This window comes from Microchirus variegatus (genome assembly GCF_963457635.1).
Source record: "Microchirus variegatus genome assembly, chromosome: 13".
In the NCBI taxonomy this organism is placed as follows: Eukaryota; Metazoa; Chordata; class Actinopteri; order Pleuronectiformes; family Soleidae; genus Microchirus; species Microchirus variegatus.
Genome location: NC_139814.1, coordinates 4,668,243 through 4,740,331, shown reverse-complemented (window position 1 = coordinate 4,740,331; position 72,089 = coordinate 4,668,243). Strand labels below are relative to the sequence as shown.

The 72,089-nt window shown below is 39.8% G+C and overlaps 2 protein-coding genes across 2 annotated transcripts; one reads left to right on the top strand and one right to left on the bottom strand.

The window, feature by feature from the left end:
* Positions 1–31,008: 31,008 nt before the first annotated feature.
* On the bottom strand, positions 31,009–43,149 carry LOC310935935 (centrosomal protein of 83 kDa-like; the record flags this gene model as incomplete). Its single annotated transcript, XM_083899941.1, has 15 exons — positions 31,009–31,169; positions 32,074–32,266; positions 33,462–33,565; positions 34,601–34,730; positions 34,807–34,964; positions 35,420–35,495; positions 35,834–35,983; positions 37,889–38,033; positions 38,657–38,771; positions 40,170–40,301; positions 40,458–40,709; positions 40,792–40,923; positions 42,176–42,268; positions 42,383–42,533; positions 42,950–43,149. 15 exons carry the CDS (start codon positions 43,147–43,149, stop codon positions 31,050–31,052), a joined length of 2,151 nt encoding a protein of 716 aa, XP_083756067.1. The 3' UTR covers positions 31,009–31,049.
* Positions 43,150–48,836: 5,687 nt separating this feature from the next.
* Positions 48,837–71,712, top strand: slc30a8 (solute carrier family 30 member 8; the record flags this gene model as incomplete). Its single annotated transcript, XM_083900169.1, has 9 exons — positions 48,837–48,907; positions 57,688–57,842; positions 58,502–58,648; positions 58,888–59,041; positions 59,132–59,268; positions 59,464–59,576; positions 63,776–63,881; positions 67,548–67,682; positions 71,567–71,712. The coding sequence occupies 9 exons, from the start codon at positions 48,837–48,839 to the stop codon at positions 71,710–71,712; spliced, it is 1,164 nt and encodes a 387-aa protein (XP_083756295.1).
* Between the last annotated feature and the right edge of the window lie 377 nt (positions 71,713–72,089).

Genomic DNA, 72,089 nt, shown 5'->3' with positions numbered 1-72,089 from the left:
TAGACAGGCCCCCTCACTTTCCATTTTTAAAACTCATCTTAAAACACATTTTTATTCTTCTGCGTTCAACTCAGCATGAGACTCTGCTCTTGTTTTAGTGTTTTATTGTTTAAACATTTTTATTGTTTTATAGTTTTTTTTATTATTTAAACATTGTTACTGTTTTATAGTTTTATTGTTTTTATTTTGTCTCCTATGTTTTATGTGCCATGTTTTATTTATTGTACTGTTAAGCACTTTGTACCAGCTTTAGCTGCCTAAAGCGCTCTATAAATAAAGTTGAGTTGAGTTGAGTTGAGTCAACAACAATGACGCAAAGAAAAATAAATATCACCATTCTCCTCCTCTTCCGACAATCTGTGTTCAGAGTTCGTCGAAGTTGTCCAGAACGTCCACCAAGCACCGCCTCGAGGTCGACCATGTTGGGTCTCCATTCTGGAACAGATTAGGAAAAACAAAACTGAAAAGCAGTATCAAACTGTCATTGATGTCCAAAGGAATCTGATATACTCACCACTGCAGGTTCTTCTTGTGCAGTAGGAGTCACCGATGAGATCAGGGAAGATGCGACTGTAGGGTAGAACGTCCAACAAGCACCACCTTGAGGTCGACCATGTTGGGTCACCCTTCTGGAACAGATTAGGAAAAACAAACAAATTAACAGAGACAAAAGCAGCAGCAAACACAACTACTAACAATACTCATCCTCTTCCGACAGCTAGTGTTTAGAGTTTGAAGTTGTCAAGGACCTAGGAAGTCCACCAAGCCTTGGGTCTCCATTCTGAAACAGATTAGGAAAAACAAAACTGAAAAGCAGTATCAAACTGTCATTGATGTCATAAGGAATCTGATATACTCACCACTGTAGGTTCTTCTTGTGCAGTGGGAGTCACCGACCAGATCAGGGAAGAGGCGACTGTAGACGAAAGTAGAGGTCAACAATAACTCAAACAAAAATATCACCATACTCATCCTCTTCCAACAGTCTGTGTTCAGAGTTCGTCGAAGTTGTCCAGAACGTCCACCAAGCCCCGGCTCGAGGTCGACCATGTTGGGTCTCCATTCTGGAACAGATTAGGAACAACAAACAAATTAACAGAGACAAACGCAGCAAACACAACAACTTACAATACTCATCCTCTTCTGACAGCTGGTGTTCAGAGTTCGTCAATGTTGTCCTGGACATACACCAGGCGTGACCGTTCCATCACAAGGTCCATGTCGGGTCTCGATTCTGGAACAGAAAATTTGTGTCCAGCCATGGCAAAAGGGTTCACATGTCTACTTCGGGACATTTGGAGTTATTTACAGATTCCGAAAGTGTGATATCTAAGCTTTCCAACAATGTCAAACCCATGTCCATCTGATCATTTTTGAAGAAGATGTGGTCATTTGAATGTAGACACTCCTCAAACTGCTTTAGGGAGAAATTCAGCCTGAAAGATTTCGACCCTCTTGAGGAGCCAGGCCAATAGCTGCTCATTTGCATGACATTAACATGGTCACAACCCCCCACCCAGTCTAGCTGTCAGTGACATCTGATGTCTGTTAGCCCACAGGACAGTAACAGTGTAGCAGTTTGGAAAAAAAAAGGAATGAATGTAGTTCATGTCAATGTAAGGCAAGGCAAGGCAAGTTTATTTGTATAGCACATTTCAACAACAAGGTAATTCAAAGTGCTTTACATAAAGCATTAAAAAGCATAGAAAAGAGACATTTATAAAATCAGATATAACATCAAAATAAAAACAAGCAGGTAAAATTTAAAGATTAAGATTAAAAAATAAAATAGATACAAATAAAATAAAAAGATAAAAAATAAAATCAAGAGTATATATAAGGAATAGAGGTTACAGTGCAGTATTGGAAATTACTGAAATGCAGCGGCAAACAGAAAAGTCTTCACTCTTGATTTAAAAGAGGTGAGAGTTTCAGCAGACCTACAGTTTTCTGGAAGTTTGTTTTAGATATATGGTGCATAGAACTAAAATAAAGAAATAAAATATATCTAAGTGTGTGAAGGAATATTTTCCAGACCATGGACTATATTATCATCTTCAATACCAGTTCCTCCCCCACAATGTGGCTGTACCCACTCTGTCCATCACAGTTGATATGCGGACTAAATGATGACATCACAAACGCACCCTCTTCTGTGCTGTAACCTTTGGTGCTGGGCATGTGAAGAATTTTGCCTCATCAGAACAGAAAGGCCGGATTTTTTCAAAAAGATACGTCTGCCTGTCCATGGTCAGTCCAGGTGGGGCCAGGACGGGGAGACTGTCAACAGGGGGCAGAACTCCTGGGTTGCGCAGTAGCTGAAACTCGATAGGCTCTGCATCACTGTGAGTTTGAGCAAGCACCACACCTGGTCTGTTGGCATCAAAGCTGTGACAGAATAGAAGCACACAACAGGATATTTAAAACATGGCTCACTGTTCACATGGAACACTATTATGTTCATTCGTGATTTTTTTATTCATAAAATGCAGAATTTTGAATATAAATACCTAAAGTTCTGATAACTCTTGATCTGTGGGAGCTTTTGAAAGTAGGGACTCAGATGTGTCTGCCAGTCGATGGTCTTTACTATCACTCTGCCATCTGCCGTTCCAACAAGCTGCGGAATATTGAGGCGACTTTCAGCAGAGCTGTGTTCCACTACCTGTTGACAGCAAGAACCACAATGAAAATAATGATTTTATTTTTCCAAAAAAATCACATTTTACACATTACATATTGCAGTCTATATAAGCATTTGGCTATTGTATAGAAATCAATTTATACACATACCAAGAGCCTTAGCCGACCTCATGTATTGACGCCACACTGAGGCCTTGGACACATGGGTTGGCAGCAACTTCACATGCCAATCCTTATGCCCAGGATTCTGAAAAAAAAATTAAAAAATACTTATTTCAGATCATGGTTCATGTTAAAAGGCATTTAATCACTGAATCAGTATAGATTGATCAGTAGTATTGCTTGAATTATGTGTGAATGCCACACCTTTATGTGCATGAATTGCACGTGTAATTAACACGTTCATCACACATTGTGTTAATCATGTGTGATTCATGCATGCAAAGGTGTGGCATTCACACATCATTCAATGCAATGTTAGGTTTCGAACACGGGAGTTTCGTCTCAAAGCATTTGAATTATCAAACTGAACCTGCGGGTGTACAAAATCTCAAAGAGGGCCGTGACATGGTCCTCTTACGGCTTATAATACGCTCATCTGACCGAACAAAAGTTTCGATGTGCGCATCATTCTCATTGTAATAATACAGTACCGAGCTAGCGAGCTAAGCTAGCGAGCTAAGCAAGCATGGCTAATAACAATGTAGCCAAACGGCGTTATGAAACGCACAGTGGATTATTAAAAGACAGCTTCCCTATGTGCGTCTGTATGTGACTTTGAATGAACACTAACATAACATCGATTAACAACGTTAAGGAAAACTCACCCCATAAGAACATGAGTTCCTCTGATCATAAGAGGTCCGTGCTTGCTTCCTTTTCGTTGCAGTTTTACGTCTGTTCGCCTCCAAAAGTCCAATTCGATAGGAGATAGAGCGGTGCTGGCGTCATGTCATCATCTCAGACAACTACCGTGTGTGTCCTGCTCTCTTTCAGCCGCGGAATAATCATCTGTTTGTTGTTTTTGTGACGATGAAGTCTGCTAACACGTTAGCATAAAGATCGCTAGCTTAAAATGCTAACAGTCCACACACAGCAGTCTCTGTACGTTCGCTGTCCTTGTCCGTGAAGAAGCTGCTCAGCCACAGACTTATTGTCCTTTTCTCTTTGTCTTCCTTTGTCAAACAAAGCTTTGATGATGACTGCTTTGATGATATTCACGCTTTAATTTCGCACTGCACACACACACACTGCACACATACGCTGGACATTCGACACACTCTCTCTCCCTCTCCCTGTCTCTCTCTCTCTCTCCGTACAATTAGCCATGTGTATTCTCTGTGATCGTCAGCTGATTGGCTGAAAAAGCCGATTGGCTGACACTGTTTTCTTCACTTTTAAGTTTTAACAAAGCATTATGGGTAATGGATTGGTTCACATGGTGTAACAGCTTCCTGGTGAACCAATGTGTTTTTACAAGGAGGGTCACATTTGATTTATGGCTGCTGAATTATTCAGACTGCCCTCTATTGGACAAGTTTGACATTACAAGTAAGGTCAAATCTGATTCATGGCTGCTGGGTTCTTCAAACAGGCCTCAAGTGGACAAACATGTCATTACATGTAAGCTCAAATTTGATGTATGGATACTTAATTATTTCAACTGCCCTCTAGTGGACAAGTTTGACATTACAAGTAAGGTCAAATCTGATTCATGGCTGCTGGGTTCTTCAAACTGCCCTCTAGTGGACAAACATGTCGTTACATGTAAGCTCAAATTTGATGTATGGATACTTAATTATTTCAACTGCCCTCTAGTGGACAAGTTTGACATTACAAGTACGTTCAAATCTGATTTATGGGTGCTGGATTGGTCAGACTGCCCTCTGGTGGACAAATGTGTTATTACATGTAAGGTCAAATCTGATTTATGGCTGCTAAATTCTTCAGACTGCCCTCTAGTGGAAAAAGATGTCATTACATGTAAGGTCAAATTTGACTTTTGGCTGCTGGATTCTTCAGACTGCCCTCTGGTGGATAAACATGTCATTACATGCACGCTCAAATTTGATTTATAGCTGCTTAATTATTTCAACTGCCCTCTAGTGGACAAGTTTGACATCACAAGTAAGGTCAAATCTGATTTATGGCTGCTGGATTGGTCAGACTGCCCTCTGGTGGACAAATGTGTCATTACATGTAAGCTCAAATCTGATTTATGGCATGCTAAATTCTTCGGACTGCCCTCTAGTGGATAAAGGTGTCATTACATGTAAGCTCAAATTTGATGTATGGATACCTAATTATTTCAACTGCCCTCTAGTGGACAAGTTTGACATTACAAGTAAGGTCAAATCTGATTTATGGCTGCTGGATTGGTCAGACTGCCCTCTGGTGGACAAAGGTGTTATTACATGTAAGGTCAAATCTGATTTATGGCTGCTAAATTCTTCAGACTGCCCTCTAGTGGAAAAAGATGTCATTACATGTTAGGTCAAATTTGACTTTTGGCTGCTGGATTCTTCAGACTGCCCTCTGGTGGATAAACATGTCATTACATGCACGCTCAAATTTGATTTATAGCTGATAAATTATTTCAACTGCCCTCTAGTGGACAAGTTTGACATTGCAAGTAAGGTCAAATCTGATTTATGGCTGCTGGATTGGTCAGACTGCCCTCTGGTGGACAAATGTGTCATTACATGTAAGCTCAAATCTGATTTATGGCATGCTAAATTCTTGGAACTGCCCTTTAGTGGATAAAGGTGTCATTACATGTAAGCTCAAATTTAATGTATGGATACTTAATTATTTCAACTGCCCTCTAGTGGACAAGTTTGACATTACAAGTAAGGTCAAATCTGATTCATGGCTGCTTGGTTCTTCAAACTGCCCTCTAGTGGACAAACATGTCATGTTTGTCATGACATGGGTTAACCCATGCCAAACTATGTCATGTTCAAAAGTTCATTAAAAATATTCTTTAAGAGATATGCAAATATATTCAACGGATTCTTGTTCAGGGCATGCTTGACTATGACTGTGTACAATTTCAAGACATTCCAAGATACTTTTGGGGTCTTTTTTGAATAAAAAGTTAAGTCTGCCTGAGTGCACAGACTTTCCTCCTTTTCAAAAATTCATTAAAAATATTCCTTAAGAGATATGCAAATATTTTCAATGGATTCTTGTTCAGGGCGTCGTTGACTATGACTGAGTACAATTTCAAGACATTCCAACATACTTGGAATGTTCAAGTGCATGGATCGCTTTCCGGATTTTCAAAAATTCATTAAAAATATTCTTCAAGAGATATACAAATATATTCAACAGATTCTTGTTCAGGGCATGCTTGACTATGACTGTGTACAATTTCAAGACATTCAAAGATACTTTTGGGGTCTTTTTTGAATAAAAAGTTAAGTCACTGCCTAAGTGCACAGACTTTCCTCATTTTCAAAAATTCATTAAAAATATTCCTTAAGAGATATGCAAATATTTTCAATGGATTCTTGTTCAGGGCGTCGTTGACTATGACTGAGTACAATTTCAGGACATTCCAACATATTTGGAATGTCCAAGTGCATGGATCGCGTTCCGGATATTCAAAAATTAATTTAAAATATTCTTCAAGAGATATGCATATATATTCAACAGATTCTTGTTCAGGGCATGCTTGACTATGACTGTGTACAATTTCAAGACATTCCAAGATACTTTTGGGGTCTTTTTTGACGAAAAAGTTAAGTCACTGCCTAAGTGCATGGATCGCTTTCCTGATTTTCAAAAGTTCATTAAAAATATTCTTCAAGAGATATGCAAATATATTCAACGGATTCTTGTTCAGGGCATGCTTGACTATGACTGTGTACAATTTCAAGACATTCCAAGATACTTTTGGGGTCTTTTTTGACAAAAAAGTTAAGTCACTGCCTAAGTGCATGGATCGCTTTCCTGATTTTCAAAAATTCATTAAAAATATTCCTTAAGCGATATGCAAATATTTTCAACGGATTCTTGTTCAGGGCGTCGTTGACTATGACTGAGTACAATTTCAAGACATTCCAACATACTTGGAATGTCCAAGTGCATGGATCGCTTTCCTGATTTTCAAAAGTTCATTAAAAATATTCTTCAAGAGATATGCAAATATATTCAACGGATTCTTGTTCAGGGCATGCTTGACTATGACTGTGTACAATTTCAAGACATTCCAAGATACTTTTGGGGTCTTTTTTGAATAAAAAGTTAAGTCACTGCCTAAGTGCACAGACTTTCATCATTTTCAAAAAATCATTAAAAATATTCCTTAAGAGATATGCAAATATTTTCAATGGATTCTTGTTCAGGGCGTCGTTGACTATGACCGAGTACAATTTCAAGACATTCCAACATACTTGGAATGTCCAAGTGCATGGATCGCTTTCCGGATTTTCAAAAATTCATTAAAAATATTCTTCAAGAGATATGCAAATATATTCAACGGATTCTTGTTCAGGGCATTCTTGACTATGACTGTGTACAATTTCAAGACATTCCAAGATACTTTTGGGGTCTTTTTTGACGAAAAAGTTAAGTCACTGCCTAAGTGCATGGATCGCTTTCCTGATTTTCAGAAATTCTTTAAAAATATTCCTTAAACGATATGCAAATATTTTCAACGGATTCTTGTTCAGGGCGTCGTTGACTATGACTGAGTACAATTTCAAGACATTCCAACATACTTGGAATGTCCAAGTGCATGGATCGCTTTCCTGATTTTCAAAAGTTCATTAAAAATATTCTTCAAGAGATATGCAAATATATTCAACAGATTCTTGTTCAGGGCATGCTTGACTATGACTGTGTACAATTTCAAGACATTCCAAGATACCTTTGGGGTCTTTTTTGAATAAAAAGTTAAGTCACTGCCTAAGTGCACAGACTTTCATCATTTTCAAAAATTCATTAAAAATATTCCTTAAGAGATATGCAAATATTTTCAATGGATTCTTGTTCAGGGCGTCGTTGACTATGACCGAGTACAATTTCAAGACATTCCAACATACTTGGAATGTCCAAGTGCATGGATCGCTTTCCTGATTTTCAAAAGTTCATTAAAAATATTCTTCAAGAGATATGCAAATATATTCAACGGATTCTTGTTCAGGGCATGCTTGACTATGACTGTGTACAATTTCAAGACATTCCAAGATACTTTTGGGGTCTTTTTTGATGAAAAAGTTAAGTCACTGCCTAAGTGCATGGATCGCTTTCCTGATTTTCAAAAATTCATTAAAAATATTCCTTAAGCGATATGCAAATATTTTCAACGGATTCTTGTTCAGGGCGTCGTTGACTATGACTGAGTACAATTTCAAGACATTCCAACATACTTGGAATGTCCAAGTGCATGGATCACTTTCCTGATTTTCAAAAGTTCATTAAAAATATTCTTCAAGAGATATGCAAATATATTCAACGGATTCTTGTTCAGGGCATGCTTGACTATGACTGTGTACAATTTCAAGACATTCCAAGATACCTTTGGGGTCTTTTTTGAATAAAAAGTTAAGTCACTGCCTAAGTGCACAGACTTTCATCATTTTCAAAAATTCATTAAAAATATTCCTTAAGAGATATGCGAATACTTTCAATTGATTCTTGTTCAGGGCGTCGTCGACTATGACTGAGGACAATTTCAAGACATTCCAACATACTTGGAATGTCCAAGTGCATGGATCGCTTTTCGGATTTTCAAAAATTCATTAAAAATATTCTTCAAGAGATATGCAAATATATTCAACGAATTCTTGTTCAGGGCATGCTTGACTATGACTGTGTACAATTTCAAGACATTCCAAGATACTTTTGGGGTCTTTTTTGACGAAAAAGTTAAGTCACTGCCTAAGTGCATGGATCGCTTTCCGGATTTTCAAAAATTCATTAAAAATATTCTTCAAGAGATATGCAAATATATTCAACGGATTCTTGTTCAGGGCGTCGTTGACTATGACTGAGTACAATTTCAAGACATTCCAACATACTTGGAATGTCCAAGTGCATGGATCGCTTTTCGGATTTTCATAAATTCATTAAAAATATTCTTCAAGAGATATGCAAATATATTCAACGGATTCTTATTCAGGGCATGCTTGACTATGACTGTGTACAATTTCAAGACATTCCAATTTACTTTTGGGGTTTTTTTTGAAAAAAAAGTCAAGTCACTAAGTGCATCAGGGCAAATGGATCGTTTCCTTCGTCTCACCTGATATCCTGCTTTGTGATCCACGGTGTCCAAACGTTTGTTTCCAGCGACTGGACGACATGGATGAACTCCTGCAGCTTTAATTCTTTAAAAACAACCCAAAAACATCAAAAGTTAAGTCACTGCCTCAGTGCATGGATCGCTTTCCTGATTTTCAAAAATTCATTAAAAATATTCCTCAAGAGATATGCAAATATATTCAACGGATTCTTGTTCAGGGCATGCTTGACTATGACTGTGTACAATTTCAAGACATTCCAAGATACTTTTGGGGTCTTTTTTGAAAAAAAAGTCAAGTCACTAAGTGCATCAGGGCAAATGGATCGTTTCCTCCGTCTCACCTTATTTTCTGCTGTGTGATCCATGGTGTCCAAACGTTTGTTTCCAGCGACTGGGCGACATGGATGAACTCCTGCAGCTTTAATGCTTTAAAAACAAACCAAAAACATCAAAAGTTAAGTCACTGCCTAAGTGCATGGATTTTCAAAAATTCATTAAAAATATTCCTTAAGAGATATGCAAATATTTTCAACGGATTCTTCTTCAGGGCGTCGTTGACTATGACTGTGTACAATTTCAAGACATTCCAACATACTTGGAATGTCCAAGTGCATGGATCGCTTTTCGGATTTTCAAAAATTCATTAAAAATATTCTTCAAGAGATATGCAAATATATTCAACGGATTCTTGTTCAGGGCATGCTTGACTATGACTGTGTACAATTTCAAGACATTCCAAGATACTTTTGGGGTCTTTTTTGAAAAAAAAGTCAAGTCACTAAGTGCATCAGAGCAAATGGATCGTTTCCTCCGTCTCACCTTATTTTCTGCTGTGTGATCCATGGTGTCCAAACGTTTGTTTCCAGCGACTGGGCGACATGGATGAACTCCTGCAGCTTTAATGCTTTAAAAACAAACCAAAAACATCAAAAGTTAAGTCACTGCCTAAGTGCATGGATCGCTTTCCTAATTTTCAAAAATTCATTAAAAATATTCCTTAAGAGATATGCAAATATTTTCAACGGATTCTTGTTCAGGGTGTCGTTGACTATGACTGGGTACAATTTCAAGACATTCCAAGATACTTTTGGTTTTTTTCTGTTAAATCAATCAATCAATCAATCATTTTTTGTATAGCCCACAGTTTACAAAACATAGTTTGTCTCAGGGACTTCACAGGGTTGGTAACATCCTCTGTCCTTCGACCAGGGTAAGGAAAAACTACCAGCGAAAAAACTCTTCTAACAGGGAAAAGGGTAGAAACCTTAAGGAGAACCACAGTTGAGGGATCCACTCCCTGGACGGACAGACGTGCAGTAGATGTTACCAAAAACATACAATACACAATGACAAAGAATAAAAAGTGAAAAGTCTTTAAATGCCAGGATCATCTGTCACAGCCTGTCGTGAAGGCTGTTGTGGTCAGAGACTTGAAGATGACGGAGTCCTCTTTCCTGTCCTGACCTCATGTCGTTCACTGGTGTCAGCAGAACTGTAAGAGATTAAACATCAGTTAGAGAAGGTCTACATGTGAATTTATGGTCTACATGTGGATTTATGTGCTACATGTGGATTTATGGTCTACATGTGGATTTATGGTCTACATGTGGATGTATGGTCTACATGTGGATTTATGTGCTACATGTGGATTTATGGTCTACATGTGGATGTATGGTGTACATGTGGATTTATGTGCTACATGTGGATTTATGGTCTAAATGTGGATTTATGTCTACATGTCATGGGGGACATCGGGTAAGTGGTGATGGTTGAGAAATTGAGGACGGGGTAGAGAAAGTGCGGCTCGTGCAAGGTCTGTGTGCTCATTCTAAGTGCATGATGGGAAATTCCTCCAGCAGTCTAAGCCTATGGCAGCATAAGATAGACTATTCTAATCAGGACATACCTGATCTAGCTTCGACTATAGTCTATGTTAAAAAGGTAGGTTTTCAGTCTCACCTTAAAGGCAGAGACAGAGTCAGACTGTCTGACTGAAAGCAGAAGTTGGTTCCACAGGAGAGGAGCCTGGTAGATAAATGTTCTACCACCGATTCTACTTCTAGTTATTTTAGGAATAACCAGTAGACCTGAGTTCAGGGTCTATTGGGTTGATATAAAGTGATTAAGTCACAAATATAAGAAGGTGCCTGATTATTCAGGGCCTTGTATGTAAGTAGAAGTATTTTAAAATCTATTCTACTTTTCACTGGGAGCCAGTGAAGAGAAGCCAAGACAGGAGTCGTATAATCACGTCGTCTGGTTCCAGTCAGTATCCGTGCTGCTGCGTTCTGGACCAGTTGAAGGCTTCTCAAGGACTTACTAGGACATCCAGACAGTAAGGAGTTACAGTAATCCAGCCTAGAGGTTATAAAGGCGTGGATAAGTTTCTCAGAGTCTTGTCGTGATATAATATTTCTAATTGTCTTAATGTTGCGAAGGTGGAAGAAGGCTGTTCTACATATATGCTTAATATGTTCATCCAGTGATAAATCCTGGTCAAACAGGACTCCTAGGTTCCTTACTGTAGTGCAAGGGACTGAAGTGTTACTGCCTCGGTTTAGAGCTCCACTTAAAAGTGCTGCTCTTATATCTTTTGGCCCAAGGACCATGACCTCAGTTTTTTCTGTGTTAAGCATCAGAAAGTTCAGAGTCATCCACGTCTGTATGTCTATGAGACAATCCTGGAGTTTTATAGATGGGTTTGGGTCGTCCGGTCGTGCAGATACATATAGCTGAGTGTCATCTGCATAACAATGGAAATCTATGTTGTGTTTCCTGATAATGTTGCCTAATGGCAGCATGTACAGGGTAAAAAGAATAGGTCCGAGCACGGAACCCTGAGGAACTCCGTAGTTGACCTTAGTGAATATGGAGTAGTCCTCGTTAACACTAACAAACTGAAATCTGTCCTATAAATAGGACTTGAACCAGACAAGTGCAGATCCTCTAATCACAACATCTTGTTCTAGTCTATGTAGCAGGATCTCATGATCTATCGTATCAAATGCTGCACTGAGATCCAGCAGGACCGATCTGGCGTTGTCTGGTAAACCAGCAGATGGCAGCAACTTTCAAGAGACCAGCTTCTCCATCTCTGAGCCCAGTAATGTTCAGGTAAGGCATTGGATATTTGAGATATTATTCAATAGAATCTTCCTCTTACTTCTAATCTTACTCTACGTATGTAGAAGATGTTTCTCCTGCTTTGATCTATTCTCTCTCATGCTCTGCTTCATCAATGAAGAACGAATTCATCGACAACATCCTTTCAGCTAATGTTCTACCTTAAAAACATCCCTCCAGTTTCTTCCTTTCATCACAGTGACTCAATAATGATGGATTGTCATGAGTGAAAGTGGCTTCAGCTGCTTTTCCTTGTGTTTCAGGTCCGTGGAGATTTGAGGCCGAGGAGAAGCGAGCCTGGTGATGAGTCCAGAATCCCTCAAGGCTCCATCACACTTCCCTCCTCTATCACAAAAGTCACTTTACATGTAGAGGAAAAAAAAAAGAAAACAAAGTCACACACTCATCCAACAAAGCAGCCTTTCAGCACCACGGACAGCGCCCGAAGCTCCACAGTTACCGTAGCGACCCGCCCTCACCTATTCCATTCTTACTCACACACACAGGGATTGGATTGGAACAGAATCGCTACTTGAACTTTTTAAATGTTAAACTTCAAAAAAACATATATCTATATTATATATTTTATAAAATCTAAAATAAAATGCTTGAGGGGCTTAACTGGGGCTACACAGATGTTTGACGGTGTAGCGTGTTCGGTGTGAGTGAATGGGGCGATGGAGGAGGTCTGAAGGTAAGAAGGATTTGTAGGTGGTGAAGAGGATCTTGAAATGTGTTTACATGTTGAAACTGCCCTGGTGGACACGTTTGACATTACATGTAAGGTCACATGAGATTTAGAGCTGCTAAACTGGTGAAATAAATAGTAACTTTTGTGAGGGAAACAGTTTTTTTATGTTTAAGACCCTGCCAGGCCATAAATAATTCATCATAAAACAGAACTGCAAAAACCTGACCTCCAGTGGACAAAGGTGACATTACGTGTAGATGAAAAATGTATTCAAAGCTGCTGAATTTAAGTCACTGCCAGCCCATAAATAACTTGAGAAAACATTCAGGGTTCAGGCCATACAGAGTTTCACCGAGGGCCAGACTGTGGCACACATTTGTTCAGCCAGTTCAGCAGAGTGAGTGTGAGTGAAAGAGCGAGAGACTTCAAATAAGTGACTTATTTATTTATTTAACACAAAAGATTCAAGATGGAAAAAACATCAACACAAAGCAGAAAAGAAACAAAACGGCATCAAAGAAACATATAAAGGTTAAGTAGAAATTAAAGTCAAACAATCACAGGCTCTTTTCTTCAACGCAATAAAACAATACAGAGAAGAAAATACAGTTAGCTTTAAATAACAATAAAAACAAGAACTTATTCTTCATAAACCCTGTTGGCTTTAAACCCCACTTACACTGTGAATTAGAAATGGAAAAGAAAAAAGACTCAGCTTCACCCACTGAGGCTGAAGTGGCTGTGACGCCCCCTGCTGGTTGGACTAAAACCTCATTTAATCAGAAAAAGGAAGGAAGCAATAAAGTCCATTAGAGAAGGAGAGAACACAGGGATGGAGGAAATGGCAAAAAGAAAGGGCTGAAAGACATGAAAAAGAATGGAAGGAAAGAGAAAAGGAAAGCAATAAAAGGACAGCAAGGAAATAAATGAGTTTGTCGACTCACAGGGAAACCACATCAAGTCCAGTCGGTGAAATCCAGTCCATGTTTTGCTGCCGTTTCTGGACACATGAAAACACATGAAGTGAAAATTAACTTGACTATCGTCACAACAATGACAAACATTCAAACACATTCTACACATTAACATTTACTCAAAAAGATCAACTTTTCAAATAAGTCACAAATGTCCGGGTAAACTTATCGTTTGCCGCCGTCGTTAGCGTTACCCAGAGTGCACCACGTGGAGGTGACAGTCGGACTTGCACTCCTTTTTTTTTTTTTTTTTTTTAAATCATTCATAATATTAGAGAGAAGAGAAACCCAACAATTCACACAATGAGCAAGCAATCGTGGCAACAGTGGAGAGAAAAAACTCCCTTTTAACAGGAAGAAATCTCTGGCAGAACCAGACTCAAAGTGTGCGGCCGTCTGCCTCGACCGGTTGGGGGGAATGGGAGGGGAACAGAAAGGACAAGAGGTGGTAACTTTTGTTAGTCAGTGGTTTTGGTTGGACGACCACAAGGAGGCCATTTTGTGCAGTTCATGTTGGGTTTTTTTCAGATTCTTGTGTTCCGTTCCTCCAGGTTTTGAATCCACTGATCCCATTTCCTCAAAGATCATCATGCAGATCCATCCATTTTCCAAGAGTAGATTCACTGAGGTGAATGAATTCCTCCATTTGCTGCATCATCGTGTTGACAAAGTTGTCCAGAAAGTTACTTTTGCATTTCCAAGCCATGATTCCAGTTTGTCCATCCTTGTGAGCAGATTTTTGTTTTGCTGTCACGTATGGAGAGTTCCGTCCAATCAGAGTTATCAATCCTCCGACACCTGCACCCGTTTACTGTCAACTAAGTTTTGCTAAGTGTACACATTTGTGTAACAACGACAACACAGGAAGATGAAACGACAGACCAAAGTAGAAGTGCATATTGACACAAACAAAAAAACACTCATCTTGTTTTGACAGCCGGTGTTCAGAGTTCGTCTAAGTTGTCCAGGACGTAAGAAGTCCACCAAGTGTTAGGGTCTCAATTCTGGAACAGATTAGGAAAAACAAAACTGAAAAGCAGTAGCAAAGTGTCATTGATGTCAAAAGGAGTCTAATATACTCACCACTGTAGGTTCTTGTATAGTGGAAGTGGTTAACGAGCTCTGCAGAACTCTGATAACCTGTGCACCTGAACCAGGTGTTTTGGGGATAACTAACTAAGGTTAGCTAACCCTAACCCCCTCATTTGTTCCTTGTTGCAGAAAACGGCCCCTTGCCAAAAACTGCTGTAAAAATATCTTAATATTTATTTCCACTTTAAATGAGTCAGTCTTTTGAAGCTACTTCATCCTGAAATATGCATATCAAATATTAATATTTTTAAAAGGTGAACCTTTAAAAAATATTATTTTTAAAAGGTTCACCTTTTAAAGGCCATATTGTTTACGCAACTACACTGTTTTTATTGGGAAAAAAAAACTACAATAACTTTTGATTCTGATGCATTCTTATTTTTTGCAATGTCAGATTTTTCTAAAAACTGTCTCCTACAAAAATATTGTTCATATTTTTTTCAACTTTAAATTGTCACTCTTTTAACGCTACTTCAGACTGAGATATACTCATCAAATTATATTTTTACCCTTTAAAGGCCATAATGTTTATGCAACTCTTTAAATCAACAAAAAAACTACAATCCTTTCCAATCAATCATAAAATACCTTTCAAGGACTATTTATTATTATCAGGCCCTGAGATGGTCAGTGATTGGAAGAAACATTGATTTTGATGCATTGTTAGTTTCTGTAGTGGCAGATGCAATTTAATAATCTTGTGATATGATGGATTTTGAACCGTCTCCTTCTATAAGCAAACTTTTTTCCAACTAAATAATTATTACCCTGTTTTGTTTAAAGATAAATAAACAAGAATAGGTTCAACCTGAACAAATATTTATTTTGCAAAGATGACCCTGAATGATGAAGACTGAAATATAAACATTGAATATGAAACATGGGGCAGTTGGGTGTGTTGTTGGAGATGGGGAGAAAGGAAGAGAGATGGTGAGTGAGTGCATCATGTGTGACTGAGTGAGGGAGTGAGGGAGTGAGGGAGCGAGTGAGCGAGCGAGCGAGAGTGAGTGAGTGACTGTGAGTGAGTGAGCGAGCGAGAGTGAGCGAGCGAGCGTGACTGCGAGTGAACGAGCGAGATTTGGAGTCTCTGCTCCACCTGAGCTGAACTCTCACATTCACACATGATGAACTCACTCACCATCTCCATCTTTTCCCTTCTCCCCATCGCCAACAACACACCAAACTGCCCCATGTTTCATATTCAATGTTCATATTTAAGTGTTCATCATTCAGTGTCCTTTGCAAAATAAATGTTTTTCAGGTTCAAACTATTATTGTATGTTTATTCATCTTAAAACAAAACCAGGCTATAATTGGGTTAGTAGGAAAAAAATGTTTTACTTGTAGTCGGAGACCGATTCAAAATCCATCATATATCACAAAATAAGATTACATTGGATCTGCTACTACAAACAACTAATGCATCAAAATCAATGTTTCTCCTAGTCACTGACCCATCTCAGGGTCTAATAACAACCAAATATTCCTTAAACCACACCAAACATTTCATTTCAAAAATGAAACAAACTTGAACCCTGAGTCTGTTTATATATCAAAAAACAACCTGTGTTTGAATCGTATTCAGTGCTTTGTGACTATAGTGATTTTTGTACACTTAAAAAATAATGGAAAAAACTAAATAATGAAAAGGGACGAGAGCAGCAGAAAACAACAATACTCATCTTCTTCTGACAGTTGGTGTTCAGATGTTCAAAGTTGTCCTGGACGTCAGAAATCCACCAAGCCTTGGGTCTCCATTCTGAAACAGATTAGGAAAAACGAAACTGAAAAGCAGCATCAAACTTTCATTGATGTTCAAAGGAATCTGATATACTCACCACTGTAGGTTCTTCTTGTGCAGTGGGAGTCACCGATGAGATCAGGGAAGAGGCGACTGTAGACAAAAGTAGAGGTCAGTTTTCCGGCCAGTTTTCTGCTGCCTTTAACCAGCTCTGTGTCCCCTCTGAATTATTACCAAACACGGAGGTGCTCAGTTCTTCGTTTCACTCCTCCTGCCGAACCATATTGGACTCTGTGGCTCCATTTAAAACCGTGCAGCCCAAAGCTAAACCTGAGCCCTGGTTCAATGCGAGAACTCGCGCAGCCAGACAGGATTGCCGCAAAGCTGAACGCAGGTGGAAAAAGGACAAGCTGCAGGTTTCTCGCCAAATCCTAAAAGACAGCTGGCGCTGCTACCAGAGCACTGTCAAAGAGTCCAGAAGAGAGCACCTGTCAAATATTATTGAATCAAACTCTCACAACCCACGTGTGTTATTTAAAACCATAGAGTCTGTTCTTGGCTCACCTCAGCCTGTGTGCACAGAGGAATCCCCTGAAATGTGCAATAGCTTCCTGCAGTTCTTCATTGATAAGGTTGCTACCACAAGGGCTCTAATCACCACACCTGTGTCTGACCCCTCTGACAGTGTGCTTTTCTCAGCTGTGCTTGATTCGTTTGAGCCCGTGTCTCTGATTGCCTTAGAAAAAGTGGTTGCCCAGATGAAGCCATCAGGCTCTCCCTGTGACACTGTCCCGCCTCACTTTTTTAAAGAGGTATTTCCTTGTATAGGGCAGTCAGTCCTGGCCATTATTAACAGCAGTCTGTCTTCTGGTGTTGTCCCCCAATGTTTTAAACATGCTGTTGTACAACCCCTGCTTAAGAAACCTGGCCTTGATCGTGTTATGCTAGCCAATTATAGACCTATCTCCAAGCTGCCTTTTATTTCAAAGATCCTGGAAAAAGTTGTCCACGCCCAGTTGCAGTCGTTCCTGGACGAGCATGATATTCTGGAGATTTTCCAGTCTGGCTTTAAAACAAGGCATAGTACAGAGTCAGCTTTATTAAGAGTGTTCAATGACATCCTCCTGACGGTTGATTCTGGAGACTCTGTGATCCTTGTCCTGCTGGACCTAACTGCAGCGTTTGACACTGTGGACCACAATATTTTAGTGGCACGCTTGCAGCACCTAGTGGGCATTAGTGGTAGCGCCCTTAATTGGTTTAGATCGTATCTTGAGGGAAGATCTATGTGTGAACGCCTCGGTGGCTCTGAGTCCCGCTCTGCTCCACTGTCATATGGGGTTCCACAGGGCTCAATTTTAGGGCCCCTGCTCTTCTCCCTGTATCTGCTTCCCCTGGGCTCCATCTTGAGAAAACATGGCATCTCATTTCATTTTTATGCAGACGACAGTCAGATTTATGTCCCACTGAGTAAGAAAAATGCCTGTCTGCAACCACTTCTATTATGTCTTGATGACATAAAAGCATGGATGTCACTGAACTTTTTAAAATTGAATGAAAAGAAGACGGAAGTCATAATGTTTGGTCCTAGCGGCTCTAGTGAACCCCCCCCTGCTGATTTGGGCCCTTTGGCATCGTATGTGAAGCCTTTAGTGACAAACTTAGGTTTTATTATGGACAGTGATTTTAAATTGGACCGGCAAATTGGGGCAACAGTAAAGTCCAGCTTTTTTCACCTCAGGCAGCTGGCAAAGGTGAGGCCCTTTCTCTCACAAAAGCACTTTGAAACAGTAATCCATGCCTTTGTTACATCTCGGCTGGATTACTGTAACGCTCTTTATCTTGGAGTCAGCCAGTCCTCCCTCTCACGTCTCCAGTTGGTCCAGAACGCTGCTGCTCGCCTCTTAACTGGAGCACGTAAGAGGGAGCACATTACTCCCATTTTGGCCTCCCTTCACTGGCTGCCTGTGCATTTTAGAGTCCATTTTAAGATTCTTTTATTTGTTTTTAAATCTTTAAATGGTCTTGCCCCGCCTTACCTCTCTGAGCTTCTCCATCCTTACACTCCTGCTCGGTGCCTCAGGTCAGCTGACCAGCTGCTCCTGGAGGTACCGAGGTCTAAACGGAAGCTCAGAGGGGAAAGAGCTTTCTCCATTGCCGGTCCCAAACTTTGGAACGCCCTCCCGCTTCATATTAGACAGGCCCCCTCACTGTCCATTTTTAAAACTCATCTTAAAACACATTTTTATTCTTCTGCGTTCAACTCAGCATGAGACTCTGCTCTTGTTTTAGTGTTTTATGGTTTAAACATTTTTATTGTTTTATAGTTTTATTGTTTTTTTTATTATTTAAACATTGTTACTGTTTTATAGTTTTTATTTTGTCTATGTTTAATGTGCCATGTTTTATTTATTGTACTGTTAAGCACTTTGTACCAGCTTTAGCTGCCTAAAGCGCTCTATAAATAAAGTTGAGTTGAGTTGAGTTGAGTCAACAACAATGACGCAAAGAAAAATAAATATCACCATTCTCATCCTCTTCCGACAATCTGTGTTCAGAGTTCGTCGAAGTTGTCCAGAACGTCCACCAAGCACCGCCTCGAGGTCGACCATGTTGGGTCTCCATTCTGGAACAGATTAGGAAAAACAAAACTGAAAAGCAGTATCAAACTGTCATTGATGTCCAAAGGAATCTGATATACTCACCACTGCAGGTTCTTCTTGTGCAGTAGGAGTCACCGATGAGATCAGGGAAGATGCGACTGTAGGGTAGAACGTCCAACAAGCACCACCTTGAGGTCGACCATGTTGGGTCACCCTTCTGGAACAGATTAGGAAAAACAAACAAATTAACAGAGACAAAAGCAGCAGCAAACACAACTACTAACAATACTCATCCTCTTCCGACAGCTAGTGTTTAGAGTTTGAAGTTGTCAAGGACCTAGGAAGTCCACCAAGCCTTGGGTCTCCATTCTGAAACAGATTAGGAAAAACAAAACTGAAAAGCAGTATCAAACTGTCATTGATGTCATAAGGAATCTGATATACTCACCACTGTAGGTTCTTCTTGTGCAGTGGGAGTCACCGACCAGATCAGGGAAGAGGCGACTGTAGACGAAAGTAGAGGTCAACAATAACTCAAACAAAAATATCACCATACTCATCCTCTTCCAACAGTCTGTGTTCAGAGTTCGTCGAAGTTGTCCAGAACGTCCACCAAGCCCCGGCTCGAGGTCGACCATGTTGGGTCTCCATTCTGGAACAGATTAGGAACAACAAACAAATTAACAGAGACAAACGCAGCAAACACAACAACTTACAATACTCATCCTCTTCTGACAGCTGGTGTTCAGAGTTCGTCAATGTTGTCCTGGACATACACCAGGCGTGACCGTTCCATCACAAGGTCCATGTCGGGTCTCGATTCTGGAACAGAAAATTTGTGTCCAGCCATGGCAAAAGGGTTCACATGTCTACTTCGGGACATTTGGAGTTATTTACAGATTCCGAAAGTGTGATATCTAAGCTTTCCAACAATGTCAAACCCATGTCCATCTGATCATTTTTGAAGAAGATGTGGTCATTTGAATGTAGACACTCCTCAAACTGCTTTAGGGAGAAATTCAGCCTGAAAGATTTCGACCCTCTTGAGGAGCCAGGCCAATAGCTGCTCATTTGCATGACATTAACATGGTCACAACCCCCCACCCAGTCTAGCTGTCAGTGACATCTGATGTCTGTTAGCCCACAGGACAGTAACAGTGTAGCAGTTTGGAAAAAAAAAGGAATGAATGTAGTTCATGTCAATGTAAGGCAAGGCAAGGCAAGTTTATTTGTATAGCACATTTCAACAACAAGGTAATTCAAAGTGCTTTACATAAAGCATTAAAAAGCATAGAAAAGAGACATTTATAAAATCAGATATAACATCAAAATAAAAACAAGCAGGTAAAATTTAAAGATTAAGATTAAAAAATAAAATAGATACAAATAAAATAAAAAGATAACAAATAAAATCAAGAGTATATATAAGGAATAAAGGTTACAGTGCAGTATTGGAAATGACTGAAATGCAGCGGCAAACAGAAAAGTCTTCACTCTTGATTTAAAAGAGGTGAGAGTTTCAGCAGACCTACAGTTTTCTGGGAGTTTGTTCCAGATATATGGTGCATAGAACTAAAATAAAGAAATAAAATATATCTAAGTGTGTGAAGGAATATTTTCCAGACCATGGACTATATTATCATCTTCAATACCAGTTCCTCCCCCACAATGTGGCTGTACCCACTCTGTCCATCACAGTTGATATGCGGACTAAATGATGACATCACAAACGCACCCTCTTCTGTGCTGTAACCTTTGGTGCTGGGCATGTGAAGAATTTTGCCTCATCAGAACAGAAAGGCCGGATTTTTTCAAAAAGATACGTCTGCCTGTCCATGGTCAGTCCAGGTGGGGCCAGGACGGGGAGACTGTCAACAGGGGGCAGAACTCCTGGGTTGCGCAGTAGCTGAAACTCGATAGGCTCTGCATCACTGTGAGTTTGAGCAAGCACCACACCTGGTCTGTTGGCATCAAAGCTGTGACAGAATAGAAGCACACAACAGGATATTTAAAACATGGCTCACTGTTCACATGGAACACTATTATGTTCATTCGTGATTTTTTTATTCATAAAATGCAGAATTTTGAATATAAATACCTAAAGTGCTGATAACTCTTGATCTGTGGGAGCTTTTGAAAGTAGGGACTCAGATGTGTCTGCCAGTCGATGGTCTTTACTATCACTCTGCCATCTGCCGTTCCAACAAGCTGCGGAATATTGAGGCGACTTTCAGCAGAGCTGTGTTCCACTACCTGTTGACAGCAAGAACCACAATGAAAATAATGATTTTATTTTTCCAAAAAAATCACATTTTACACATTACATATTGCAGTCTATATAAGCATTTGGCTATTGTATAGAAATCAATTTATACACATACCAAGAGCCTTAGCCGACCTCATGTATTGACGCCACACTGAGGCCTTGGACACATGGGTTGGCAGCAACTTCACATGCCAATCCTTATGCCCAGGATTCTGAAAAAAAAATAAAAAATACTTATTTCAGATCATCGTTCATGTTAAAAGGCATTTAATCACTGAATCAGTATAGATTGATCAGTAGTATTGCTTGAATTATGTGTGAATGCCACACCTTTATGTGCATGAATTGCACGTGTAATTAACACGTTCATCACACATTGTGTTAATCATGTGTGATTCATGCATGCAAAGGTGTGGCATTCACACATCATTCAATGCAATGTTAGGTTTCGAACACGGGAGTTTCGTCTCAAAGCATTTGAATTATCAAACTGAACCTGCGGGTGTACAAAATCTCAAAGAGGGCCGTGACATGCTCCTCTTACGGCTTATAATACGCTCATCTGACCGAACAAAAGTTTCGATGTGCGCATCATTCTCATTGTAATAATACAGTACCGAGCTAGCGAGCTAAGCTAGCGAGCTAAGCAAGCATGGCTAATAACAATGTAGCCAAACGGCGTTATGAAACGCACAGTGGATTATTAAAAGACAGCTTCCCTATGTGCGTCTGTATGTGACTTTGAATGAACACTAACATAACATCGATTAACAACGTTAAGGAAAACTCACCCCATAAGAACATGAGTTCCTCTGATCATAAGAGGTCCGTGCTTGCTTCCTTTTCGTTGCAGTTTTACGTCTGTTCGCCTCCAAAAGTCCAATTCGATAGGAGATAGAGCGGTGCTGGCGTCATGTCATCATCTCAGACAACTACCGTGTGTGTCCTGCTCTCTTTCAGCCGCGGAATAATCATCTGTTTGTTGTTTTTGTGACGATGAAGTCTGCTAACACGTTAGCATAAAGATCGCTAGCTTAAAATGCTAACAGTCCACACACAGCAGTCTCTGTACGTTCGCTGTCCTTGTCCGTGAAGAAGCTGCTCAGCCACAGACTTATTGTCCTTTTCTCTTTGTCTTCCTTTGTCAAACAAAGCTTTGATGATGACTGCTTTGATGATATTCACGCTTTAATTTCGCACTGCACACATACACACTGCACACATACGCTGGACATTCGACACACTCTCTCACTCTCTCACTCTCTCTCTCTCTCTCTCTCTCCCTCTCTCCCTCTCTCTCTCTCTCTCTCTCTCTCTCTCTCTCTCTCTCTCTCTCTCTCTCTCTCCCTCTCCCTCTCCCTGTCTCTCTCTCTCTCCGTATAATTAGCCATGTGTATTCTCTGTGATCGTCAGCTGATTGGCTGAAAAAACAACAAAAAGCTCTGGAATGTGAGATCGTCACACCCAAACAAGGAGCGATTCACAGTGATAAAACAACCTTAATTCAAACACAAAGTTTATGGTTTTAAGACCCACAATACTGTGATTTGAAGCATGTAGTGGCTTCTTCAAAACTTCAACTTGTGTGATTTTGAAAAAAACGAAAATCCCTAATTTTGGAAAAATCTCGTTTTGCGCTCGGCCGACTTGTTGCCTTTTGGTCCGTGGCGGGTCACAGATATGAAAACAACAAAAACTAAAGCAGCAGCAAACATCAGTGTCTCATATCAGAGGAGGAGTCTGGTTTACTCACCATCTTTGGAACTTGGAGATTGAAGCCATGTTGGGTCCTTGATTCCAAAGTAGTTCACCTTTTTATGTACAGCAGGAAAAAACCTCACACCAAAATACAAACACTATACAGCGCAGTGGTATTTATCCCCACTTTGTCCCATACCAGCGCCCTCTTGTGTTTAAAACTTTAAATACCACACATTTGACACTCAAACCAAAGCCCCTCAGTACGCCATGTAATCAAACACCAAAAGTAAGCAACCTTAAACCAAAATACCTTTGAGATGATAAATCCCATTGAGCAAAATGGCTTAAAGTTGTTTTTTCTAAACCTGGTTTGTACAAACACCAAAAATAACCAAAGTACACCACACATATCAAACCTGTTTGAATGTTATCAAAACCATTTCATTCAGCTTTCAGCCATTTTAAGTTGGTTTACCCAGAGAAAAACCCAGAAAGTAAAAACACACCATTGACACCTTTTGTCTTGAAGACCAAAACCTGAGAGCTTTTAGATTTGATGAAACCACTTTGTAGTTTGAACCTTTTGATGCACAACAGGAAAAACCTCACACCAAACCAAAAAGACACAAACCTTTATATACAGCACAGTGCTAAGTCAAACACCACAGTTAAAAAAAACCTTTCAACTCTGGCAAAACCTTGTTTTCAACACCACACATTTGACACTCACAGGACACCATACCACATGTTTTATGAAAGATGTTCAGAGTAAAAACCTTCGTAAACCTCGTTTGTACAAACACCAAAAATAAAACCAAAGAACACAAATCAATGGACCCAAACCTGTTTGACTTGAGGGGCCCCTCTACACACACCTTTGAAATCCTTTCATTGTTTTTAAACCACACCAAACATTTCATTTCAAAAATGAAACAAACGTGAACCCTGAGTCTGTTTATATATCAAAAAACAACCTGTGTTTGAACCTTATTCAGTGCTTTGTGACTATATTCACGTATACAGACACACAAACGTATGTAACACATATACATATAGAGACAGAGAGTATTATATATAGAGATTTTTGTACACTTACAAATAACCTAGAAACTGAGCTTTCTGTTGTACTTACAGCAGAAACCCAAATCCAATCCAGTCCCGTCCATCCATGGAATCCGTTCCGGGTTTTGCAGCAAAGAGCAATAAGCCTGTTCTGGTAAACGGACGATAAGAATGAGAGCAGGAAATAAGCTGAAAAAAAAGCAAATGTGATGTGATACCACAGCACACTGTAAAAATGTTTTAAATACCAAACATCAGTGAGCTAATGCTAACCTGAGCCTGTTTAGAGCAGTGTTTCCTGACCCCGGTCCTCAGGGAACTCTGTCCTCCATGTTTTACATGTTGTCCTGCTCCAACACCTGATTCAGATCAACAGCTCGTTATCAGGCTTCTGCAGAGCTTCATGACGAGCTGAATTTACATGTTTTTACAACATGAAAAAAGTGCAAAACAACAATCTCTGTAGAGTCAAATTCTAAAATGTCACATAACTGGAGATAAGCACTTTAATAAGAGAAGAGAAAGTGCAGAGCAAACACTTCACTCACCATGTGTTGCCTCCCGCTAGCGTTAGCTACTGCTGCAGCAGGTGTGAGGACTGCAAACATCAAAGGTTTTTCATCAAATTCATCTCTAAATTAAGAACATTGTCGCCAAATTGTTAATTATATTTAAACAAGCCAGTCTCAACAGGCTAACTGAAAATGCTAACAAACTAAAAGCTAGTGAGCTAACATACAAATGCTAACATGCTAACTAACCATAGGCTGACATAAATGCTAATATACAACACAAAAAGTTAATGGGCTAATATACAAAAAGCTAATGGACTGACATACAATTCTAAAATACAAACAAACAAAATGCTAATGCTAACATACAAAAACTACTGGGCTAAGATGCTAACAAACAAAAAGCTAATGGGCTAACACAAATGCTAACATGTGACAGTCAGGACTCAAAGTCAAGATCAAACAAACCTCCAAACTGGTGAACTGCTCCAGACTGAGTGAACTGAGTGGAGGCAATCACAGTAACATGCAGCAGGTGAGTTAGAGGGAAACCAGGGAAAGGGGTTTCTCTGGCCAACCTGCAGGGGCAAAGACAAGCTGACACACCCACCCACGGAAAGACACACCCACAGACACACACACCCACAGACACACACACCCACAGACACACACACCCACTGACAGACACACCCACTCATGCAGGCATTTAACAGGAGGGGAGGGGGCGAGCACCAACATGACTTTTAAATGCATTTAAATCTTTTATTTCATGTATAAATTCAGTGAACATCTGCTAAACAAACATGATTGTTTATGTTGACTTAATGCTTTTCTTTAATGTTGATGATATTCACTTATCTTGAGTTTTTGTAAAGTCAACATAACTTTATAAAAAGAGCAGAAAAAACATCCATAACTGATAAAAAAAATACAACCTATGCACAACCTACACTGTAAAAAATGCTCAAAACATTAAAACTCAACTGTAAAAAATACTTGTCAGATGGCCGCACTGATGCCGCGTTCACTGACCGCACTGATGCTGCGTTCATTGACCACACTAATGCTGCATTCACTGACACTGTGTTCACTGACCACACTGACGCTGCATTCACTGATCGCTGCTGTTATTTATGGTTGCCGTTCCCACTGGCGGACAAAACTAACATTACACATAAACTGTAATTTACAGAGAATTTGAGATTAAGTTCTTACTCATTGACAATGAAGTCTGGAACTATGTGAATTACAGTAAACACATATAAGGTTAATCTTTGACACTGCCCTCCTGTGGGCAAACCATGACAAATCATGGTGAGTTTTCAGCCAGTGCTGATACAGTATTTAATCTGTGCTGCATTGAACTACATTCACTGAAGAATGACAGAGTATTTAACATCCACTAAAGTCTTATCACTTATGGTGCTGGTAAAGAATTAAATGATAAAACTTGAATTATTACAAAAATATGTATCACAAACTTTTTGACACTGTTTTACCATCTTTTGTCAAATGTTTCACAGTCAAAATGTGATTTATTTTAGACAAAAGACACTGTTTTCTTCACTTTAAAGTTTTCACAAAGCATTATGGGTAACGGATTGGTTCACATGGTGGAACCAATGTGTTTTTACAAGGAGGGTCACATTTGATTTATGGCTGCTGAATTATTCAGACTGCCCTCTGGTGGACAAAGTTGTTATTACATGTAAGGTCAAATCTGATTTATGGCTGCTGGGTTCTTCAAATTGCCCTCTAGTGGACAAATTTGATATTACAAGTAAGGTCAAATAAGGTGTTATTACATGAAAGGTTAAATTTGATTCATGGCTGCTTGATTCTTCAGCTGCCCACTAGTGGACAAACATGTCAATTACATGTAATGTCAAATTTAATGTATAGATACTTAATTATTTAGACCTCCCTCTGGTGGATGAACATGTCATTAGAAATAGGGTCAAATTTGAATTATTGATACTAAATTGTGTAGACTGCCCTCCAGTGAACAAACATGTCATTACATGTTATGTCCAATCTGATTTGCAACTGCCAAATTATTTCAACTGCCCTCTAGTGGCTAAATATGACATCACATTGAAGGTGTAATATAATTTGTAATCTGAAGGTACTTAAATAGCCCACTACTGGACAAGTACAAAATTAATTGAAAAACATGTTATATATTTATATATATAATTACTATTGAACACTGCCCTTCTGTGGGCAAACCATGACAAATCATGGTGAGTTTCAGCCAGTGCTGATACAGTATTTAATCTGTGCTGCATTGAACTACATTCACTGGAGAATGACAGAGTATTTAAAGTCCACTAAAGTCTTATCACTTATGGTTCTGGTAAAGAATTAAATGATAAAACTTGAATTATTACAAAAATATGTATCACAAACTTTTTGACACTGTTTTACCATCTTTTGTCAAATGTTTCACAGTCAAAATGTGATTTATTTTAGACGAAAGACACTGTTTTCTTCACTTTTAAGTTTTCACAAAGCATTATGGGTAACGGATTGGTTCACATGGTGGAACAGCTTCCTGGTGAACAAATGTGTTTTTACAAGGAGGGTCATATTTGATTTATGGCTGCTGAATTATTCAGACTGCCCTCTGGTGGACAAACGTGTCATTACATGAAAGGTTAAATGTGATTTATGGCTGTTAAATTCTTCGGACTGCCCTCTGGTGGACAAACGTGTCATTACATGTAAGGTCAAATTTGATTTATTGATGAGAAATCATTCAGACTGCCCTCTGGTGGACAAGTTTGAGATTACATGTAAGGTCAAATCAGGTTAATCGCTGCTGGATTCTTCAGAATCGCCCTCCGGTGGACAAAAGTGTTACTACATGTAAGGTCAAATCAGGTTTATCACTGCTTGATTCTTCAGACTTGCCCTCCAGTGGACAAACGTGTCATTACATGTAAGGTTAAATGTGATTTATGGTCAAATTCTTCAGACTGCCTTCTGGTGGACAAACGTGTCATTACATGTAAGGTTAAAATGTGATTTATGGCTGTTAAATTCTTCAGACTGCCCTCTGGTGGACAAATGTGTCATTACATGTAAGGTCAAATTTGATTTATGGATGAGAAATCATTCAGACTGCCCTCTGGTGGACAAGTTTGAGATTACATGTAAGGTCAAATCAGGTTAATCGCTGCTGGATTCTTCAGACTCGCCCTCCGGTGGACAAAAGTGTTACTATATGTAAGGTCAAATCAGGTTTATCACTGCTTGATTCTTCAGACTTGCCCTCCGGTGGACAAAAGTGTTACTACATGTAAGGTCAAATTTGATTTATGGATGCTAAATTATTTAGACTGCCCTCCAGTGGACAAACATGTTACTACAAGTTAGGTCAAATTTGATTTATGGATGGTTAATTATTTAGACTGCACTCTGGTGGGTGAACATGTAATTACATGTAAGGTTAAATCTGATAATTGGCTGAGGAATTATTCAAACTACCCTCTAGTGGACAAACGTGTCATTAGAAGTAAGTTTATATCAGGTTTATCACTGCTGGATTCTTCAGACTGCCCTCTGGTGGACAAAAGTGTTATTACATGTAAGGTCAAATTTGATTCATGGATGGTAAATTATTTAGACTGCCCTCTGGTGGATTAACATGTAATTACATGTAAGGTCAAATTTGATTTAGGGATGAGAAATCATTCAGACTGCCCTCTGGTGGACAAGTTTGAGATTACATTTAAGGTCAAATCAGGTTAATCGCTGCTTGATTCTTCAGACTCGCCCTCCGGTTGACAAAAGTGTTACTACATGTAAGGTGAAATTTGATTTATGGATGGTAAATTATTTAGACTGCCCTCTGGTGGGTGAACATGTAAGGTTAAATCTGATTATTGGTTGAGAAATTATTCAAACTGCCCTCTAGTGGACAAACGTGTCATTACAAGTAAGGTCAAATCAGGTTTATCGCTGCTGGATTCTTCAGACTGCCCTCTGGTGGACAAACGTGTTATTACAAGTAAGGTCAAATTTGATTTATGGATGCTCAATTATTTATACTGCCCTCCACTGGACAAGTTTCACATTACACATAAGGTCAAATCTGATCTGTTGATGTCGGGTTGTTTAGACTGCCCTCTGGTGGACAAAAGTGTTACTACATGTAAGGTCAAATTTGATTTATGGAAGCTCAATTATTTAGACTGCCCTCCACTGGACAAGTTTGACATTACACATAAGGTCAAATCTGATCTATTGATGTTAGGTTGTTTAGACTGCCCTCTGGTGGACAAAAGTGTAAAGAGGTGAAAATATAATTCACATAAACACAATAATGTAGACTGCCCCCAGTGGACAAATATGTATTTGAAAGTATAATTTAATATAACTTTGTCTTATGAATTATTTAATCTGCCCTCAAGTGGTGGGTTCATTATTTTTAAATATGTAAATTTTATGTTTGACACTGCCCTCCATAGGGCAAACCATGGCATGACATGGTGGGTTTCATCCATTACTGCTACAGAGTTTAAACTGAGCTGTGTTGAAATACATTCACTGGAGAATGACAGAGTATTTAAAGTCCACTAAAGTCTTATCACTTATGGTGCTGGTAAAGAATTAAATGATAAACCTGAATTATTACAGAAATATGTATCACAAACTTTTTCACACTGTTTTACCATCTTTTGTCAAATGTTTCACAGTCAAAATGTGATTTATTTTAGACAAAAGACACCGTTTTCTTCACATTTAAGTTTTCACAAAGCATTATGGGTAATGGATTGGTTCACATGGTACATGGAACAGCCTCCTGGTGAACAAAAGTGTTTTTACAAGGAGGGTCACATTTGATTTATGGCTGCTGAATTATTCAGACTGCCCTCCGGTGGACAAAAGTGTTACTACATGTAAGGTTAAATGTGATTTATGGCTGTTAAATTCTTCAGACTGCCCTCTGGTGGATAAACGTGTCATTACATGTAAGGTCAAATTTGATTTATGGATGAGAAATCATTCAGATTGCCCTCAAGTGGACAAGTTTGAGATTACATGTAAGGTCAAATCAGGTTAATCGCTGATTGATTCTTCAGACTCGCCCTCCTGTGGACAAAAGTGTTACTACATGTAAGGTCAAATTTGATTTATGGATGGTAAATTATTTAGACTGCCCTCCGGTGGACAAAAGTGTTACTACATGTAAGGTCAAATCAGGTTTATCACTGCTTGATTCTTCAGACTTGCCCTCCAGTGGACAAAACTGTTACTACATGTAAGGTCAAATTTGATTGTTAGCTGAGAAATTATTCAAACTGCCCTCTAGTGGACAAACGTGTCATTAGAAGTAAGGTCACATCAGGTTTATCGCTGCTGGATTCTTTAGACTGCCCTCCAGGGGAAAAACATGTTATTACATGTAAGGTCAAATTTGATTATTGGATGAGAAATCATTCAGACTGCCCTCTAGTGGCCAAGTTTGAGATTACATGTAAGGTCAAATTTGATTTATGGATGGTAAATTATTTAGACTGCCCTCTGGTGGATGAACATGTAATTACATGTAAGGTCAAATCAGGTTTATCGCTGCTGGATTCTTCAAAGTCCTTCTGGTGGACAAATGTGTAATTACAAGTAAGGTCAAATTTGATTTATGGAAGCTCAATTATTTAGACTGCCCTCCACTGGACAAGTTTGACATTACACATAAGGTCAAATCTGATCTATTGATGTTAGGTTGTTTAGACTGCCCTCTGGTGGACAAAAGTGTAAAGAGGTGAAAATATAATTCACATAAACACAATAATGTAGACTGCCCCCAGTGGACAAATATATATTTGAAAGTATAATTTAATATGTCTTTGTCTTATGAATTATTTAATCTGCCTTCAAGTGGTGGGTTCATTATTTTTAAATATGTAAATTTTATGTTTGACACTGCCCTCCATAGGGCAAACCATGGCATGACATGGTGGGTTTCATCCATTACTGCTACAGAGTTTGAACTGAGCTGTGTTGATCGATTTATTATTATTATTATTATTATTATTATTGAATGACGTGTGTCCTCTGCTGTGTCAGGTCAGCAGTATGAGCTCATTACCATATTAAGAGCCATTCCTTGTGTATTATATTTAATTCTCTTCAGGGTAAAAGCTCAGGGACAAACTGTGGATCACAGTTGAACATATACGTCGTGTATAAATACTAACATGTGTTTTGATCATTGTAATTTATAACATGCAGATGTGCTGAATGAAGAAAACACTTCATACATGTGAATGTTGTAACTGTAATCTCGTGACTCTGTTTTATTGAACATTATTGCTATTGTGTTAAAAAATAAAAAAAGTTAATGATTTAAAAAGAGGCGAGTGTGAGTGGGGTCAAAGGTCAAAGGTCAAAGGTCAGGGTCTCTGTGTCCCAGTGATCCCAGTTCTTCCAGCTGTTGTTCCTGAGCACTTTCCAGATCTTCAATCCTCCGTCTCAGCATAGACAGTTCCCTCTGATTCTGTTCTATCTGCAGTGAACAGAAGAGACCACAGTTATTACCCTCACACATCAAAGATTTCTCGCCTTAAATGATCTTAAAACTGCGTTCAGGGACAGAAAAATATTTATTTCAGGTGAGAAACGGCCACTGTTTCAATGTTATTCAGCTGTAACAACAACAACAACAGTCTTTCTTTCTCGGACGCCATTGCTCACTGTAGCCTGAAGCACAACAACCTTGCGTAGCGACCCCTACTGATCGGGCAGGAAATTGCACTGCGTAGCCGTCACCACGACGGAGAACTACGTGGGCTGGAGGCGTCTCCATGGTTACGCAGTCAGAGAAGTATAATGTGGCCTTAACTCGTCTCACTAAAACCCAACGTTGTCGTCTTTAGATGAGAAAAGAGCACAACGTAGGCTAAGCTGTGCTCACAGCGCCCTCTGCTGGACAATACTTTTCACGAGCAGAAATCCAGATAAAGTTCGACAGCATTACCTTTATCAAACTGTACCATTCAACTCAATGGAAACACAGCTGTTGTTGAATTGACTGTTTTAAAGTGAACTGTCAGACTGTTGCAGCCTCATACCCTTAGAAACAGACTGACCTGAGGGTCCATCATAATGTAAGGTATAAAGTATGAAATGATCAGACGAGCTTCCGTGTAATAATCAATTCATCTTGGTTCAGCTGCTCCACTAATGCGTCGTTTGTGTCAGGATTTACAGAGTCTGACATCATCACTACACTGACCTGTTTTCACAGCGGTGAACCTCGTGAAACCTGTGGTGGCTGAAGGAACGACCCCCACAGAGACGTGTGTTTCATATGGTTTTTGTCAGCGCGTACATTTAAGTGGTGTACGTGATGCTTCCTGTTTCTGTGGGTGGAGCATCAGAGTGTGTGTGTGTGTGTGTGCTGTGTTTACCGGGATGTTGGATAACGGCCTCTCAGTCCCAGCCTGGAGGAACGGGTTAGGTGAGGAGGTCAGGAAGGCAGGATGACCAGCGCTGAAAGGAACTTGGCCGCCCAGTAGGAGGCGCTGAAACTCGTTGTGTCGCTGCTGCAGCTCTTTGAGTCGTCTCCTGAGCTCAGCTTGTTCTTTAGAGAAGGATGAACGACTGGAAAAAGGAAGGACATTTAGGTTTTCATTAAAGTGCATTAAATATTCATCTTTATTGGAAATGCAGCATTTAACAGCTACAGTCACACATTCCTCAGACAACTGGAACTGAAAGGAATACTTTATGTGCCCACCAGTGACACTGGTGAAACTGCAACGCTAATTCGGCACTTCTTAGACCTACCCACAGGGGGACGGGGATTCCCATAATTTAAACTGTGTCCACAATCTTTGCTAACAGTTACGCTAACAGGACCAAGTGTCACTGGTGGTAACATAACAAAAAAAGAATGAAGATATTTCTCAAGTTTAGAGGAAACTGAGTTTGGGAAGCACAATTTTTCAAAAATTCGACCCTATTCTAGAAACACAAAGCTAAATGCAAATCAGTGAAGTATTTCTTTTAAAGATCCAGACCCTCTGCACACAGCAACACACATGCTGCATACCCACAGAAAGGTCAGAAAGTTATTTCCACTGGAACAAAACCACTTCTAATGAAGAACTACACTTCCCAGCATGCTTTGGGGACTATTTCCCAGCCTGATTGGTGACGGGCGAACGTCTGTCAAATCCTTTTGACATGCTAACGGCGTGACTTGCACGCATTTGGAGGGCGGAGTCTGATTCTATTGGTAACAAGGATTAAAACGAGCTGTCAATCACCCACATTGATCAGAGCTATGGCGCTGCCTAACTGTAGACGCTGCAGTCACCGAGTTGTCTTTACGCTCTAGAGCGCACACACATATATGTATATATGCAAGTCTTTTTTAGACCAATAGTGACATGTAAATCAAATTAAATGGGTTTTAATAATTTAGTACCTAAGAAATCTCAAATGGCACGGATGGTGTCAGACTGTGCCAAACAGAGAACGCCTCGACATCTCTTTACTAAAACCTCTGTCATTTTACTCTGCTTCACTTCAGCACAGCTCATGTCCACATGTTACATGACCTCCATGGGTTTTTAAGCTCCTACTGAAAAAATCTTTAATTTCTGCTTTGTTCCATCTGCATTTACTCTGACACAGTGGCAAAGTGTTCTCTTTATTTTGATACCAAGATAATCCACATAGAGCTTGAAACTGCAGAGATTTACTCTGTTTAGTTTGGGCATGTCATTGTCGGTCAGGGAAGAAGAGGTTAACATGATTCTTTCCTTCATACAACGACAGCTGATGTTCTTACTTTTTGGCTGCAGCAACGGCCAGTTCCAGTTCCTCTTTCTTTGCCTTCAGTAACTGGATTTTATCCTGAAGTCTCTTCTCTTTGTCCTCAGTCTGGGTTTTCCTCTGCACAACACAGACAGTTTGTAGACATGTGAAACTGACATGAGCCACTTATGGTCAGTTCAGCTTCTGCACACACATGTAGAAGAGCCACATGTGGTCAAAAATAAGAATACTGCCACTATTATAATAGATACAGTGATATAAAGATGACTCTGAGTCTGCATCTTAACCTCTTCTTCACAGTTGCCCCCAGGATCGGGGGCAGCGTCAGACGCAGCGACAAAAGTGTCATAAAACCCTATCTAACTTTAACAAACACAGACATGCTGCATACCCACAGAACCTAAAACAAAGTTAAAACACCGATGGATCAAACAGCAGGAGCAGAAAAAAAACGTCACCACACACACATTGAAAAGTGTCACCAGAGCGTCAGCGCGATTATGTAAACAGGTATCAGCTGGACAGCGGAGAATCTACAGATTCAAACGGTACGACCAAGATTCATGGATCCAGCCCCAAAATAAGAGCAAATCAACAACTGACTTTCAAGAAATACAAGCAGAAATGTTGTCTTACCTTTGCTGTTTATCAAAACAAGTTATTTCCACCGGAACAAAACCGCTTCTAATGAAGAACTACACTTCCCAGCATGCTTTGGGAACAAATCCCGGTCTGATTGATCATTACAGAGCGACATTAGATCGTTCTGATTAGAGAAAGGCGAATGTCCGCACAAATGCGTCATATGCATTTATGTCATTTTGACTCGCTAATGAAGTGATTGACGTGCATTTGGAGACCGGGGTCAGATTCTACCGGTTTAGAGGTTTAAAACGAGCTGTCAATCACCCTAATTGACCAAGGTAAGCCAGAGCTATGGCGCTGTGTAAAGGATATAATTAACCTTTTGTTCTCTTAACTCAGTGACCAGTCAAAACATTCGTATGATTGGTTAGGTGGTATAGTTTACGGTGCATGGAATTAGTCTGCATTTCCTGGACCTTGAGTTAGAAAATGGTCTGACCTCTGACCTACAGCCGTTGTCTCATGTGCTGATATGAAAGCGTGTGTAGGCAGCAGCAGCATCATTACCTTCTTCTGAGCCACCGCTGCTCTCTGCAGCTTCTCTTTGACCTGAGAATATTTCTGCTGCAGCTCAGATATTCGCTCCTGCAGCCCGTGTTTCTCCTCTAACCACTCCACCTGACGGCTCTCCAACATCCTGAAAAACAAACATACAGGCGTTTGTTAAGTCATACTGTATATGTTGTGTTAGATTTAACTGAAGAGCGACGTACCTCTGTGCTTCATGCTGACTCTTCTCACTCTGACCTCGGCTCGACTTCATCTCATCCTTGACTCTATCCAGTGTTTGTCGGAGGCGCTGGTTCGTCTCCAGCAGGTCACTTTCAGAGTGTGACAGTGTCCCGAGTTGGACACCAAGCTCTTCCTTCTTCTGTTGAGTCAAACAAAATCTCAGGTCAGAGCTTAAAGCAGGAAAAACAGTGTCTACAAACAATACTTTGGGAAAGTGTCGTAGCCTTATTACAGTCTCCTTGTTCATCGTCATCTTCTTGTGTTTGAAGACTCAACTCACTTTTCGTTTTCTTTCCTTAGTTAGCCTAGCTTGGTTCATTGTATCTCTGTGATTGTATATATTGTTACATGGACTTGTATGAATAAAGCTTTATTCAAACATAAATAAAAGGCTTGACTCCATCTGTTGTGGGTGTATTTTACAGCACCTGGCATTTATAAATGGTTGATTCATTTAGTAATGGTGGTTCACTTTGAGTTGCCCTGTGTATGAATAGTGCTATACAAATAAACTTGCCCTGCCTTCTACTGTAAATAAATGTATTATTTACAGTATAAATCACTTCATTCCTGATGTGTTTGTGTTGATCTGACCTGCTGCAGCTCAGTGACCTCAGCTTTCAGCCTCTCCAGATCCTCCAGCTGTGAGCTCTGCTGCTGAACTCTGCTTCTGTGAATCAGATAAAAACAGTACATTAATGACACCATGCAGAGAAGTCTTTTTTTATTTTTTGGACAAATGGGGATAAAATATCTTCTGTACTGCGCTGCTACAAAACAGGAGAAACAAAGAGCTCAGTGTGTTGATTAAGTCTTTATCTGTTTATTGTGTAAGTTGACCTCTGTGTGTGTGTGTGTGTAAACAGGAACTGAGGTAAAGAGGCTGCAATAGTAATAGAGATGCCATTTATAACAACATAAGCACAGAGAAGTGATGGCTCACATATAACATCATCTCACACCCTCCATGGTCTTCTTTCAGTTCCATTTGCCTGTGAACAAACTGACCTCAGGTTGTGCACTTCTCTGCGAGCAGACTCTTCGCCCTGCTGAGCACTACGGACACGATCCTCCCACTCCTCCTTCTGGGCATGATCTGCAGCATCCTGCAGCGCCCTCTGCTGCTCCAGTGTGGCGAGACGGTTCTCCAACTCCAACCTCACAACATAGACCAGAGGAAAACACATGCGATGCTTATTTCTACAACAAAAATAGGTCGAAAGGGGGTGATTTATTCTATAATGATGAATTGTAATCAGGGTTCATACGTTCATGAAAAACCTGGAAAAGTTTTGGAAATTGAAAATTCATTTTCTAGGTCCTTGAAAAGTTAATGAAAAACTACATTTCCTGTAGAGTTTTGGAAAAGTCATGGAAATATTGCATGGATAATATTTTGGATGCGTAAAACACAACAAAATGATGTAATGTGCGATAAAAATTTGAAACAAGCAGATCAATGGCGCCGTGCTTAGCGACCCTCCAGTCCTCACATGAATTTTCAGATGCTCTATTCAACGACAAAATCCCAGAAAAGTGTAGTTAACGAGTGCGATATGATTTAACTGCGTCTATTCAAATATGCGTACGGAGACGATCATTCAGTCCTGGCGTGTGGGTTTCGCCGGCTAACACACAAAAGCTAACGGAGAAGCTAAAAGCACAAGGCAACACACTTCCGGGGGCGTTCTCACAGTGGCTGCAAGTGTTTACTGCAGGCGTGAACCAAAACGTGAACAACAAAAAAGCCCGTACAGAATACAACCACTTCCTCTCTTTTAACCATTACTTAAAGCATTACTCAAATAATAATTCAAATCAATAAGTATGAAAGAAAGTTACAACAGAGCGGCTTTTTAAGGAGAGCTTTAAACTTTGGCTGCTGAAAGACGCAGACCACGGACGAGCAGAATGCTGATAATGAAAGACGTGTCGCGACAAACTGCACATGCTTTTTTATTTGACGAAAGTGTTAACCACTGCCTTTCCTGACCCTCTTTTTGGAGTCCCTGCTCTAAAATGACATGTCCAAACTAAATAGAGTAAACCTCTGCAGTTACAAGCTCTATGTGGATTATCTTGGTATCAAAATAAAAGATAACACTTGTGAGATTCCACCAGAGGTGTAAGTTTCACTGTAGATGCCACTGTGTCAGAGTAAATGTACATGGAACACAGCATAACTGAAGGATTTTTTTCTCTCGCCTAAAAAAATATCACCTTTAAAATATGCAGTAGAAGCTTAAAAACACATGGAGGTCTTGTAACAACATGTGGACAAGAACATTAATGCATATGACGCATTTGTGCGGACATTCGCCCTTCTCTAATCAGAACGATCTAATGTCGCTCTGTAATGATCAATCAGACCGGGATTTGTTCCCAAAGCATGCTGGGAAGTGTAGTTCTTCATTAGAAGCGGTTTTGTTCCGGTGGAAATAACTTGTTTTGATAAACAGCAAAGGTAAGACAACATTTCTGCTTGTATTTCTTGAAAGTCAGTTGTTGTTTTGCTCTTATTTTGGGGCTGGATCCGTGAATCTTGGTCGTAGAGTGATAAAAATGGTACCGCTGGAATCTGTAGATTCTCCGCTGTCCAGTCGACACGTGGTTTTTTTGTTTACATAATCACGCTGACGCTCCGGTGCCGCTTTTCAATGAGTGCGCTGTGACGTTTTTTTTCCACTCCTGCTGTTTGATCCATTGGTGTTTTAACTGTGTTGAACCGTGAACATAAGAATGGTTTATATGAGCTTTTAGCTGAGTTTCTGACCTTCCTCTGGGTATGCAGCATGTCTGTGTTTGTTAAAGTTAGACATTGTTTTATGATGCTTTTGTCGTTGCGACTGACGCTGCCCCCGATCCCAGGGGCAACCGTGAAGAAGAGATTTGCAGTCAAAACAAATGGACATTCATGTAAGACTGTGGGATGGCACTGATTTTCGGTCTTGGAAAGTCAATGAAAGGTTATGAGAGTCATTGAAAAGTCATGGAAAACTATTGCTAAAAAAGTGTGTAATGTTGAGTTATACTGTATATAATTATATACAAACAACAACTCACTTTTCCTCATGCAGTGCTGCCGTCTTGCGGAACTCCTCCTCACGGGCAAACTGTACCTTCTTCACCATTTCCCTCTCCTTGTCCACCAGAGCGTCTTTGTGTCGCTGCACTGTAGCTTTGAGCACATCCACATCAGCGTGAAGAACTGAAAAACACAGCGTACACTCAGTGTCTGAGCACTATGGACATACACACTTCAGAAGAAGTAAGAAAAAGTATGGGAACCCTTTGTTTTTCTAAATGAATTTGTCATTTGATCGGTTTATCCAAATCACTAATATCAATACCATGTGCTTGAGCATGTAAGCATTTAAAATATTTAGTTTAATATTAAACATTCAGTGGTGGTTTCTATTCTGCCTTCACCTTCAGACTGCGATCTTAAAGGTACCGTGTGTGACATTTAGAGGGTTGTTGGTATAGGTGTATGACAACTTCAAATGTTTAGCTTCATAACCTTTAAATAAGACATTTGATATGTACTACCATCATGTATTGTCATGTGTGTAAAGCATGGATTTCGCCTTGAAGCACAAATGAACCGCTCTATTTGGATAAACCGATGAAGGAGGAGGAAACAAGAGACAGTGGAGTAAGTATGCTTTTATATTATGGATAAAGGGAAGTGATCAATAAATGAGGTTTTAAGGTGAGCTTAAATGGTTTGAATGACAAAGGTCTGCAAACTAACATGCTGTGTTATGAACCTCCCTAACTCAGAAGTGAAAATGTGCTGTGCATATATGTGTGAGATCCAAAGGTCCAAACCATCCATCTGTCCTTGCAGTGCGTCTCTCTCCTTCTCCACCTCTGCTTTAGAGCGGGTGCACTCCAGTTTGACACTGGCCAAATCCAGCTTGTGTGAATGCTTCAGACTTTCCACCTGAAAAAAGACAAGAGAGACATCAGTTAGGACAGGCAGCATCATCCACACCGACCACACGATGTCAGGTTTCTGCCTCCAGTCTTTGGTCAAAACTCTAGGATGAATGTACGACTCACAGGTTTAGATGAGTAACTTTAACTCAGTTAGTCACAGCTTCAAATCACACATGTGGGTAAGTGAGATACCCACATGATTAAATAGATTAGCATCTATAAAGGACTAATAAGACTGAGTAGATTTTAGGTGCAATCCTCTCCTACCAACAAAACACATGTAAGAAAACTCACATAAGAGCCAATCAACAAGTAAACACCTGAAACCTGGAGAGAGAAAAAGGTTTGATGTTTTCACTGATACTGACAATGTTTTCCAAAGAAGGGTCTGTTCATTTGTCTTTGCAACAATGCAGTTGTGATGCACTTGTTTCTTTGGGTGCATGCATTTTGTTCCTCGATGAACATGCAGCAAGCACTTTGAGCAGGTTCTCTGGTACTCCAGCCAACAAATGTCACGTTTTTACCTCCATCCTCCAGACAAAGCTTCTGAATCACTGTTCCCCCCCCCCCACACCGTTGTGAAGAAACTGCAGTGCTAATTTGTAGTGCTATTAATATTCTTTGACAAATTGTTTTCTTGGATGAAAACAGCTGTGGTAACTTCAGTCATCTCAGCAGCTCCCCAGTTCTTGTTGCTTAGTAACAGGAGCACAACTGCAAACATGCCTTGGTTAAAGATACCTCCAGCTGCTTCCACACATGTATACGTGTTTTTAGACTCTGTCTTTAAACAGTAAAAAGGAAAATAGTTAGTCTTAATCTAGTTAATTAACTAATAATGAAAGCAACGCGCCACATTTTTTGGCAGTAACGTTATCATGCGTTATCGTGATTGAAACAGTAATTAATTTGAGTACTCGTTAATGAACCAAGTAACAAGTAAGTTTATTTCTAACATTGTTTCTCCCATCGCTGCTTTAGAATAAGCCTTTTATATGAAGTGAAGACAAGCGCGAGTCTGCCATCTCACACTTCCACAATGTTTCACCTACCTGAACAAACATAAACCATCTTTAAATGTATAGTGTGTACATAGTATATATATAGTGTTGGCAGATCAACATCTACTGGTGAAGTTGAAGCGGAACATCTCTCACCTCACACTTCCCTTTCAAGGGTGTTATCTTCCTATGGTAGCCTTCAGTTAGCATTAAAACCTAATATACTGGCCTGGTTCTTTTGTGGCAATGAAAACAACAATTAATATATTCTTACTTACATTTCTGCCAAATAGAAATAAATGTACCTCAATCATACACACTGGACCTTTAAAACAATCTGTATCAATGGCAACCAGACTGCTAAACCAATTGCAGTGACTAAAACAGGTCACATGTACCTCACAGGAGAGTGAGTTGACCTCTCGCTCAGCTTTGTGCAGTTGACCTGTGAGTCGGCTGTTCTGCTCATGGCTCTGATGAAGCTCGCTCTCCATGCGCTCCAGCTGAAGGCGCAACGACTGACGCTCCACCTGTAAAAACAACAACAACCGAAAAACCTTTTGTTTTGGGTCACAGCTACAGAAAAACCATCAAACAGGTAAGTTTCCCCATTGTAGCAGCAAAAAGCAAAGTTAATAAAACAGACTGCGGTTTATATGTAACATGACTTGAAGCTGTGGACTCCCCTCCAGTGACTTCACTGCAGCCTGAGACTCGGACAGCTGTCTGATCTGGATCCGCTGGACGCTCTCCGCCTGCTGACCAGAGTTTTCTTTCAGGGCTCGAAGCTCGGCCACTTCCACCTCCAGCCCCTTCAAGCGCAGGTGGAGCTGGGCTTTCTCCCTCAGCAGAGCTTCCACTCGTTTCCCATCACGCAGAGGATCAGAGCTCTGGTACTGAGCCACCAGGTCCTTCCGATCGTTCTCCAGACGACACAGCTGGCAAACAGGACGTTGAATATTTGATGTTTTATTTTGTCACATGTTCACTGGTATTTATAATTCTGACTCAAAGTCACACCTCTGCCTCATATTGAATCCTCCTCTCCTCCAGCACACGAGCATGTTCTTCTCTCTGGTGGTCAAACTGGGACTTGATGAAGACGTAGTCGTATCGCAGCTTGTTGAACTCAGACCTGTACTTCTCTGTCTCCTGAGAACAATCACAAACATAAAAGATTAGCCACAAATCAGTGAGAGGAGAGAGGGAGCAATCGAGAACACAATCATGGATATTAACTGCTATTCACTTTTAGCTGCACACCTTTCAGTTGTTCTGTCTGTCTGACGAAAGATGCTTTATGTCGGCCTTAGCCAGTCTTTAATCTCGCATCTCCAACTTGTGCAGATCGCTGCGGCCTGATTTTTAACAGGCACCTCCAGGCATGAACACATTACCCCGGTGCTGTCGTCACTCTACTGGATTCCAGTTAGTGTAAAAATTGATTTTAAACTGTTATTGTTTGTTTTTTACGCCATTAACGGCCAGGCTCCCTCCTACCCGTCAGAGATTTTAACAGTTATGGCAGAGCCCTCCGTTCTTCTGGCCAGCTCCTGTTAGAGGTCCCGAGGTCAAGGCGTAAACAGTCGGGCGATCGCTCTTTTGCTGTCGCAGCTCCCAGGCTGTGGAACAGACTGCCCTCTGAGATTCACACTACTGACCTCAACCTTTTTAAATCCAAGCTGAAGACACACTTTTTTAGATTGGCATTTAACTCTAACTAGGGTAGTCCTTCTCTTAGGTGTACTTATTTTTACCTGTTTTTAATTTTATGCACTTTTAGAAGACCTCTAATACCCTGCACTTTCTGTTTTTATGTATTATTTTATTGATTTTATGTAAAGCACTTTGGGTACCGTCTGGTTATTGTAAAGTGCTATACAAATAAAACTTGATTGATTGATGCCTTATAATATTTGATCAGGCTTGATTGGTCACTATGAAACATTTGTTAAGAAAAGTGCTATTTAAATAAAGTTTATTATAATTATGTTTACATGCCATTACAAGCTGGGGAACAACCTACCTTTCCAGGTTAGAGCTGCACAGTCTGTTGAGCACTTTAAAACACTACTAAAAATCTTTTTTCCCCAGCGTTCAGTCCCAGCTAGGCAAGAATCCTTGGCTTCCTACTTTTTATTTATTTTATTTTTTACCTTTTATTTGTTTTAATTCTAATTTAAGTTTTTTAATTGAGCTCTTACTATTCCTTTATTGTTTTTATTTATTATTATATTGTATTTTAATAACTGTGCAGCACTTTGGTTCAACTGAGGTTGTTTTTAAATGTGCTTTATAAATAAACTTGACTTGACATTAGGTTAAAACATGATTATTCTGTCACTGTTGCTATGTAAAGGCCTTCAGTCTGACATGAATAGTTTGTGATGAAAAACATCCTCACCTCCTCCAGTTTGTTGAACCTCTCTCTGAGTGGAGCCTCCATCTCTTGCTGCACCTGAGCTCGAAGCAGCTCCAGTCGCTGAGGGGTCATCACCTATTCAGCAAACAGAAAGACTTTGTTTGAAAAGGTGTAACTTTGAAAATAAAGGAATTCATCCGTTTATTAATCTAATGTTTTGGACGGTTGCTTCTCCTGATCATAGCGTACCTGCAGTCGAAGCTCCTCCAGCTCTCTGGACTTGTCCAGCATCTCTGTTTGCAGCTCAGCGTACATCAGCTGCAGCTTCTCCTGCTGAGTCTGCCGGTCGCTCAGCAGGCGTTTCAGTTCCACCTGTGCCTGCGTGAAGTCGTCCTGCAGACTGTGGACAAACAAAAGCTAAACGTCATTTAATGTCTACACCTCAAATCTGCGAGAGTTGGGGGCAGAATACTGTTCACATTTTTCAAAGCAGGCTCAAGCTTCACCTTCATCTGGCTGTAATTTCTTTATATTATAGTCTGCTTTACTCTTTTTCTTCTTCTTTACTTAATCAGCTCATTGATATCTTCCGACTGTTTGTTTTTGTCACTTAACAGTATATTTTGATTGCCTTAAGTAAAAATATATCTTAATACCTTTTACGCCTTCACTTTAAACTTATTTTATTCTTTAGTGTTACTTTTTAATTATAATACAGTATTCTACTCGTCACTCCAACATCTTTTAGCTTTGTCCCATAGATACACAAAAAGAAACTCATGAAAAAGATATTCATTGAATTGTACGTGGCTTTACCTTTTGTGTTCAGCCTTTAAGGTCTCATAGTTGGTCCTGTGGTTTTCACATTTCATCCTCTCATCAATAAGCATTTTCTGCAGCTCCATCTCCGCTCCCCCCAGCCCAGCAGACAGCCCCAACAACGCTGCAGACCTCCCCATCCCAGGCTCCAAGGTGGGGATGAACTCTGCCGACTGGCCGAGGGTGGACGAGGTCATCTCACCTTTACAGACAAGGGTCAGAGACGGGCGATAAAGAAAACACAGAAAAACACATACATGTGTAGGCTCTATAAAGGTTTGTGAGTCCTCAGAGAGAAAGACTAACTGTGTGTGTGTGTGTAATAGTGAAGAAGATGAAGTCAGACACTGTTGACTGTTGGTAACTATGGTGGCTTTGAGAAGAGTCCCCAGCTACTCTCGAGCTCTCAGTCGTCAAGAGATGACTCTCAGTCATTGTCAAGTGATTAGCTCTGTGGCTGCTCCATGTTGTGCTTCATTAAATCGTTCAAACTTACACTGAAGCCAAGCCATGCACCTAGCGCCTGGTTTGAGGATCAAAAGCGTTTATTTCCGTTTCTTCTTCTTCTCCATTCCTCTTTCTACACTTGGTTCTGCACTTTAGAGAAACATCTGAAAAACAACAACAACACAGAGAGTGTTTGGTCGGTGATGGTGTTCGTAAACTGCTGATACTGCTCACGATGCCTTTGATTCGACCAAGAGCGACCTTAGATGTTCGGCTACGAGCAGAAGCGGATTTGAATGTGGCGCTCTGTGGACCGCGACTTCAAATATCAAGTAGCCTGTTAGCTACTTCCATGCGCCCGTTATCGGACACACACCCTAACATCGTTAACGTATATTTATACACAGACAGTCACGAACACGTTTCAACGGTTACTTTTCTATCAAACCACACGTGACAAGTTAAGTGTGTTAACATGCTGAGCGTCTTAACGCGACTGGCAGAGCAAGCTAGCTATAGCTACAACTACACGCCAAGATAGTTGACTTTAGCACTCGGAGCTAACAGGGCACGCCTCCTCAACCCTCCCCTTACACGCAGGCACCTCTCCTCAACACTGATTGGGTGATAGATCACGTCTGACGTGATGACGTCTGCTTTTGTCGAAACTTTATTTATACACGCGTATCCCATGCAAACTCATTGACAGAGACTTTTTACCACGGTGTGCGACAATAATAGAGACGAATAAAATACTCGCTGACATTTATGAACATATAAGTATACTTTGTATGCAATTTATGAATAATTAAAGCCACTTTGTAAACTATTAAATAATATAGCCAAACTGCTAAAATATATAAATGCAGATTATACACATACACATAATTATCACGTTTATGATATAATAATCACGTTTACAAAATAAAGTATCACGTTCATAAAATATAATTATAACGTTTATAAAATATAATGATCACGTTTATAAAATATAATGATCACGTTTATATATTACAGTATCACATTATAACGTGATACTGATCCCCAAAAAACATTTCCACTGTGACGGCAATAGCTTCTGTAAAATGTAACGTTTGTGAGTAATTTAATTTATTTTTGCAAACTTCCATGATCACAGCAAACTGTAGGTTATAAAAAGTTGTGTTTAATAGCCTACACTTTTTGAATGTCTTATTAGTCTGTTTGACAGAAAAAGTATTAGAACTATAGAAGTCTACTTGTTCTGTTTTTACACTCCCATGAGGTACAACTACGAAATCACTCAACAAAGCTTTCAACAAAATCAACAATAAACTAAACTATTGCTGATTATGTCATTAAGGAGTTGTTACCTATTTCCAGGTAGATATGTGAAACTGGTATCTGAATCAAACACAGTTGGACATCAGTGGATATTTTGACGAATGAAGTCATACAAAAGCTCTGAAACACTTGATTCTGCACAGAAAGTTGTATAACTTTCAAATCCATGTAATGAGTACAAGAAATTAACGATATATTATTTTTATTTGTGTAACACAAAATAAACTTTTTACACTTTTGACAAAGAGCCCCTGCTGGAACAAGGGTCTTTCTGCATGGAGTTTGCATGTTCTTCCCGTGTGTGCATGGGTTTTCTCCAGGTTCTCCGGCTTCCTCCCACAGTCCAAAAACATGCATATTTGGGGATTAGGTGATTTGGCCGTAGGTGTGAGAGTGTGAGTTGTTGTCTTGTTGTTTGTCTCTATATGTGTCCCTGTGATGGACTGGTGAACTGTTCAGGGTGTGACCTCGCCTATCACCCTATGTCAGCTGAGATAGACACAGCAGCCCCCGTGACCCTTCAGTGGAGGACAAAGTGGTATAGGCAGTGTTGGGAAGATTACTTTGGAAATGTAGTTGGTTACAATTACAAGTTACCCTGTTGAAAATGTAATAGTAGTGTAACTATTTCAATTATTTTCTCAAAGTAATGTAACTAATTACATTTGATTACATTTTGATTACTTTTCTTAATTTTGAATGAAATCTCTCAACTGTTAACCATTTTCACATTTTGAGATAATGCCAGCTTTTTCTAACCGTTTTAACTCTTTCTCCACTGTGTCTTTTAGTGCATATAGCACTGGTCTGGCCTTCCTGAAAACCGGTTTGGTATTTGGCTTTACTGTGATGCTGGCTTTAAATTCACGAATAGTGCCGAGTTCCTCAGAAAACACTGCTTTATGTCTCTGCAACACTGCCTCTATATCTACATTATTACAGCCGCCTGCTGGTATAACTGAGAAAATGCTCGCCCAGTTTAGATTGAAATTTGTGAGCCAGTTGTGGCCAAGGAGGGCTGGTCTGTCACCTTCACGATCACTAGAGGTAAATCACCACTCTGGTTTCCATATTTCTTATTGACAGTCACTTGTCTTATTCTTCTGCACTTTACCTTCTCTCAGTGGCAGGTGAGAGAGATGTTTCTTAAACAAGTGTTACGCTCCAGTGTCAAGCTGCATCTCTAGAGGAGTTCTTTTTAATTGGACATTTACTGTTGTGTGGGATATGTGGGATACACGGCATTCATGGGATATGTCCCAAACAGTTCGTCATCTCCATTTCCTGCTATTTATCAGCCAAATACTGTGTATAAATACTGTCCCTGACTATTTTCAGTTTGACACATCCTTGCTATGTGTGCTACCTTTGAACATTTGTGACATGTCTCGCTTTTGTACCTAAATACTTGTGCTGCATGATTGCTACCGCCACATCGGTAACTATTAAACGGTATAACGGTATTATTAAATGACCACTAGATGGCAGTTGTAGAGCACAAATTATAAGGCATATAGCAAATAAACAGTAATAGTATCAATATACTACAACAAGTACAAAAGGTAATTATTATTATTATAAATAAATGGGATACTGTAGATGTGTTCATATAAAATTAATGAAGTTTGGAAAAAGGTCAGGAAATGACCATGTGATTCAGCACGTGCACGGCACTAATGTGTTTGTGGCTGGTCAAAGAAGAGGGGCGGGCTAAAGCAGACTTTTCCTTTAATTTTCTTCAAATATGTCCATTAAAGCATGATACTAGCCAAAGTCACTGTGAACTAGCTTACATTTAAAATTCTAACTTTTTTTTTTTTTACAAGAACAGCCTCACGGCCGCGTAACCACAAGCTCCACTCCTGAGAGATAAACAATAACAGTTCCTATGTCTCTTTAAGGACTTTCGTACTCAGCAGTCCCACAGTCAGTACCATATTTACTCTACTAATTGCGCAGCAGAAAAATATAGAAGTCATTCATACAGTAGCAGTCACATGACCCCTGCAAGCAATTTAGTTCACATGACAATATTCAACAGGACAAACAGACTCAAAACCACAATCAGGACTGAACTATATCTATGCAGTTAAAAAATACATTCAGATACATTTAGCTTTAGTTTTTAGCCTACTCCTTTTTATTTGATTTTATTAACAGCAATTACTATATTTTAGTATTAAAAATATGACTTTGTTTAAAGTGCTTTGAGCATACAGTACTGGTGTATTAAACATTACAGGTGAAACATAAAAAAATACTTTGATAATTACCATTGCTGTTACATTGGACGGTGGCCTAATACATTTGTTAAGCACTGTGTTAAGGTTAAGCCTAAGCTACCTCACCCCAATTCTTTGGATCAATTCACAACGGTTCGAATGATGAGACTTAAACTATGAAGAACAGTTAAACAATAAGCTTTATTCTATCTATCACAGGTAATGGTATTCAGCTCTGACGTTGCTCCTGCATGAGCTCAGTCAGAACAACAACAATAGTGAGATTTACACAGACATTTATACAATGTGCATTACATCATTCTACTGTCTACTATTGGGGGCAGCTGTGGCTTAGTGGTTAGGGCTTCGAGCTCGAGACCGGAAGGTAGCCGGTTCAATCCCCGACCAGTCCGCAGCTGAAGTGCTGTTGAGCAAGGCACCTAACCCCCTCACTGCTCCCCGAGCGCCGCTCACTGGCATGGCAGCTCACTGCGCTGGGTTACATGTTCTACACCTCACTGTGTGCTGTGTGTGTTCACTAACTCACTGCAGAATTGAATTTCCCCTTGCGGGACTTAAAGGGTTCTTAATCTAATCTTAATCTAATCTGTCATTCTAACACTGGTAATCAATATTAATCAAGACTAGACTGGAACTATGCAACAAAACAGGACAAGAAGTAAATGTGTCAGCATTTAGACAACGAAACAACAATCATCATGTGAGTCAATCAGACAAAGGTTGAGATGTGACTATGGCTGTGTTTTACAGGAGAGCTCTATATAAAAGCTTGACTTTATTTTGCATGTTCACGTGTATTTATTTTGGTTAACAGCCTATTAGGAAAAGATTAGGTCTTAGATTAGGAAAACTTAATAAAATTAAAAGTTTTACTTTCAATTAACTTTGTCTTAGTTAATGTATCTAAGACTGCAAGTATGTCGACCAACATGCACAGTATAATATAATATTAGTTAAATATAATTAATTCTGTCATGTTGATGTATAAAGGTTGTATAAAATGAGTTAGGTTACGGGAACGTTCTGGGAACCCTTCTCTAAAGGTTGTATGAATCTTGTGACAAAGTAGCATTCTGGGAACCAAATGTGCAACCAAAACCTAACGTCAGGGAAACTTTCCGTGGCAACCACATGAGAACCTGGGGGAAGCTTCAGGGAACCAAATACTGTGATCTGGGCTGAGGTCGGATCTCCCTCAGTAATTTGGTGCCCTAGGCAAGATTCTGATAGAGTGTCATTAATCTTGTTCTTGGTCTCAGAGTCAGATCGGGTCAGATTCAGTCAGCTGGCCTCTTGACTCCGCCCCCCTCAGAGGGCAGGTACAGAGAAACGAGCGAGGCACCCAGAAAAAAGGCTCCTGCATTATTTAATAGTCTTTGCTATGACTTTATGTTGCTGTGGGCTTATTTAATAGTTCGAAATAATAGTAGTAATGGCACTGGTAAAAAAAAAAAAAGTAGTACATATATATATACATATATATATATGTATATATATATATAAAAAAAATAAAAAATAATTCTCCCCCCGTTTTCGTTGCCCCCCGCGGATGACGGCGCCCCTAACATCTGCCTGTCCGGCCTGTGTGTGTCCAGGGCTCTGATTCTTGTCCGTCACCAGAGACGCTGAAGGCGGCGGAGCAGCGTTTGCACACGGCGCACAGTGAGGGTCATGAGGCTGCTTCAAACTCTCAGACAAGCGGCTTCTCCGGTAGTTTTAACAGGTTGAACCGAAGATTTAACTAATTGTAAAGTGGATTTGTTCTACTAGTATACTTTTGCGTTCATTTGAAAGGGTTTTATTATTATTTATTAGTTACTTGGCTTTGAGGGTTTGTCCGTGTGCGTGTTTTACATCCAAAGACATCAGTTATGTCCAACTATCAGGATCAGGAGACGATTCCACTGGTGACGGATGTGAGCAGCGCCGACACTCGGTGGAGGTAAAGTTTTTAATTTAGTTCATTAGTTCAAATCAAAGTGGAACAAAGTCACTTGTTGAAAAGGGAATAAATTGATGACACATTGATGTTTATGAGCACATTCATCTTTGCTCACGGTTCTCTTGCTTCACACGGTTCTGGTCTGGACCATTTTTAACCTCTTTATAAACTGAGAAGTTATATATTTAATGTAATTCAAGATGATAATGTGATATGTAAAAATACTCCCCTTATCAATATGAACCTTGTATATGTGTAGCAGTATTAGTCAAAATTATGAACATTTCGTGCAAAAATAAAACATACCAGCAGATGGTGGTGTTTACATCTATTTATCTAAAATTGAGTCCATATTAAAATAATAAATAACTTGACTTATGTTACACATTTTGCCATGTTTAGATTCTCCTTAACATTTCCAACAATGATTTCAACTTAAAGCACACAGTCCATTTTATTTACGATACAATCACTTTGTTTCACTGGGGCATGACATCATTTAAACCAACTCAGCACATTTTATCTGTTGAAATTTAAAGGTCTAGTGCAAACAGTAACATGCAGTATTTCAGTTGTCAAAAAGTAATTTTGGCTTCTACCTGGTAGCTGAGGAGATAGTTTTGCTTAAAAATCACTTGGTTTAATTTGGGGTGAATATACATTATAGTTCTCTCACTCAAGTTTACCCATTGAAATACCTGTAAGGAGCTAGTGCATTCAATAACATTCAGCTTCAAAACCACTGTTGGGTGGTTAATTCATTAATTTTAATCAACACTATCAGAACTGAAGGGTTGTGTGTATGGCTCATGTTGGTCTGTTATTGTGATGTGTTGTTGCTTATCCTGGCTTAATGTATCCGTGATCCGGTTGTTCAAAAGCAGGATATGTTATGACATAAGTTACCATGGAGATTTATCCTGTGGCGTTAGCCTGGTCTGGAGCAGGCTAACGCCACAGGATTTATTAAATCATCCCTCATCTCAGCAGCAGTCACCACAAATGGAAACCAATAGTTATTTCATTGCCCACTACACTATGTTTTCACATTCAATTATACCCACTGTCATGATCTAATTGTGATTACATTAATTAATTAATTAATTAATTATGGGAAAGCACAGTGGCCCACCGTAAAACATCTAATAGTGTGTATTTGTTTGATAAGCTTAGTACAAAGACTGTGCTGTAAATGAGAGACTCCGCGTTTTATAGGCTTTTTACGGTACGTCATGATGGATATGATTGTCCATATAATGTGCTGTAAGTTAACATCAAAAACAATTTTCTGAGCAATACAACACTGAACTTGTTGCTTTTCCTCTGCTTCAGGCCAGATTTACACGACAACGATCTGACCACTAGGGCTGTAATCAACCAAAGAAACTCTTGGTCGACTAAAGCCCTGAAATTTCGACCCAAATTCGACTAATCGACGGGGGGTACTTTGTGGCTGCGGCTCTTTTATTTTGAAAAGACCCGCAGCCGTGGCTGGTTTTCAACAGAGTCTGACGGCTCTGACAGCGTTTTGCATTACGTTCATCTGCACAATATCATAGCCCGTGATATCTGAAAATAACTAGTAATATCAGCACAATAAGTGTTGAGGAATACAGAGTGAGACTGAACAGAGAGACTGAAGAGTGAGACTGAAGAGTGAGACTGAAGAGACTGAACAACAGCGCAGCTTTGCTGCTGAGACACAAATAGACCGCGGGACACTGCTGCTGTTACGAGCAGGTGCGTCTGCAGTTATAAAACCAATGAACGATTAATAGACTAAATTGAAATATGTTAATAATTCTGATATGTTCATACTCAAAAAGGACGGAGCAACCTTAGCTTAGCGTTTTTAAATGATATGTCATGTTTGTAGTAGCACTGTGAAAAGCAAACTGTTGCTTGCAAAGTTTGCATTTCACTTTTTAGTATTTTTGAAAAATGCACACACTGCTGATGTCTGACATGGATGTGACAGGAGGACTGAGACTGTAGCCTCACATGAAAAGCTCAAAATTCACGTCTAATTAATGACAACACTAATCTGTCTGACTGTCCTCATGAACCACGGAGCGACAACAACTCACTGGGCTGGATTAAACCAAAATAGTGGAAAACAAGGGGGGTGTTCTCTGATGACAGACTGTTACCTGTGAAGCACGGGTGCTGTAAAACACCCCTATTAGCATGTGGTACTTTCCTCCTAATGAAATTCACCATTAAAAAAAAAAAAAAAAAAATTAGTCGACCAATCACAATTTCGGTCGAGCCAGAGCTTGTCGACCAATTAGTCGACCAGTCGACTTTGACTTTACAGCCCTACTGACCACCTAATATAACTTCTAATGTAGACGCAGAACAGACTTCAAAACTCTGCTGACTGAATGAATGAGGAAATCAAATACCGTGTGTGTCTGAAAGAGGACGGAGACAGAGAGAAACTCAAGGTTTGCGGAGAAAAACCTGGTCCCGACCAGGTTAGTTTCAAAGAGCATGTTACCATGGTAACTGACCGAGAGATTAAGTTACTTCTCTCTGTGAAACAGGCTAGAGTTACTCCTCTTTCTCTGGTTTGACTTACCTCCCTTTGTGAAACGGAAAACTCAGAGTTTCCCTCATTTCAGGGTTAACAGACTCAAAATTTTCACTAAACCTGCTTTGTGCCTGCTTCTCCCTAGTAGCGCCGAGTCGCCCACGGTCGAAAACCAAAACATTAACTCGTCTTAATTGCTGAAATGACTCCTGGATAGGTATCAGAGCAGTTAAGGCAACTTAATGTCCGACTGATGGATATAATCTGACATGTTTGTTGTTGTTTGTCTGTACTGCATATGGATCTGACCTCAACATGTACGGGAGGATAGCCAGCGTGAGCAGCTCAGAGCTCACTTCAGTGTTTTCAACCTTTTAGATGGGAATGTGACGAGTGGAGATTTCCACTCTGGAGGGTGGGTTAATTTTTTTGCGTTTTTAAGCCCCCAAAACACCGTCACTGTCTAAATGAAAGGCACATCTGATAAAATATTTTGTCGGTTTGTGTGTGAGCTACACTGCTACACAGAACAATACATATACAATACATAAAAACTGGACATAATAAACTCTTAAGATTTGAAATGAAATAACTAGAAAAATAGAGGAAGGGGGGGTAGCTTATTCTGTTATCATTTCTTGTCATTACATCCGTGTAGTCATATTTCCATCATATGTTTTTGTTGTTTCGTAAAAATGAAAAACTAAATATACTATATACTTAAGAGAGAAGGATCAAACAGACACATATTTCTAATATCAAATCAAACTAGTGAGAATGCCCTGCCGCTGCAGGCACTAATGAAATACATTGAAGTGGCTCTGTGGTGTATTGTGGATGGATCAGTCCGTTACTGAGCTGATGATATGCTAACTCTCAGCTAGTTGCTAAATCATTAGCATCATCACAGTCAATATTTCATACACAAAGCTGTGTCATTCACACGATTCAAGCACATCGGCACATGTTTTTGCCAGCCCTGAAGCTAGTGAATAACAATGCAGCTACATAACGTTCTGAAACGCACTGTGGTTTATTAAAGCTCACATAGAGTGGTCCTGTTGCACATATATGTTAGTTATGGAGGTCTACTAACATACATTAACTTGTTTTTATGCTCAAAAACCTCCTAGTTGCTGTAAACGAGCCGATAGAAATCCTCTTTTCTGACGCTGTTCGTCAGCTGCGATGTTTCAGAGTGAACTCTGACCCCCAGAAGACAGAGTCTTGTGATTGGCCAGTACTATTCAGCACATCCGCTCTCAGAAGCGCAGCTCCCCCTTCTGGAACGGTGGATGCACTGCTCCTCATTATTAAAACATTGTTTTAACAGTGTTTAAAAATAGCTTCGTCACGACTCCCCGCCTCAGTCCCTTTGACGACCTTTGACCCAGAGTCAGACCCAGAGTCAGAAGACACTGTCGCTCGTGAAACACCTCCACAACGGACGTTATTCTTCTTCTGCGGTTCAATGTACGCAACCGGATGTGCCCGGACTAGTGCCCGGAGCAGGACGATCTGCTGGTCAGGAGAACCGGTGTTTACGTAACTATTACGGGATTTTCAGAGATCTCGCTGAGCCCGAGATTACAATAAACACAGCGTCTCAGCAGTGGCTGAACTGTTTGTTTAGAACCTTCAGGGCTTCATAAACAAGGTAATACACACCAAAAAAACTGCGTTCCTAGTTCCGCTTTAAAAGACAAAACATGATTTAATCCCTGTATGTGACTGAACACTAACGTTAATGAAAAATCATTCACAGCGATCAAACAACCTTAATTCAATACAAAGTAATAATACAAAGTTTATGGTTTTAAGACCCACAATACTGTGATTTGAAGCATGTAGTAGGTTCTTTGAAACTTCAACTCGAACAATTATGAAAAAAGCGAAAATCCCTCATTTTGAAAAAAGAAATGTTGTTTTACTTGTTTTGCGCTGGGCCGACTTGCGCCCTCCTCAGCCGTGGCGGGCCACAAATATGAAGAAGGCAGAGATGTTTATAAAGTAGACAGACCCATTTAATGCGGACGGCTCATGCTAGGGGGTGTGGGGGCAAAAGCGCACACACATTGATCTCCAGCAGCTTTACATCCAAACTCCCGTGTGAGAGAATTTCATGGGCTCACCACCATTTTCAAATTCAGGGGGTTAACATGCATAAAAACTCTTGAAATTTGGCATGGAGGTTGGGTTGACGAAAAATGCCATAGTTCGTAGCCCCAGGGCTCTATAGCGCCCCCAGAAGGTCAGACAAAAGCCGTAGGATAGAGATGAAATTTGGTGAGTTGGGCTTACTCCAATTTTTGGGGGAATTTATGATGCGAGATAAAGTGGTCAAAATTGCGGTAAATTCTGAATTTTTTCTTTTTTCTTTTGTGTCTTAGTTGCACATAATTGTTCTGATTTGAACCAAACTTGGTACACTTGTTGCTCTTGTGATTCCAAACAAATATATACATGAAATACAGCGGCTGCGCTGGCGCTGCAGTCTCTCCACCCGCAGGTTCCAGGGAGAAGATGTCAGTCAACACTCACTGCAAACAGGATAAAACCGCGGTGTTCAACAGAATCAATGTTCTGTTAGTGGGAAGTTCGAGGATAAGACGGTGACTGTGGGACTTCTGTAATGTGACGAAGACAGGAGCCAAGTGCAGGCTTTTAGGCAGCAGGGACGCTCGGTAGGGCTGGGTGGTATACAGGGTCATACCGAATACCGGTTTATATTTTCGTTATGATATGAATTTTTAATATACTGCCATACCGGTGTATTTGATTACAAAGTTCGGAACGCTGTGCCGAGGCGCGGCTGTGTGCTTTGCAAGTGGGCACGCTCTGCGTATAAACGTTTCATTAATGTTTAGATATTTGTTTCAATCACTGAACATGTCACCTGTCATATTTGGGACAAGAGTCAGGACCTTAAATCACTTGCACAAAACTTTTGATCAGTACTCAGCATTTGTTTTTTTTGTCATTTAAACCAGAGAGTACAAGGGGCGAGTGAGGTCTGCGCTCTTGGTCAAGAGTTCATGTACTTATTTTTGTGTAGGTAATATATTGTGATATATGTTTAACCTAAATAAACTACATATACAGGTAGATGTGTCTCGTTTACGTATAAGTTTGTCCTGTAATTGACGTAATGCTATGGGCTGAAATATGTGCCACCAGAAACTGAATTTGAATCGTTTATATTTGAATTTGAATCGCTAAACTTGAATAATTGCGTTAAAAAACTGAATTTGAATAATTTATATTTGAAATTAAATTGCTAAACTTGAATAATTGCATTAAAAAACTGAATTTGAATCACATAATTTGAATTTGTATTGTTTAATTTGAATTATTGCATTGAAAAACTGAATCTGAATAGTATAATTTGAAATTGAATTATTCAAATACAACACTCCATATCTCTTCGTATTCGGTTCTCACAATTCAGATTCAGTTCTCAAAATTCAGATTCAAATTACTGCGACATACATCCGGTTAGTTCAAGGATGAAGGAAGAGCAATCGAGCGCAGATACAGGATCTGCCGGCTTGACGTTGTTAACAGCTGCCACGAACGACTTCCTTAACCACTGACTGTAGCTCTATCCTACCGGTAAGTTTCACTTTACGTTAGTTTGTTTACTTAACTGGGTCTGTTTATGTGCTACTGGTTAGCAGATGAGAGGCTGACAAACTCTCATCTCATCTCTCATTGCTAAGTTAACGTTAGTCTACATTTACGTTACCTTAGCTGAAGCAGCCGGATAGATCTGAGTTTGTCAGCCTCTCATCTGCTAACCAGTAGCACATAAACAAACCCAGTCAAGTAAACAAACTAACGTAAAGTGAAACTTACCGCTAGGATAGAGCTACAGCCAGTGGTTAATGAAGCCGTTGTGGCAGCTCTTGTAGTTTGAAATCAAGACAAACACATTATTAATTCATTCGTCTGTTAACCTTCCTGCTTTATCTCCTGATGGCACACACATGACAGGCCGTTTTTGCTGAAGAGAATTCGGCTTTATTAGCTGATTGCACAGTAACACTTAACACTCTCACTATCTGCTCCGGTCGGCGTCACTATTCATTCACCGGCACACATGTAAACACTTCCGCTCGCGGGCAAGCGAGCGCGCACGCACTCACTCACGCACTCGCTGTGTCCCAAAGCTGTCTGGGTTACACATTACTGTTAAGGCACATCCCACAACACGTCTCTTCAATTGGAACAGCAGCGTAACTTCAGTGTTGTACTGTTTGAATGGCGGGTGGCTGTGCTAAGCTTCATTAAGGGTCGCGGGGTGCTGTGCCAATATCAGCTGACATCCATCCATCCATCCATTATCTAACGCTTATCCTCCACCGGAGCGTCGCGGGGGTGCTGTGCCTATCTCAGCTGACATTCAAGGTTAAAATAAATAAAACATTCATCCTATAGAGACTTTCAAACTATCAGGTCAAAACGTTTACATTAGAAAAGAAAGTAACGCGTCAACAACAAATCTATCGATCACACCAAATATCTAATGACGGAGCCGTCTGAGCCAGAGGATCGTTTCAACAGGGCAGTCCGAGATATGGCTGCTCTGTGCCGGGCACTGCACGCACCGAGCGTCCGCTGAGGCGGAGCCGATCACCTCCTACAAAGTCGCTGCCAAACTATAAATACATCACATCTTAATACACAAACCACATTTTTGAATTCCAAATCACTAATTTCTCGCCTCAAATGATCTTAAAACCGCGTTCTGGGACACAGAAAAATATTTATTTCAGGTTTGTTTTCTCTGCTGCTGTGTTCTGGTGAAATCCAAAGCGATTATCCTGTATCTGTGCTCGATTGCTCTTCCTTCATCCTTGAACTAACCGGATGTATGTCGCAGTAATTTGAATCTGAATTTTGAGAACTGAATTTGAATCGTGAGAACTGAATACGAAGAGATATGGAGTGTTGAATTTGAATAATTCAATTTCAAATTATACTATTCAGATTCAGTTTTTCAATGCAATAATTTAAATTAAATAATACAAATTCAAATTATGTGATTCAAATTCAGTTTTTTTTAATGCTATTATTCAAGTTTAGCAATTCAAATTCAAATTATGTGATTCAAATTCAGTTTTTTAATGCAATTATTCAAGTTTAGCGATTCAAATTCAGTTTCTGGTGGATTCAGTTAATTAATTCAGTTTCTGGTGGATTCAGTTAATTAATTCAGTTTCTGGTGGATTCAGTTAATTAATTCAGTTTCTGGTGGCGCATATTTCAGCCCATATAATGCTGTCATCGCCTGTCAGTTTGGCTGATTGAAAGCCCCCAGATGCAGCGGATTCAACGCACCCCAGATGCGCGATCTACTTGGATCACCTGTATTTCATCGTGACTGTACTCGATTCTCATCATAAAGATCGTTATGTGTCATATATGGATGTGTGGATATAACATAGAGAAATTATCCATTCTGCGTTGGATATGCAGAATGTAGCTGCGCACAATGCAGGAGAGAGAGAAGAGCAGAGTCAGCAGGGGCGGTGCGGAGAGAAAAAAGGCCCGCACCAGATGAGGGGCACCTTCTATAATTGCAATGCCTTGACTTTAGTGATGTCAGTACACACAGTACCAGCCATAACAACACAATTAGATTTAAAAACTATGTTACAGAATTGGCATAATTATTAATTTAGTTTTTTCCCATTTTGAGTTACTTACCCTCACTTCATGAGTCACCATGATGGTCTTTCAAAAAGCCTCAGAATGCCCAATTTTTACCTCAAATTTTCATAAGCTCTGCATGCCCCGCAATTTTATTATTACTATCATTTTGCATGTCTCTCTTTGTTTTCCACATGGTTACAGGAGAATATAAGGGCCCGGGGCACTATGAATTTTGTGTACTGCTGAACCTGGCTTTGTTTGCTGTTCATTTTTGAGTGTTTGCGCTGCTTAATCAACCACCAGCAGACTTGGATTAGGGTAAACCAAGACTCCTCCCATCCCTTTTATAAATACTAGAGGTGTCATTTCGTTTGCAGCAGTGGAAACATTTTTTGAACCTACAGCCGAATCTGCCTCATCATCAGAATCTAATAATTTCTTCTTGGGAAATGACCTGCATTCTATTCTTAAATATTTGATTCATGCTGATGCAAGAACAAGATGCAAGAACAAACTGGGTAAAAAAGAAGAATCATCTAAACATTGTTATCTGTCTTTACTAACTTACTTCCAATTTCCAATGTTCATCCAGTGTGTCCAACCACAGTGAGTTCAATGGTGGCGTTAGACATTGCCATGACAACAGCTATGCTCAGGAGGATCGTGAGCGAGAGAAGAAGGTTGCCAGGAAGCGGCTGTATGTGGTGTCTGTCATCTGTCTGATTTTCATGATTGGTGAAATCCTCGGTGAGTCATCCTGCTCTTTTCACTGTCATTTCTTTTTTAGATTTTCATACCCAGTATATTTTTCAGTAGTTTTTTATGTCATTCGATATCAAAATATATCTCAATATAAATATAAAGGAAATATGTCACATATAAATCACATATAAAGTTACTTCTGTAATAATATTGGAATATTTTTAGGGTATTTACCGATATACAAGATATATGTGGACACAAAAGCTGCACACAGAATCAGAATCAGCTTTATTGGCCAAGTATGAGAACACAAACAAGGAATTTGACTGCGGTTTTCTTCTTTAAGCACGCTGAACGTAACTTAACAAATATTCAACTCAAAAGAACAGGGACAACAAAGAACAAGTGGAGTGGTATAAAAATGAATAGGGAAATTGTACAGAGGTCTGGTCTATTATAAATGTATAAGCGTGAGCATATTTACAGTGAGGATTTGAATTGTTCAAGTGTAGGTTGTTTCTCTGGACTCATGAAAATGATTATTTTGAGATGTGTGTGCTTCAGTAACAATACGCTCTAATAAATACACTCTAAAATAAAACATCATGCATTGTCTTCTTCTTATTCACTAAAGTGTCAATGTGACATTTTGGAAAGAAAGTGATGTAGCACTAAACAACACTACTCTCTGTCTTTTTGTGCAGGTGGGTATTTTGCAGGCAGTCTGGCGGTGATGACTGATGCTGCTCATCTCCTGGTGGACTTCACTAGCTTCATCATTAGCCTCATATCTCTGTGGCTCTCCTCCAGACCTGCCACACAAAAGCTCAGCTATGGCTGGCACCGTGCAGGTGATGCTGATCTGTTTCAAGAACTCTTTTAAAGCTGCATGTGAAATTATTTTCTTGAATAACTGCCAGATATCAAAGGTGAGAGTTATCTTGGAGTTCATCATGAGGGTCATAAGAGGGTTAATCAGATAACGCTATGCACAAGCAATTAAACCATGTTAAATTTGGTCAACTTCTGTGTGCATTTGAAGCACTTTTCTGTTGCCTCTCTCTCCTCACTTGTGTTTTCATCACTGCAGAGATCATGGGAGCACTGCTGTCAATTTTCACTATCTGGCTGGTAACAGGCGTGTTGGTGTACCTGGCTGTGGCGCGCCTCATAAGTGACAATTACACCATTGAGGGCAGAATCATGCTCATTACCTCTGGCTGTGCAGTGCTAGCCAACATTATGTGAGTGAAATACACCCACGTCTCTGTTATATAGCTTTTTTGGTGCACACAGTAGAACTCTGAGTCAGTAGAACTCCTCTCCTTCCACAGCATGGCCCTCACCCTTCACCAATCTGGTCACGGTCACAGTCATGGCGGCCTCAGCTCTCACGGTCACAGTCACAGTGGCAAGAAAACAATGAACTGCAAAGACCATGTAGATGTGGAGCAGAAAGGAGCAAAACACAGTGAGTTTCTTCTGCTGAGTCATTATTTTGACAAATCTTAAATATGATCAAAGTTGGCCATGATGCAATTAACAGTTACATTATTCTCTACTATGACTGGATGTGGGGTCGGCACAATCCATCATTGTCGCATAATGAAATATATAATGACTATAATGAAATCCAGTGTATAATTATTATTATTTTCTCTGTCAGAAGGGAGGGCTCAGCAGGCCAACGCCAGCGTACGAGCAGCCTTTGTCCATGTGGTGGGAGATCTCCTCCAGAGCCTCAGTGTGCTCGTCAGTGCCATCATTGTCTTCTTCAAGGTAACGCATCGCTCTGTGTAAATCTGTTTTATGCTGTGATCTCAGGACATTGTGTGTGGAGTTGCTCTTTAAACAGTAGTGGAAGTCTGTGTCACATTCTTATCAGCTGGAAATACTGTGCTTTTTTTAAACATTCCACTGAGAACCTACATATGTGCATGAGAATGGCTCTAACTCCATTCAAGCCTAGATTCAAGCTACTGGCAGAGCAATCACATGCCCTTTTCTTAAAGAGGCACTCTTTAAAATAACTTTATTCAGAAGATTCAGTGTGGTTTTATTTTACTTGAAAAAAATTTTGTGTTCATTGAGTCTAGAAAGAAGGGAAGTGTGAAGAGGAAAGGACTGCTTAAAGCTCAGTTAGCTCTCCTTTTACTATTTCATCAGGATTTCAGCGTTTGTCCTAATCAACAGAAGTTTGCATATCCCATACTTTTTTTTAGTCAGATAATATGTGATCCAGCTGGTTGGGACATTTTTCTTCTCACACTCAGCTCCTGGTTCAGTAATGTAGAACAGGTGCATAAATACACAAGTCATTTCAGATAGATAGAAGACTTATCTTATTAAATTACATTTATATAATACAAATATATGAATTTGAATATGTATATATATATATGTATATATATGAATATCTGAATTTGTACCAGTAGAACACATGCAAGAACAATGTGTGTGGAGTTTGACAAACAAACAATAAAACTAGAAGAGCAAATAGAGTTTGGTTGCCTAGAGAATTATCATTGACTTCACAGCTGTAATTATGAGCTCCTCCATATTGTGTCATGAAAGTGTGAGTATATATATATATTTTTTACAGCAGATGGCTCTGGGAAAAAAGACCACCATAGTAATTTTAACTGTAAAATAATGTATTATGCATGATGATACTGTATACATGTTGGATGATATGTGACCAGCCATGGAAAAACAGAAACAAGTAGGCTGAGGGACATTTTTAGTTATTTACAGATTCTGAAAGTGTGATGTGTTCTCAGCTTTCCAACAATGTCTGTTGGTGCCAATTTAAGCCCAATTTATACTTCTGCGTAAAGTGCTCTGCGTGACCTACGCAGAGTCTCTACGTAGGTCACGCAGAGACTCTGCGTCGTCTCCGACTGCACGAAATGCAGTGTCCGCGAATTGTCCGTCACTCCGTCAAGGGACAACGGAGACGGCAAGAGCTGCGATTGGTCATCAGGACAGGCCGAGCTAAGCTGCTCTGTGCCGGCTCACAGTGAGCACCGAGCGTCCACAGAGGTGGAGCTGATCACCGCTGATAACGTCGCTGCCAAACTATAAATACGTCATATCTTAACACACACAACACATGTTTAGACTCTAAATGGACAATTTCTCGCCTCAAATTATCTTAAAACTGCGTTCCATGACACAGAAAAGTGCCACAAAAAAACAGCCACTGTTTCAACAACAACAGTCTTTCTCTCTCGGACACCATTGCTCACTGTAGCCAGAAGCAAAACAACCCTGCGCAGTGACCCCTACTGATCGGGCGGGAAATTGCAGAGCGTGTCCGTCACGCTCTGCAATTTCCCGACGCAGAATTTCACGACGCAGAAGTATAAAGGCTCGAGTCGTCTCCGTGGTGACGCAGTCGAATAATGAATAAGCAGTCGGAGAAGTATAATGTGGCCTTTAGATCTGTGTGCTTGTATGAATGAAGGTAGGTGTGTCAGAGGCACTGTGGTTGCTATGGTTACTTGCACACCTGTGAGCATGTGGTGGTTAATTAGTCACACAAAGATTAGATAGAGGTGACACAGCTCAGGAGGTGGAGGGAATTAGGATCAGGGAAGCCTGTGTGTCTGTGTGTGTGTGTAACAGGTGAATGGTTTTGTGTCACAATATTAGTATTTTTGTCTTTTCGTTTCGTTTTTTTTTAAAGTCTTTTTGGACCCAGGTTTTTTAGTTGAAAGATTTGTAAGCTGATGAAGTGTCAAACTCATTACCATGGAGGACTTCATTGTTACACAACACCATGAGTTGGAAATGACTTCAGATTTCCTCAAGGGGCCTTTTTTGTAGTTAGAATGACATAACGGTGTGTCTAACACATGGAAGTCAGATAATATTTGAAGAAGATATGGTCATTTGAATGTAGTCACTCCTCAAACTGCTTTAGGGAGAATTTTAGCCTCAAAGATTTACACCTTCTGAGAGCTGGAGTGATACTATTGTTGTGAGCTCCACACAGAAAAATACATATACAATACATACAAAACTGGACATAATAACCTCTTAACATGTGAAATGAAATAACTACATATATAGGAAGTGGGTGGCTTATTATCAGGGTTTCCTCTACATGTAATTGATTGTGGCGCAACGCCACGGCAAAATAAAAGCTGCCACACCTTCAGAATTTTTTATTTATTTATTTAAAAACCTTGTTTTCATGTTGTTTTATGTTTATATTAATGTAAATTATTGTATGAAATGTGATTTTGGCACACTGGAACACCAACATGGAGGGAGAGAAAAGGTGAACGATATGTACCTATAGGTTATATTTGATACAGTTTTGTTCACAACATATTACCAACACTAAAATAAGTAAATGAACTAATGGCCAAGACCGCAGACCTCACTCTCTCTCTCTCTCTCTCTCTCTCTCTCTCTCTCTCTCTCTCTCTCTCTCTCTCTCTCTCTCTCTCTCTCTCTCTCTCTCTCTCTCTCTCTCTCTCTCCGCCTCCCGTCCCGTGTGAATAAGGCGTCACACTCTCTGCTCATACTGGTTTAAATAAACGACAAACAAATGCTGATCAAGAGTTTTGTGCTAACAATGTCAGATCCTGACTCTTGTCTCAAATACGACAGGCTTCATTCAGTGATTGAAACAAATATATAAACATTAATGAAATGTTTACATGCAGAGTGCGCTCATCACAAAGCAGACAGCAGTGCCACAGCAGCGCGGATATGTTTTACACATTTGAATATTACTTCTCACTCGAGAAAAAATAAATAATAAATGTGCTATTGATTGGTTAATACAAGATACGCATTATTTCTATCCTTATTTCAGAGAGATTCTTATTTTTATTTTATTTTTGTACCATTGACCCTTGTTAAAGAGAGATTACTTTAGGCCTAATAAAGCATGCTGAGTATTTGGTTATGCAGTAGAGAGAGATATTATTTTGTTGTAGATTCATTTTTAACTGTTAAACTTAATTTTCTATTAATAGAGGAAACCTGTTACGTTTCAGATACACGTTTTGAACAGCACAACATAACATTAGCTTCGGTAATGCCCAGGTGATTGTTTATTTAAAGATGTTTATTTGGCTGTATTCAGTATAGACTAGTTTAGTTATTTAACTTATATCTTTAATTTGTTGTTGTTTTGGCCTTGTGATACTGCAAGATCCTGTTTTCAATTCTTATTTTCAATTCATGTACCGGAAACCCTATAGTAAAAAATGTATTTAGAAAACATTCAGTTTGAAATAGTCATAATTTCACATTTCAAAATCCTAACCCAGTCCTGAAGGCCTTAAAATGTGCCACACACAATCATATCCCCCTCACCTCCCCATGCTCTTCACAATGAAATCTCACTGTGAACTGACTTCAAAACTTGAGAGCCCTGATCAACTATTGTAGTCGTTGAACAATGTTTATCAATAACAGGTCTAGGGACCCAAGAGTTCTATGAAGAGGTTCCAGGGTATTCCTATGGACAAATAAATGAAATATGAATATACATTTCATAAAAATAAAAAACAAGAAAGGTAATATACTTAGGAGGATCAAATATAGATCCATATTTCTAATGTCAAATAAAATAAAATACATTTAAGTGGCTCTGTGTTGATGTGACTGGATCAGTGAATGAATCAGCTGAATGTTGATGATGTTACTAAATCATTAACATCACAGTCAATATTTCATACATAAATCTGTGTAATTAACCCATTAAATCGATTCAAAGTGATCAAACAACCCTAAATACAAAGTATATGGTTATAAGACCCACAATACTGTGATATGAAGCATGCAGTGGCTTCTTTGAAACTTCAACTTGCATCATTTTGGGTAAAAAAATGAAAATCCCTCATTTTGAAAATAAATGAAATAAAATAAATAATTGTTTACTCAGTTTGCACTAGGCCGACTTACATTACACATACATAACCCACATCTTTTGCATTATTCTATGTTTTGTCTTTCAGCCTGAATATAAGATAGCAGACCCCATCTGCACCTTCCTGTTCTCCATTTTTGTTTTGTGCACCACCTTCACCGTCATGAGAGACATTCTGCTTGTCTTAATGGAAGGTAAGAATCACAATCACAATACTTTATTAATAACCCTCGGGGGGGAATTGTTTTTGTTCCAGATGCTCTGTGCAAAGTGAGAAGAAATACAGCATGACAGATAAATGAAATAAAATATGTAAATAAAATAAAATAGAATAACACAGTGAAATAGACAATAAGCTAAAAGAAATAAAATAAACAATACAATAAACAATAAAAATAAATAATAAAATACAATAATAAGTAGACAATCTGGGAATATACACAATATACAGTGAATGTAAGTATAAACAAATGAAAGAAGTTAGATGAGAATGGGTAAAGTTTGTTTGTTTGTTTATTTATTTAAAAAGAGTCTGATCATCAGAGGGAGGAGAATCTCCATTACACTGTAAGATATAATTAGTTGGCTTTACTCAAAAAATATATGCAAACTTATTGCCTTAAACTAACTGAGTTAAGTAAACTTGATTAAGTAAGTACATGTAACTTATTAAATATAAGTGTGCAGTACTTGTTTATAATGAGTTTACTATATATATTATACTATATTATACTAAACTAAACATGGTATTTTGAGTTCACAGCTCTTGAATTAACTTACTTGTTATGATTGTACTTTACTAAAATAACATGTTTATTGTAACTTTGTTATCATCACTTAATTTTAAAGAAAAAAATACTGCGAAAAAAATGTCATTCAATTTATTTCAAATGTGCACAGAATTAAGTCCATTATTGCTATAAATATTTTCCACACACTTGAAATCTATTGTGAAAATATGTAAAGGAAAATATAAATGACTTCTATTACATAGATTTATTCATTTTCAAACCTCTGTAGAAAGAGAATAGCAGCTAACCTGAAATAGACTCTGACTAGATACACAGTCACATCCTGGTGTTCAACAAAACAGACTATTTCCAGTCGTCAAAGATGCAGAGATGTTCCACGGTTGACGTCTGCAGTTCAAGAAGTGTTTCTGAAATGTAAATATCTTTTTTATTTTAGGGCATTTTGAATCTCAGGGCTAAAATATGTTTTTGATTGATATGTTTTATTAGCGCATGTCACCTTAGCCCAGGTTTCCCCTTAACGACAACTGAATGCAAGTTATATTTTAGCAGAACGCTGTGTACTTGGCACCCTAACCCATACACCTGGTATTAGATTCTCTGATCAAATAGTGTGTAGTCTGATCGCATGTATTTACACCTGGTATTAACATGTGTCCACATCAATATATGGTTGCTATCCGATCACAGGTCACCCCCCCCCCCCCCTAAGTCACCTCTTCTTCTGCAAAGTTTTGCAGCAGCAGTGACATCCTGCCCTATCAACAACAACAATAACAGTGTTAGCCACATGTGAAGTCGCACTATTGTGTAAACTCCTCTTTACTTTTCAAAGAAGTGGAACAAGTCGTCTTTGACAAGTGCAAAAAGAGACTGTGCAGTTTTGTCGCCACCTTCACGTTAGCTGTGCTCAGACCAACCTGTTTCATCTGACCTGGTTGTAGCAGAGACACATGGACGACTTGATGCCATTACAGAAAATTAATTTTAATGCCAGGTGCAAAAGTAATTGTTTTCACAACATACAGTGATGTTATTCCCTCCACTCCCTACCAACACTGATTAACTTAACATAAAGTCTATGACTGATAAACTTGAATGCTCTGTTTTTATTCAGTTTATGGGCTAAGCCAAGACTAGCTATGTCTACATGTGCAAAATGACTTAATTAAAAGTTTAGTTTAGACTGGAATGTACACAGTCAGAATGGACCTGAATGATGAGCTGCATCTACCAGCCCTCTCGTTTGGATTACATGTCATATTTTAACTGATCAGGCTTTTATTCCAATTACTTGTGTCCATGTAAAAGTGGCTAGTGCTGGACTTAAAATGACACAGACTATTATTCAGTTTGTAGGCTAAGCCAGGGGTATTCAAATACAATTCGAAGAGGTCCAGTTATTAAAATGTACTCCATAATGTCTAAATTGCATCCAACAGCCTACCAATAAGTCTATAAATTAATCAACAGCACACATTGTCATTGTCATATCAACACTATTCATTTAAAATGTTAAATTTGGATACTTTTAATATAGAAAATGTCGAATCATCTGAATAAAGTAAATTAAAAGTAAAGTAAAGAAAAAGAATGGGATATGCAAACTTCTGTTGATTAGGACAAACGCTGAAATCCTGATGAAATAGTAAAAGGAGAGCTAACTGAGCTTTAAGCAGTCCTTTCCTCTTCACACTTCCCTTCTTTCTAGACTCAATGAACACAAAAATGTCACACTTTTCAAGTAAAATAAAACCATACTGAATCTTCTGAATAAAGTTATTTTAAAGAGTGTGTCTTTAAGAAAAGGGCATGTGATTGCTCTGCCAGTAGCTTGAATCTAGGCTTAAATGGAGTTAGTGCCATTCTCATGCACATATGTAGGTGCTCATTGGTGAGCCTGGAACAGTACTTACAGTAAGTAGATCCAAACATGGTCAAGGTGTGTAGCCCTACTTTGGTTAGACCAGGGAAAGCAGTCTTAGGAACAATGCAGTCAGCTTAAAAATGATCTTTTTGCGTAACATCTGCTTGTTTGCACCATGCGTTTATTTCATACAATTAAAAAGGAATGGAATCTGGATTCAGCTTGTCTCCCCTGTATCTGGCACCAGGATTCTAGTTGTGGATGTTTCCAGACCAATTGTGGGTGGTCCTTAAATTAAAAACGTCATCAAATCCCTGTTTAACCTAATACAAATGACCGACTAATATACTGTTATATTTTCTGTTCAGAATAGAGATTTTAATAGCTTGATTCTCATTTAAATATTTTGTTGTAAAATCTTTTGTTGCATAGAAGAACAGACCTATTCACGACTGCTCTCCTTGGTTCTGATCAAAGAAGATCGCTTTGGAATCTCCATTACTTTTACCCTCTATAGGGCAGAGTGACGCTGACGCGCTAAAGCACACGTAGATGTTCCTCTTGTACAACATGAGGCCGACAACTTCTTTTTTCTTTTTTTTTTACTTTTTAAGACAATACAAAGAATACAAGTGCAATAACATGAACAATAGAAAGGGGGCACACTAATATAGATTTATACAGCTTCTCTTCGATTGCTCCTCAAAGCTTATGCTGATTGTGTAGTGTCATCTATTTCTTCCATGAAAAAAGTCAATTTTTGACTAAATGGGGGACAGAGCAGAGGTGAGGGACAGAAAGGACATGAGCTGATATACAACAACTGTCTCATGTATTTAGTTAAGTTGGTTAATAACCACTTTAATTGTGTATTTGATGATTTAATCTGTTTTGCTTTGCTTTAGTTTTTTCAGCTTCAGGAGCCAAAACAACATATTTAATGTGAAAGAATTGAGCTAACGTCAACATATTTGTAAATTGACGATGAAGATCTGTGTCTTCTGCTCTCTTCTGCTTCAGTGTGTGACTTTTAAATATTAATAAATGTTCGCTCAGTCAGGTTTGATAGTAGAGCTTGTTTTCAAATGGACATAGTAAACAAATAATCCAACAGAATTTCTGTTTGAGGACTAAATGGCGGTAGAATAATAACATCACCAACAACAAAAAGCAGTAAAACTTTAATACCCACAATAAGTCCTTCCACTGTTATTGTCAGGCTCTTCTCTCTGTCTTTTCAGGCACTCCAACAGGTGTTAAATACAGTGAGGTGCGGAATGGTCTGCTGACAGTGAAGGGGGTCACAGCGGTCCACAACCTCCACATATGGGCCCTCACCATGAACCAAGCTGTACTGAGTGCTCACATAGCCGTAGGTGAGAAGGCACTTTTTTTTACATGTAATGCTTATGTATGAACAAAAAGTATGAAAAGGACTCCTAAAAGTAGAAGTACTGATCAAACTTTTTCACTTAAGTAATAGTAACAAATTAAACAAAATTTAAACAAAAGTTAAAATGATTTTACTAATATACAATACCACTTTTAAAAAATTGGCAAGGTGGAAAAAAAAAAATCTTGTTACACAAACTAGATTAGGTTAATTTTTCGCTTGATGATAAACTGCCCAGCAACAAATGCTTCTACAAACCTATTCTGGCGAAGTGTCAGCAAAAGTTCCCAGGTTGACTTTCTTCATCTGTGTTCTCCCTGATACGATGGAAGGACATTAGTCTTGATGTTGGGAAGGCAGCATGCAGATGAAGGCAGCATGCAGATGAAGGCAGCATGCAGATGAAGGCAGCATGCAGATGAAGGCAGCATGGAGCTGAAGGCAGCATGCAGATGAAGGCAGCATGCAGATGAAGGCAGCATGGAGCTGAAGGCAGCATGCAGATGAAGGCAGCATGCAGATGAAGGCAGCATGCAGATGAAGGCAGCATGCAGATAAAGGCAGCATGCAGATGAAGGCAGCATGGAGCTGAAGGCAGCATGGAGCTGAAGGCAGCATGCAGATGAAGGCAGCATGCAGATGAAGGCAGCATGGAGCTGAAGGCAGCATGCAGATGAAGGCAGCATGCAGATGAAGGCAGCATGGAGCTGAAGGCAGCATGCAGATGAAGGCAGCATGCAGATAAAGGCAGCATGCAGATGAAGGCAGCATGGAGCTGAAGGCAGCATGGAGCTGAAGGCAGCATGCAGATGAAGGCAGCATGCAGATAAAGGCAGCATGCAGATGAAGGCAGCATGGAGCTGAAGGCAGCATGGAGCTGAAGGCAGCATGCAGATGAAGGCAGCATGCAGCTGAAGGCAGCATGCAGATGAAGGCAGCATGCAGCTGAAGGCAGCATGCAGATAAAGGCAGCATGCAGATGAAGGCAGCATGGAGCTGAAGGCAGCATGGAGCTGAAGGCAGCATGCAGATGAAGGCAGCATGCAGATAAAGGCAGCATGCAGATGAAGGCAGCATGGAGCTGAAGGCAGCATGGAGCTGCAGGCAGCATGCAGATGAAGGCAGCATGCAGATAAAGGCAGCATGCAGATGAAGGCAGCATGGAGCTGATGGCAGCATGCAGATGAAGGCAGCATGCAGATGAAGGCAGCATGCAGATGAAGGCAGCATGGAGCTGAAGGCAGCATGCAGATAAAGGCAGCATGCAGATGAAGGCAGCATGGAGCTGAAGGCAGCATGGAGCTGAAGGCAGCATGCAGATGAAGGCAGCATGCAGATAAAGGCAGCATGCAGATGAAGGCAGCATGGAGCTGAAGGCAGCATGGAGCTGCAGGCAGCATGCAGATGAAGGCAGCATGCAGCTGAAGGCAGCATGCAGATGAAGGCAGCATGGAGCTGAAGGCAGCATGGAGCTGCAGGCAGCATGCAGATGAAGGCAGCATGCAGCTGAAGGCAGCATGCAGATGAAGGCAGCATGGAGCTGAAGGCAGCATGCAGATGAAGGCAGCATGCAGATAAAGGCAGCATGCAGATGAAGGCAGCATGGAGCTGAAGGCAGCATGCAGATGAAGGCAGCATGCAGATAAAGGCAGCATGCAGATGAAGGCAGCATGGAGCTGAAGGCAGCATGGAGCTGAAGGCAGCATGCAGATGAAGGCAGCATGCAGATAAAGGCAGCATGGAGCTGAAGGCAGCATGCAGATGAAGGCAGCATGCAGATGGAGGCAGCATGCAGATGGAGGCAGCATGCAGATAAAGGCAGCATGGAGCTGAAGGCAGCATGCAGATGAAGGCAGCATGCAGCTGAAGGCAGCATGCAGATGAAGGCAGCATGCAGATGAAGGCAGCATGCAGAAAAAGGCAGCATGCAGATGGAGGCAGCATGCAGATGAAGGCAGCATGCAGATGGAGGCAGCATGCAGATGGAGGCAGCATGCAGATGAAGGCAGCATGCAGATGAAGGCAGCATGCAGATGAAGGCAGCATGCAGATGAAGGCAGCATGCAGATGGAGGCAGCATGCAGATGAAGGCAGCATGCAGAAAAAGGCAGCATGCAGATGGAGGCAGCATGCAGATGAAGGCAGCATGCAGAAAAAGGCAGCATGCAGATGAAGGCAGCATGCAGATGAAGGCAGCATCCAGCTGAAGGCAGCATGCAGATGAAGGCAGCATGCAGATGAAGGCAGCATGCAGATGAAGGCAGCATGCAGATGAAGGCAGCATGCAGAAAAAGGCAGCATGCAGATGAAGGCAGCATGCAGATGAAGGCAGCATCCAGCCGAAGGCAGCATGCAGATGAAGGCAGCATGCAGATGAAGGCAGCATGCAGATGAAGGCAGCATGCAGATGAAGGCAGCATGCAGAAAACAAAATGATCAATAATTCCCTTCACGTGCTAAACAACTACAACTAAAACAATGAGCCTGGTCTGACAATATAAGGAGCAAGTAGATTTAACCTGTTTGTTAAACTCTGCATTAGGTTGAATGTGCAAAATGATGACCAGGACACACCTTCACTGTTTCAATATAGAAAAACAAATGTGGTACAACAATATTGTGGTTTCTATAGCAAAATAAATTAATAAATAAAATACAATGAAGTACAAACTAAAATACTGACATAAACTTCAATATTACACTCTGCTTTTATCTTTCACATTTCTGCAACAAAACAATGTACCGAATGTCCACCGGACATCACTCACACAAACAAAATGCATCTCCGTAACTGTATTATGAACAAAAGGTACAGTTGTCATCCATTCCCTGTATGACACATCTATTTGCAAGACATTTGGGGAACATGTCAAGATCCGTGCAAGGCATTTCCTGCCTCACACACACGCAGACAGCTAATGTCAGCTTAGCTGCTTATTTTGAGTCCAAAGTTCGCCTAATTCTTGTTGTGTGTCGACCCACACTCTCTCACACACACATAAGATCCCCCGCCAACAATGCCAAACTGTAGATCAGTTAAAAAGCTGGTGATCGTAAGCCCAATCATAACCCGTTCAGTGGTATTTCAGTCCAGTGACTGTGTCAGACAGAGTCTGTGCTCCGGTGATGCAGGATGGACTGAACCATTCTGTGAACAAATCTTTTTAATCAACTGATTCTAATTCAGTACACTGAAAATAACAGTTTTACAAGTCACTAGTTTGTGTCGCGTATAAACTGACGCCTGTGCAGTTTTGTGCAGCCATGGTATGATGACCACACCCACACTGAAAAGGTATTATGAAGTAATGGAAAACAACATGTTGATACCAAACTCGATGGTTGCGTTTTGTGACCAAAATTTGAGACATTTTGAGTTACATCTACTTGCACTTGTGAAACTAATATGCAAGTTGCAATTTTCAGTTGGGGCCACTGTGCTAGGAGTCTGGAGCCCTGAAACTGAGTCGAGTCGAGTAGAACTAGAACTGTATCATGGAAAAGCACAATAAGTCAAAAGAAATCAGAAAACTAATCACTCAAGTAAAGTACAAGTTAAGAACAGTCGCATAGTATTTGTTGTTCTTTACTTGGGAACATACAGTGAACAGTCTATGAAGAAACAAATATTACTACACATGGTTACGTTCTTGTCAACAGTAACTCCTCTGTACACACACAGTGATGACACACACAGTGATGACACACACAGTGATGACTGATTGAAACGCAAACAGACAATTCATGACAAAACAGTGAAACGCTTTATAGGAGCAGTGAGGGTTATTGACATTAGAGGAGTAACCTTATAGACATGATGACCAAACAAACAGCTCACCATCATTTCTTTTATTGTCCTCTATGCAGATGAGTCCGTGGATGCTCAGGCTGTTCTCAGAGAAATGACACAGGCTTGTTTCTCCTCCTACAACTTCCACTCTGTGACAATTCAGGTAGAGAGCGAGGCTGACCTGAAGCCTGGATGTACTCTTTGTGAAGACCCCAGGAACTGAGTAAACATCCTTTGACTGTGACATGAATGCCAAAGTCACACTTTACTGTACTTTTGAGTGCCTTTATTTTGGCATTTCAAAAAAAAACTTGTTAAAAAAGAAATGTTATCTCTTATATGAAAATATTAACTTAATTATATATTAATAGTTAAGTGTCATATGAACATGTCAGTCTGAGTAAAATTTAACTATTCTTATTTGGACTAACATATCATTTGATTAAAAGTCTGATTACATCTGCATGTATACGACTCAGACTTTGTGTTCTGTGCATGCAACAAAATGTCCCTTCCTGGGCTTTGACCTGGAAGTAGAAGGAGACAAACATTTATTTGTGCTACTTTGTTTACACATTTCCAAAATATTTTTGGAATAAA